Source organism: Taudactylus pleione, unplaced genomic scaffold (genome assembly GCF_031769625.1).
Source record: "Taudactylus pleione unplaced genomic scaffold, aTauple2 ptg001408l, whole genome shotgun sequence".
Taxonomy (NCBI): domain Eukaryota; kingdom Metazoa; phylum Chordata; class Amphibia; order Anura; family Myobatrachidae; genus Taudactylus; species Taudactylus pleione.
Window position 1 is genome coordinate 340,902 of NW_028285808.1, and position 72,089 is coordinate 412,990.

Consider the following 72,089-nt stretch of genomic DNA (forward strand, 5'->3'; position numbering starts at 1 on the left):
GCAGGAAAGGTGTGCATTTGTAGTTAGGGAAATAAGGATGCACGGGTAACCTATCCAGGGATGAGCTCACATCTAGCACAACCCACGCAGTGATTACGGAATGCAGGAAAGGTGTGCATTTGTAGTTAGGGAAATAAGGATGCACGGGTAACCTATCCAGGGATGCGCTCACATCTAGCACAACCCATGCAGTAATTACGGAATGCAGGAAAGGTGTGCATTTGTAGTTAGGGAAATAAAGATGCACGGGTAACCAATCCAGGGGCGCTCACAACCCACACAGTAATTACGGAATGCAGGAAAGGTGTGCATTTGTAGTTAGGGAAATAAGGATGCACAGGTAACCAATCCAGGGATGCGCTCACATCTATAAAAAAGTCTGCACAAGCAGTATTCTTCATGCTCTCTCACAGGTTAGCAGAATGTCAAGCGAGAAGCATGGTGAGCAGAGGCCAACTGAGCCAGGTAAGTGCAAATCACATTTTTTCCACAACACAAGAACTGGTCATATTTCCCTTAAAAAATGATTAAAATTTTATCTAATTTAAAAAATGTTGTAGGTGCTGGGAATCAAAGTCCACCAGTAGAGGAGGAGGAGGCGGGCCCAAGCAGGCCAAGGCCAAGAAACCCTCCGTTTTCACGGATCGAGCTTGAGACATTGGTGACCATGACAATGGATAACCTTGTCAATGCACCAAGAAATATGGGGACTGGAGCCAAAGACAGTATTTGGGAGGAGATATCCAGGGCTGTTAATGCTGTGGGGACAACCTACAGAACACAGAAAATGATATTGTGAGTGTACTGAAGTCCAAAGCTTGATCTTATTTAAATAAACTAACACTTAAAATTTCCAAAATAACATTGACAGCTGGACGGATTTCAAGTACCAACTGAAGAGGAAGCTACGGAGTAGGGTGGACCATGCTGCGGGGACAGGTGGTGGTCCTATCCCTGAGGAGCTGGCCTTGACAAGGTTGGAGACATTGGCTCAGGGATGTGTGACGGAAGAGGAGATAGTCGGCGTGTCCACTATGGACACTGACATACATGGCCGACTTCAACGCTCCACATGTGCAACAAGGTAAAAAATTTTTGGTAGCCAAAAAGTATAAAGCTCAAACGTCTATGCGATTTTTTTTTTATAAAAACAAATAAATATTTTTTTTTTATATTCCAGACTCAGAGGAGGTAGTAGCCCTGGATATCTCCTCCCTCACCTGTTGTCCAGTCCCCATATTTCTTGTCACCAATGTCTCAAGCTCTTTTATTTTTTTTTACAAAAAATTTCTTTATTTGCGCAGTAGGGCACCATAGACCCGCTTGCGAGCGTCCTGCACTCGCGAGCGGGTCTGAATCAGGCCCTGAGTTACAAGGTAATTAGCAGTGTTAATAGTTACAATGCAGCAATCTTAGCTGCTTGGTTTGTGTGGTTCCAAATCGAATAATCGCAGGTAAGATCAGATTAACGATTGTACTGTTGTTGCTTACGGATGCTTCTTGCCTACCTTAGCCTGGACGATTAGCCTGTTCGTAGAGTGACGTTTTCATGCATCCGCAATTCTTGGTCGTACGAAGCAGGTAATTTATGCACTCTCCTAAAACGCCTGGAAACGCTGAAGAACGCCTCCGTTTGCAGACCACCACCCCCGTATACTCCCACAAACGGTCTTACCTGTCAATCAACTTTAGCAATCCACTTCCGTGTCGGAAGCTCTACGACCGTCAGTATTTTTGATCGGTAGAGCTCGTACGCACATGCGCACTGCTAGCCGTGCGCAGGCGCAGAAAGAAAAACATTGTATGCGTACGACCGTGCGGCCGCAACGACCGACTCTGAATGAGGTCCTTTGTGTGTCTCTTGGTTGTGATCTGGTGTTTGTGTGCAGGGGTTGCGGCTGTGCTGTTAGTGGGACCCGGCTCCGGCTGCTGCTCTGACTGTGTTCTCCCGACAGAAAACAGTAAAGTAAAAAAATATAAATAAATAAAAAACTATAAAGTTAAAAAAAAAAAAAAGAGGTTGGGGTCCACTGCGACAGCCTGTGACAGGCAACAAGATTGATGGGAGAGGGGGGAGGGATTGGGGGGGGACACAGAATTACCGCAGCTGTAATCAGTGCTGCGTATGTGCTACTTTTTGTTTGATTACAGATGCGGTAAGTTAGAGAAGATAGGGAAATGTATCTATTTTCGGAAAAGATGTCATGAATTCCACCGGTAATTAGGTAGAACACGCGAGTTCTAAACCTAATTACCTCCATCGATTTTTTAGTGTTGATGAATAGGCCCCATATATATATATATATATATATATAGATATATATAACCCTCCACTTATATTTATATATTAAAAGAACACCCTTCACTTATGTCATATTGAGCTGGAGGCTGGAGCTATATGTAAAATGAGGAAAAGGTGTTCTCACTCCCATATGACAATATCCGTTATCGATGTCACACTCCACAAACAGTTGCTGGGACAGTTGAGATGCAACGCTGCAGGCAGGGCCACTTCTAGGGGCAGGCGACCCGTGCAATCGCCTGACCCTAGAAAAGCGCGTCGCCTCCGACCTCTGCAGCAGAAACAGCCTATTAACTGCTGGACGCCCGCTGAGATTCAGTTACCAGCGGGCGCCCGGCAGAGCAGAGCAGCCGGAGAGACGGAGGCTCCTGGCTCCCCCAGTGTGCACTATGGGAGGACGGCATGACGTCTTTCCCATAGTGCAGAGGAGCAGCCGAGCGGAGCAGACGCCGGAGCGGGGCTGAAGGTGAGTAATACTGGTTTTTTTTTTATGTGCAGGCAACCTGGGGACATTACTCTGGGGGCACTTCTGCTGGGGGAGACACCACTACTGGGGGCACCCGGGCACTACTACTGGGGACATTACTTGGGGGGCACTTCTACTGGGGGCATTGCTTAGGAGGTACCACTACTGGGGGCATTACTCAGGGCCCAGGGGCACTACTATTGGGGGCACCACTACTTGGGGCTTTACTACTTTGGGCACTAGTACAAAGGGAGCATTACTATTGGGGGGACTAATACAGGGGCATTAATACTGGGGACACTATTACAGGGGGCATTACTATTTCGGGCAATACAACTGGGGACACTACTACTGGGGCACTACAACAGGGACCATTACTATTGGGGGCATTACTGATGGGGGCACTACTAATGGTGGCATGGCATAGGGGGCACCACTCCTGGGGGCACTACTGCTGGGTGCACTGTATAAAGGGCACCACTACTGTGGGCTCTGCATAAGTTGCACTACCACTGTGGGCACTGCATAAGGGTCATAAATACAGGGGACACTGCATATGGGGACAACTACAGGGGGCACTGCATGATGGGCACTTTTGCCTGAGAGCCAGTGGGGGGGAAGCCTAAGACCTGTCGGGATGGAATGGCAAGGGAGGGGGCTGGAATGAAGTGTGTATTATGTGAATCTTGTTTTTTCAATGTGTTTTCTGTGGTTCTGGATTTAATAATGTATTTGAGGTGGATGCGGTTTTAAAACGTAGTTTATGTGCCTCTGGCTTTTCCAATATATTTTATGTGGAAGTGGTTTGTTGCAGTGTATTTTATGTGGATCTGGCTTTTATTTTCAATGTGCTGGGTTCGCTCCCAACGCAACTAAAAACGAGTGTGATGCAAGGTCATACTTCTGCAAATGTCACACCAAAGGCATGCACACAGAAATGCGGCGTGGGCTTGTGACAGCTAGGCCACACCCCATTTTCTGAGCGCGCGCCTACGGCACAGCTAAAACATAATTTCAGTTTTAGACGAAATTGTCATAATGAGCTCTCATTCTGCTTCCTTGATGCTGAGAGCTATGATCATTCAATTACAATTAGCTACGTTTTATGAGAGTATACAAACATCTGCTTTAGCATACACAAGGTCGTAACTAGGGGCGCGTGGCCAGTGCCGCTGCACAGGGCTCCGAGGACAGTACCACCGGCACTCTACGGCCCTTGCTTCTGGCTAGAAGGATGCCTGAAATTCCGGCTCCACTAGCAACCTGGGCGAGAAGCTTTGGAGGCCCCCCTCCCATCCAACTGTATCCATAATTAATACATTTATTATTGTTATTATTTGTTTTTATTACTATAAATACACACATTGGCCCTGGTAGGAAAAAGAAACAAACACACAGGCATACATGGGGGGTTAGAAAGATAGAGACAAGTAAATAGCGCAGTAAATATATAAAAAAAACTGTAGCCACTGACAGACATACCTGATGGTGAGGGGGCGAGAGGGGCAGATCAAAGAGCTTTAGACACAGATTTTGTACACAACAGGGCCTGGCAGCAGTGACATCAGATTGGCTGCCTGTCATTATAGTGCACCGGCCGTGGGGAGTTCTGTCGGCTCCGCAGTACTTTGTACATAACCACTCACCACACTGAGCTCCACTGCACTGGAACGACAGGCAGCCAATTGCTAGGCTACCTGTCACACATGTCACTCGCTGCTGCAGGGCCGACGAGTATGGACAGCCACCCGCCAGCTACCCCTATCCTGGTACAGATACCAACAGGCCCCCCAAACACTATGGGTTCCGTTAGCGGTCGCGTTGAGTCTTGTTCCAGCCCTCCTGTAGCCAGGATCACTGCTGCGCCGTCGCCGAAGCATCCTCTAGATGCTCCAGACAGGCACGCTGCAGCCTGCGCAGCTGATGTGGAGCATCCAAGTCAGCTCATGGTTGTTGCTAGATCCAAGTTGGAGAAAGGACCTCTGACATCACAACCATGTGACCGCTATGGCAAGGCCAGTTCACTAAAAGTGTTACTATCCACGTGGGCATAGAGAGAGAATATAAACCATGCCCGAAGCATGGCAAGTGGACACTTTTGGCTCCCGTTCTGAACCTCCCCCTTTTGTCTCCGGTCAAGTGTTTGTGATGTCAAAGGTCCAGTACACCACATCGTTCTATAGCTAACCTTGCGCTTAACGGTGCTGCCTGTCCGGCCCCCTCTGTGTGACATGATGACAAACTCTAAAGAGGCAGACCAGCGCAGTGCGTATTTAAGCCCTGTTACGGCTCTGAGCATACACAGAAACTGCTCACGGGGTGATATGTAGTCAGGAAGCTGGCGGTCAGTATTTCTCGGCAGTGAAATCCCGGCATGGGACTAATGATAGGCGTCTAAATAGCGACACCTATCATTAGCCCCATGCCGAAATCCCGACGCCTGGCATACTGATCGTAGGTAAGCCGGGCGTCGGGAGCGGATAGACATGCGGAGGGTGGGGGGGGGGTGGGTTAGGTTTAGGATCTCTTGGGGTTAGGCTGGGAGGGTTGGGTTAGGCTAGGGGAAGGGGGGGTTAGGTTTAGGGTGCTGGGTGGGGGCGTTAGGTTTAGGCACCCCTGAGGGAAGGTTAGGGTTAGACACTAGGGTCCGAGGTTAGGGTAAGGGAGGGTTAGGGGGGGGAGAGTGTTAGGGTAAGCCTACTTACCTCCCCTGTCGGGATCTTCATCTGCCGGCCTTCCGGCGTCGGTATTTCATCCACCGGGCTGATGTCCGCGGGTATAACATTCAGATTCCCTTTGGGTATGTGAAGCTAACCAATCACAATAAAGGCAAATTCAGTAAGATTTTATGTTAGCGCAAATGCAGCTGATAGTCTTCCTCATCACAGTGCAATCATAGGTACGCAGGTTTGGAACCTGCCCTTGGAAAATCAATCTGCACCTACTTTTACAGAATTGTGAGCCGGACTAGAAGTGCACACAATGGAAAGATCCATAATACTAGCTTTATTTTCAATTTTCTTATTTGTTCCTGCAATACTTCTTGGTTTATCTTAATTCATGTTGTCAATTAATCATGGCAGCAGAGCTGGTTTGTGAGTCCTGAGTACCCTCAGCGCCGTCCTGCAGGGTGATCTAGTGACCAATTTTTGGCCTTTAATTGCTTGAACAAATCTTTCATTGTTGATCTGTGCATTAAGCTGTGTTGCTGTCTGACAAGCTTAATCTGGGAGGTTAACCTTTGCTAAAAAGTCTTTAATTTGTTGTTCTAATGAGAGTGTGAGAGTGTCCTGGTGTTGTGGGAGGTCGTAAGTATCAGTATAATAGATGTGGAATTCCTCTTCAAATGCTTTAGGTTATATGTAAGATTTCCTGCAGGATATTTTATAACTAAAATGTTATGGTTATCACTTATCAGTTTTGGATTTACAACCTGTGGGTAAAATGTTATAATTATAAACTGTATAACTTTTCTCATAAAAGGTTTTTTCCAGCTTATTCAGTTTATGGACAGTTTAGTCAGACTTTATTAAGTTTAGTCCCCCTCAGACCTTGATCTTCTGTTGGATTCTGTGATTCAAGGTCCTGAAGATGTTTGGTTAGCTTTGAAGTTTTGGATAGAATTTATTTATTAATTGTAGAAGCAATTATTATAAGGTATGGTGACCTGCAGTCCTGGAGACTCTACGTCTTATTGCTGTATTCGGCAGTAATCCAGGCTCTGGACTCACTAGAGTATATATTAAAGGTTCAAATAAACACGCCGCTCAGGATCCTCCAATAAAATCTGTATGTATGAATACTAGCTGTTGCATTGCCTGTGTGTATATTGTACATTACAGTGCAGGACAAGAACACGATTTATATGCATTGCTGCAATAGTGATTAAAGCACTCACAATAAGCAGCAGGGAGTTGGCAGTCAAGTGTTAGGTGCCCTTATGGGGAGTAAGGAGTAGAAGAAAATGTAAAGAGAAGCACATGAGGGAAGAGGTCCCTGCTCGTGAGAGCTTACATTCTATAGGGGAGGGGCAGACATACAGGCATGACACAGAAAGGGAAGATAGGGAGGAAAGAGCATGAAGTGGGTTAGGATGAGAGCTGGAAGGCCTTGATGAAGTAGTGGGTCTTGAGAGCCCGTTTGAAGATTTGTAGAGAGGTGGAGAGTCTGATAGGGAGAGGGAGAGAGTTCCAAAGGTAGGGAGCAGTACAGGCAAAATCTTGAATGCGGGAGTGGGAGGAAGTAATCAGTTGGCAAGAGAGGAGGCATGCATTTGTTGAGCGAAGTGGGCGTCAGAAATGTATGTGGGAGAGGATTTGGTGAGGGCTTTGTAGGCGAGTGAATTGGCATCTGAAGGAGAAGGGGAGCCAGTGTAGGGCTTGAAGGAGAGGGGAAGCAGATGTAGAACGTCTGGAGAGGAAGATGAGCCGAACAGCAGCATTGAGGACCGATTGTAGTAGAGAGAGGTGAGAAACTGGGAGGCCAGGAGAAGGTTACAGTAGTCCAATCTGGAGAAGACCAGTGAGTTGATGAGGGTTTTAGTGGCATCCTGGGTGAGGAAGGGTCTAATCTTGGAGATATTTTTTAGGTGGAAACGGCAGGACTGCGAGAGGTGCTGAATGTGTGGTTTAAAAGAGAGGGAGGAGTCTATATATTATTCTCTTTCTCTATCTTCTGTGCCTCTCTTCAGTATGCAGTCACTATGTCTCCATTTAAATGTCAACATCTGCAAAATGTCAACATTGATAGAATGTTGACATACCGTAATCGCAATGAGACAAAAATTATGTGGGTCCCAGGGATCCAGCACTTCAAACATTTGTTGTCCTACCTCACTTCTTCCCGGTCCCATCAGTATATAAGGTTTTGTGCAATACCTAAAACAGAAAAATGCAATACCTAAAAGTTAAAACAGAAAAATAAGATAAAAACCACAAGCCCTTAAATCATACCTCCCAAAATATGGGGGACTGGAAGGTGGCATAGCCTGTACGGCCTTGTAACAAGGGTGTGTAGCCTTACATCACACTCCAGTTTTATCACTCTTGGGGATGCTGGGCTACCCCAGGCTCTCCCTCCTGCATTGTTTAGATTATAAGCATGGCATGTACAGACAGAAGTTAGAGAGTGCTCCACAACTTCCCCCCCCCCAGCCCCACCCCCCCCAGCCCCACTGTGGGACACTGCAGCCCATGGGTCAGTGCCCAAAAAGCAGCACTGTCCCACCTCAAAGCAGGACAGTTGGTGGGGATGCTTAAAACAGAATCAATAAATATATATATATATATATATTAACAATATTCGAAATGAACCTCTATATACCCCTGCCTATACCTTCTGAAAACCTTCCTATAAACCTCTAAACACAACGCTAATTGCGTACGCAGTATGACCGCAAATAAAGACAGGAGTGGAATCTGTGGTTCCAACACACAAGTATTATTCAGGTAAAAGTACAGTCATTTACACGCAATCTATACATACATAATTTAGGCGTAAAAAGGAAATAATACAGACCCAAGTACAGTATACATACGCTTGCGCCTCCGGACCCAGAGATAGACCTCAGACTAGAGACCCCTAGTACATACAACCTTCAGCATGGACTCCTAAACCAGTATATGGGCACATGTATTTATTCCCCCCAGACTAAAGCAGGACAAAGGGGAAATTTCCTGCTGATATCATTGGTTCCCAGAGGAGAAGCATATGTTACGGCACATTTAACAGGTTGTTTCAAATAGACTTTCCCTGCCTCTAACAGCCGGAGTCTTTCTGGTAACGCCTCCTGTGACATTTCATCAGCTAAACATTTTGTTGCTTGTAAGTTCTGCGATCCGTAACTTGAGTTTGCATGATGCGATCTCTCCACCGATAACACCGGGATGCTGTAAAAAGCGTATGCATCAGAACGAGACCAAACACACCTTGCTTATCATGTATAATACCTAAGTTATCAAAAACCTTTATTTCTTAGCATTTAAACTAACTTAACCAACTTGAATCATACATTTTGATGCTTATGGAACCTTATGTGTGAATATGAAATGTGTGAGTATTCGGGGTTTGATATAAAGACATATTTAATGTGTGTGTGAGGATAAGTGCCTAGTCTCTAACATTTTAGCATGCTGGGCCAGATAGTTCTACATCTCCTGTCAGCAGGCCCTCCCACCTTTCCTGTGTCATTGCAGGAAGCTTGCTTATTTATTCTAGCCAGACCACCCGTAGTGAACAAACACTATGCAGGAAACTTATCTACCCAAGCCAGTTGTCACCTGGCCACTTGCTTCATATGATAATGGTCACAGATGCCTTCGCATGATGCTAATGGTATTATCGCCACATGTACTAAAATGTGAGTTTATCTAAAATGGCGCTTAGGCGGCCATTCGCAAAATGGCGTCTTGCGATCGCATTTCTAAAATGGAGTCTTGCGGCCAGTCGCAAGATGGCGTCGCTGTGATTGAATTTTAAACTGAACTTGTCTTACTCAATTATTCAGCTTCGACAGTCCACCCTTTGATAGCAAACAACATGCTATCACAATCTGTTATATAAATTTATTTTAGGCTTACATTTACATATTATTTAGTGTTATTCTGGGATGGCACAAGGTGTTCCTTAATCCATCAATAATGTGTCTCTGGGTGGGGACATAAAACTACTATTATACGCACACCGCGGATCTTGGGAGATCATGTGACAGGTGTGGGAATGCACCAGTCTTATAACAGCAGTCTTGAAGGGGAATTTGAGACTTTACATTATCTGAGGTGTTCTATAAATAACATTTCAATAATATCTTCTATGCATGTCTAAATATTATACATTTAAATGATGGTACTTCCTAGCTCAGGGTTGTAATGCAGTTCTGTATCTACCTCGGTATACATATTATCATTTCTGACCACCATCATAATTTCATTCTTTCGTTTTACTCTATTTTTAAATTTTCCACACTTCAACACAATAGGAACACACCGGACGCATATGCCAATTATGATGACAATCAGTATAAGGATCAAGAATTTGCCTATGCTGGCGATCACTTCCTGGACCCATTCCCCTAGACCCGAGAACCATTTAACTGGGTTCAGCCATGACACCCATCCTTCTATCTTTTCCCCTGCTTCAGCCACTGATGCGTTATGGTTCTTACGAAATTTCCACTTTAGCTGCAGAATCTCATCCATCTTCTGGTCTATCACCTCCTTAGGGTCGCTGGTATCATTGGTGACATAAGTGCAACATTTTACTCCAAATTGGGTGGCTAACATTAAGCAATACCCTCCAGTAACAGCGGTTAAATAATTCAACACTAGCCTGTGTTGCACTAGTTCTTTCTTGTACGCTTGCAATTCTCTCCCCGTGTACCTGAATGTGTCATCGTACATCTCGGTGATATTATCTATTAATTTAGCAAGTTCCTGGATATATCTAAAATTTAATGTACCCCTAGCAATTCTGGTGGGATCCAGGGCGACTAAAACTTGGAAGCCAGTTGTCTCACTGATTAACTGAGCAGCTTTATGCATATCACCAGGTATCATATTTCTCTTGCCTCTGTGTTCATATTGCGTGTGAAGATATGGTGATGGTGGGTTTTTATGTATTCCCAACATTTCAACATGTGTGAGGGTCATAACTTCTGGGACTACTCTTCCCAGATAACACAAACCTTCGGAACTCGGGGAGAGCCATTTATACGCTTTTCTTCCACATATAAAATATGCTTTATCAGGGAGAACATAATGAATACTATGCATCATTATCATTAAACACATTTCTCTTGCAAACAATCCTATCTCAGGCTCTTCCATTTGGTATATGCAAGTTTCGGGTTGTATTATTTTAGCACAATAACCATCTGGTACTTTACCAATCATTTCTTTGGTGGAACTCAATGTATACCGGTACCTAATATGTTTCCCACTTGATTTAATTGAGTGTAACAGATCATAGTTTATGGACTTATTATCAGCTCTTTGTGAGAAGGTCATCATCTGATTATTCCCCATCACTTCCCAACCTCCGGGTTTATTGGGGTTGGTTATGTTCAAACATAAAAGTGATCTATCTACTTGGAATTGATAGAGTTTGAAAGGAGGTGGTTTGGATGAGAGGAATTTTCCATCCAAAGTTTTCCCTTTTTGTAAATCTAAAATTTCTGTGATATTCAGCGGAAATGGCACCAACCCTACATTATGCTGTCCCTGTGGCACATGTGAACACACCCAGCAATCAGTTTGATTTAACACTTTGCCTACCATGCTGTGATAATCCTCTAAAGGATACCCTCCCCAGTACGGGTTATATTTAGGTTGGCACCATTGGATACAGTTCTCATCAACTAGGGACCCACAAAACTCACAAATACAGGAATCTTCAGACGATAAACCTCCACACCTTCCCCGAGTATCCGGAATGACAGCTCTCTTAACAATAACAGTACTAAGATTGGTCAGACACTCCCCTGATTGGCATTGCACTCCTCCTTTCTCCACTCCATCAGCACTGCCATCAGCTCCTGTTTCCTCAATCGGTCCCCCATCACAGACACTGGATATTCCCGAACTGACCAGGATGGTGAACACTCTAAAAGAGAATATGAGAATGAACACAGCAGGCCTGTCCATTTTAACAACAAGTCCTGCAAAATTTCTCTCGGTTCAGGTATCTCACTACAACCTTTTCAATCCTCCCGGAACAAGTTCGCGAGTGACAGGTCCACACTATCAGCCTTTTCTCCGCCTTGTTTCTCCATCGGTTGATTGACCTTTTTGCAGTGAGTGGAATGGACCCAGGTATCTCTCTTGGCCACCTTCAAAGATGTAGTACTCGTCAGCAGCACCTGGTATGGACCTTCCCACCGATCAGTCAAACAACCTGAACGCAAGAAATTTCTGATCATTACATATTCTCCTGGTTCAACATCATGACAGTTAGTTTCAGGCATATCATTAGACAACAATTTCAATTTCTGCTGCTGTTGCTTTAACTGCCTACTCATTGATATAAGATACTTTACAGTTACCTCATTGTTACCCTTCAAGTCTTCCTGGGGACTTATAATCAAATGAGGTTGTCTGCCGAATAGTATTTCAAATGGGGACAGATTCAGGGGAAATCTAGGAGTGGTCCTTATACTATGTAGGACCAAAGGTAACGCTTCTGGCCATCCTAGTCCAGTCTCTGCCATGATTTTACTTAGCTTATTTTTAATAGTCCCGTTCATCCTCTCTACCTTGGCACTGGCTTGCAGTCGGTAGGGGGTGTGAAGTCGGCTATTAATACCCATCAGCTTACACATATTTTGAAAAACATCACCTGTGAAATGGGTACCCCTATCACTCTCAATGATTCTAGGGATACTGTACCTGCATACAAATTCCTGAACTATTTTCTTGGCAATAAATGCAGCAGTATTAGTGGCCGCTGGGTACGCCTCAACCCAGTTAGAAAATACGTCTGTGCACACTAGTACATACTTAAGGTTCCTGCAGGGTGGTAATTGGATGAAATCAATTTGTATCACCTGGAAAGGTCCATCAGTCGGTGGAATGTGGGACGGTTCGGTAGGGATCGCTTTCCCTATGTTATTTCTCAAGCAGGTCAGACAGGACATTGCTATCTTCTCTGCTTGTGAAGAAAAACCTGGTGCGCACCAGTATGCCCTCACCAACTTGCACATACCCTGTTTACCCAGGTGAGTCAGACCGTGTGCTGCCTCAGCCAGACTGGGGTAATATGCCTTGGGGGCTACTGGCTTACCATGTCCGTCCCTCCAGAGCCCAGAGGACTCTTGCCCACACCCCTTGGACTTCCATATGGATTTTTCCTGAATTGAACACAAATTTTGCATCTCAATTAATTTCAGCATATCAGTGGTTTGGAATGACTTAATTGTTTCAATCGGGGAAGACATTTTTAACCCTGCTGCCCATTTTGCAGCTTCATCAGCTCTGTTGTTGCCCAGTGACACCGGGTCATCCTCACATGTGTGGGCTTTGCATTTAATTACTGCCACTGCCTTGGGCAGGTGGATTGCTTCTAAGAGATGTTTTATGTGTCGGGAGTGTGCAACTGGTGTGCCTGCTGCTGTCATAAAATTTCTCAGACGCCATAGAGCCCCAAAATCGTGCACCACCCCGAACGCGTACCTCGAGTCAGTGTAAATGTTAGCAGATTTGCCTGCTGCCAGTTCACATGCTCTAGTCAGTGCTACTAACTCTGCCACCTGGGCTGAGTGAGGACGACCGAGAGGTTTAGCTTCCATGATGTCTGTGTCATTTACAACAGCATAACCTGTACATAATTCACCTGTGTCTGTTTGTCTATGACAACTCCCATCCGTATAGAAAGTCACATCCACATTCTCTAAAGGTGTGTCATGTATGTCAGGTCTAGCAGTAAAGGTCTGATTCAGATATGTCATACAATCATGAGTGTCATCATGTCTGCTGAACTCACCTCTCCTTCCACCCTTTGTACATCATGTTGTACATATGGTAGGTATGTTGCTGGATTGAGCGTACTGCAACGTTTAACAGTAATATTTGCAGGAGCGATTAGGGCTAGTTCCCATTTGGTGAACCTAGCCGAGGAGACGTGTCTGGTTTGAGCTGAGTTCAACAGAGCAGATACAGCATGGGGAGTGTAGACAATCATATCATGGCCCAATACTACGTCCTCACTTTTACTCACCAATAAAGCGGTAGCTGCTACACTTCTCAAACATGTGGGGAGTGATCTTGCTACCGTGTCCAATTGGGCACTGTAGTATGCTACGGGTCTACTGGCATCACCATGTTTTTGTGTAAGGACACCTGCAGCACAACCATTGGCTTCCGTACAATATAAATCATAAGGTTTTTCATAATCGGGTATTCCCAATGCAGGAGGTTTTGTCAGGCTATCCTTAAGATTAAGAAAAGCCTGTTCTGATTCCTCAGTGTGTGTGACGCGATCGGGCTTTGAGGAAGAGACTAGTTCCTGTAAAGGCAAGGCCAAAATAGAAAAACCTGGGATCCACATTCGGCAATATCCACAAATTCCCAAGAAGGTACGAATTTGCTATTGATTCTGCGGCAGTGTCATGTTTTGTATGGCCTGGATTCTATAATTTGTGAGATGTTGTAACCCCTGGGTTAGGCAGTGTCCCAAATATTTTACTCTGGGCTGGCACGGCTGTAACTTGTCCTTAGCCACTTTGTGTCCTGTATGCGAGAGATGAAGTAACAAAAGTTTAGTATCATTCACACATGACATAAAAGAGTCAGAACATAGCAATAAATCGTCCACATATTGAATTAGAACTGATCCATTGGCAGGTTGAAAAGCTTGTAAACAGTCATGCAATGCCTGGGAGAAAATACTGGGGCTGTCTATGAAACCTTGGGGCAATCGTGTCCATGTATATTGCACACCTCTGTATGTGAATGCGAATAGGTACTGACAGTCAGGGTGGAGAGGCACAGAGAAGAAAGCAGAACAGAGGTCAATGACAGTGAAATGGGTTGCATTTGGTGGGATCTGCATCAGGATGACAGCTGGATTCGGCACTACAGGGAATTGGCTCTCTACTACCTTATTAACACCTCTAAGGTCTTGCACCAGCCTATAACCCCTCCCACCACTCTTCTTTACTGGAAAGATGGGACTGTTGGCTACACTAGCTGTATGAACTAAAATTCCCTGTTGCAATAATCGCTCGATTATTGGAAACACCCCTAGTTCTACTTCCTGTTTTAGTGGGTACTGGGGAATTTTTGGAGCTTGCCTACCGCTTTTTAAGTTTACCATTACCGGGCTTACGTTTGCCATTAATCCAGTGTCCTGTCCATCTTTTGTCCAAAGGGAATCTGGAATTTGGGACAACATTTCATCTACTTGTGATGGATTTTCTTTTAAAACGGTAGAGTGATACATTATCCTTTGAGGAGTGTCTAACATATCCCGCACCTCGTATACCATTCTCTCTGGGATATCTAAATATACACCATCAGGGGTGCAATATATGACACATCCCATTTTACATAACAAGTCTCTGCCCAGCATAGTAGGAGCCGCGGCAGCCAGGAGAAAAGAATGTCTGGTATGCAACAGCCCAATACTAACCTCTGCGGACTTTGTTAAAGGATAACGTTCCACTCTACCTGTCACACCCATTGTTGGTATTGTCTCGTTGGTCACCTGTAAATTAACGGGAGATTTCATCACTGACTTGGTCGCCCCTGTGTCTACAAGAAAAGGATATTCAGTACCAGCTACATCAACCATCAAGACCGGTTCTTCCCTAGTACTTCCCGTTAACCTGACTATCTGTAGACTACAGGTATGACCTGACCCCTAGCGTTGGCTACCATTCTTCAATAAAGCATTTACGGCTACAATTGGAGCTGGTGCTTGCTGAATATTTGCTGATCTCTGTGCATATCCCTTATGGGGATATCCAGGTTTCCCTTGGTGTGGGGTCCATACTCTTTTTACTGTGCAGTTTCTACTTAAGTGTCCTGTTTGTTTGCAATTAAAACATGTCCGTGATTCAGGTGAAAGCATGTGTTGTTGTGGAGTTTGAGCAGAGGGTAAAGGTGGTGGATATGGGTAAGGATAGGGAGGGTAAGGGTATTGTGGGGGATAAGAAGTAGGTGGATATCCTGGGACCTGTGGTTGCATTGGGTTAGTGGGATTAGGTTGTGTTTGTTGTTGAGTGGGGTTAGTGAGAGCAACTTGTTCTGACATGAGTGTGTGTGCAAGTGCAAGCGTGTCTGTTGGCTGTGGTGTTACCGTCATTCCCTCCAGAGCTTGTATACTGACAGCCATTAATTTTTCGCTCTGGGTCTCCCTCTTTTTTGAGATGTTTTTGTCATGTTCTATGGCAGACTCTATGAGGTTATCTATTGTAAGTCCCCTCCAGCCAGGCTGTGAGGTCTGAACCCGAGTTTTTAAATTCTCTTTTAAACCGTCCATCAATATCGTGACTATCATTCCCCTGTGGTGAATGCTATCTTTAATATCTTCTATCCCAGTGTACTGGGTGATAGCCTGCAGAGCCCGATCGCAATAGTCTTCTGCAGTTTCACTCTCCTTTTGTTTGATTGTGAAGATTTTGTTCCAGTTAACTACTACCGGAAAATATATACCCAATTGAGTCACAATGCGGGAAATGTTACCTTGGTTTACTTGGTCTGTTAAGGGAACGTCGCCATCCAATACACAATCCGTGATAAATTTTGTCACGTCGGTATTGCGTGGTAGACAGGCCCTTAACACTACACGCCAATCTTTATTAGTGGGCTCATGAGAACTACCCAAATTTCTAAAAAATCTTTGACATTTGGCTAATTTCTTTTTTGGATCAGGGAAATCATTTATGATGGAATTTAGTTCTGCCCTTGTCCATGGACAATGCATTACTACTTCCCTAGTGGGCACTACACCGTTTGCATCCGCATTTCCATTCGGAACAGTTATTGTCCGAATGGGATGCAGACCGGCAGCGTTGCTACCTCTGACCTGATTACCTGGCTGGGGGTTTAATCTGCTGCTGCTACGTATGGTATTAACAACTTCCTCAATGGGTGCAGAGTGTATTAACACTTCCCTTGCTGTTACCGATGGAGATGGCGGCACCACCCGTGATTGTGGTGATGCAGCATCTATCATTTGCACAGCATGGGAAATGGCAGACATTACAATAGGCTCATCATCTACGTCATAAACATTTTCTTTATGGTTACTTAAGAGGGGGTACAAATTACTTGTTACATTTTTGTTGGTATTTTTGGTAACTGTACTTGCACCTCCGTCCACATAAGGTGGGGGAGGTGAGCGTGAACTGCTGGCAATACTCTCCACGACGCTACCTTACCGCACGTGCGCGCCAATTTGCGTCTCGCCCGTATTGCAATTCAGCGTCGTGGATGTATTTTCTGGCAATGCGTTCGCAACGCTAGTTTGCGTCGTTTGCACATTTTTAAGCCAAGCATCCCCTTCATGCTGCCATAGTTTTAAACATTCAAAATACTTAATATTTTTCTCTCGGGATCGCACCATACTGATGTGATCCCGGACATTATCTAACGCATTTTTGTCAAAACTACCAATTCTGGGAAACGGTCTAACACTCTTCCTCGTCATATTAAACCATATATCACAATACCTTATTGCATAAGTACCGTACTTGGTATGCATGATACGACGGGCCGATCCGATCGGTGCCTCCATTAGCAGCACATCATTGCTTAACATCTCTACTGTTTGCGTGGCTCCCATTCTGAGACAACTCCTACGCTTTTCAATAAAAATTTAAACCGGTGAAAGACAATCAAGACACTTTCACTTACCTGTGGACGATTTAAGTCGTCGGCGCCCACACACCTGGATAAGATTTAGTAAGGCAACTTCCACACCTGGATAAGATTTGAAGCAGGCCACTTCCACACCCGGATAAGCTTTAGTAAGGTAACTTCCAAACCTATGAGAGTTTATATGTCGGCCACTCTCACGCACCTCTATACAACAAAGACAACATGTACACCTGCTACTGTGTTTAGAACGGTAAGCTGCTTACCGAGCGACTAGGCAACCCTTGCACCTAGCCCTTAAGGATCATACGATACCCTTAACTTTAGGGAATAAATTACCCCTACCAACAATACACTCACTGTTACACACTTTTTCCTGCGCAGAAAAATACACGTTTAACCCAGATATTGGTAATAGAAAAAAAAATTTAAACCTCAATGTCTTTGTTCAAACACGTGGCAGCAGAACCGGAAGTGCGTATACGCTATTGTGTGAACGGCCGCATACACAATTATGCGACTACCACACAACCGTATAATGACTTTTTAACTGCGTACGCAAAAATGCGTTTTAGCCGCGTACGCAATACTGCGGCACCCCTCTAAACACAAGGTTCTATCAACAGAGGAAAACAAACTTTTTCCTCTCTTGTCCCTGGATGCTAGTCAGCTTCCTTAATTCACACGGAGACGGATAGCGATCTTTCAGCACAAAGCGGTTGCAGGCAAACCCTGCATGTGGCCACTCCACCCTTTGCTGAAATATCGATGACCGTATGTACCGTGTGAGCAGGTAAGTGACTTCTTCATGAGCCCCCAACTAACAATTTTCAAAATGAACCTCTATATACCCCTGCCTATACCTTCTGAAAACCTTCCTATAAACCTCTAAACACAACGCTAATTGCGTACGCAGTATGACCGCAAATAAAGACAGGAGTGGAATCTGTGGTTCCAACGCACAAGTATTATTCAGGTAAAAGTACAGTCAGTTACACGCAATCTATACATACATAATTTAGGCATTAAAAGAAAATAATACAGACCCAAGTACAGTATACATACGCTTGCGCCTCCGGACCCAGAGATAGACCTCAGACTAGAGACCCCTAGTACATACAACTTTCAGCATGGACTCCTAAACCAGTATATGGGCACATGTATTTATTCCCCCCAGACTAAAGCAGGACAAAGGGGAAATTTCCTGCTGATATCATTGGTTCCCAGAGGAGAAGCATATGTTACGGCACATTTAACAGGTTGTTTCAAATAGACTTTCCCTGCCTCTAACAGCCGGAGTCTTTCTGGTAACGCCTCCTGTAACATTTCATCAGCTAAACATTTTGTTGCTTGTAAGTTCTGCGATCCGTAACTTGAGTTTGCATGATGCGATCTCTCCACCGATAACACCGGGATGCTGTAAAAAGCGTATGCATCAGAACGAGACCAAACACACCTTGCTTATCATGTATAATACCTAAGTTATCAAAAACCTTTATTTCTTAGCATTTAAACTAACTTAACCAACTTGAATCATACATTTTGATGCTTATGGAACCTTATGTGTGAATATGAAATGTGTGAGTATTCGGGGTTTGATATAAAGACATACAGTCAGGTCCATAAATATTGGGACATTGACAGAATTTTCAGATTTTGGCCTCTATTCACCACCACAATGGTTTTGAAATGAAACAAACAAGATGTGCTTTAAATGCAGACTTTCAGATTTAATTTGAGGGTAATTACATCCAAATCGGGTGAACGGTGTAGGAATTACAACAGTTTCAATATGTGCCTCCCACTTTTTAAGGGACCAAAAGTAATGGGACTATCAACTCAAAAGCTATTTCATGGACAGGTGTGGGCTATTCACTCATTATTTCATTATCAATTAAGCAGGTAAAAGGTCTGGAGTTGATTCTAGGTGTGACATTTGCATTTGGAATCAGTTGCTGCCGACTCTCAATATGAGATCCAAAGAGCTGTCACTATCAGTGAAGCAAGCCATCATTACGCTGAAAAATCAAAACAAACCCATCAGAGAGATAGCAAAAACATTAGGTGTGGCCAAATCAACTGTTTGGAGCATTCTTAAAAACAAAGAATGCACCGGAGAGCTCAGCAACACCAAAAGACCCGGAAGACCACGGAAAACAACTGTGGTGGATAACAAAATAATTATTTCCCTGGTGAAGAAAAACCCCTTCACAACAGTTGGCCAAATCAAGAACACTCTCGAACACTCTTGTCAAAGTCAACAATCAAGAGAAGACTTCACAAGAGTGAATATAGAGGGTTCACCACAAGATGCAAACCATTGGTGAGCCACAAAAACAGGAAGACCAGATTAGAGTTTGCCAAACAACATCTAAAAAAGCCATTACAGTTCTGGAACAACATCTATGAGGAGACAAAGATCAACTTGTACCAGAGTGATGGGAAGAGAAGGAAAGGAACTGCTCATGATCCAAAACATACCACCTCATCAGTGAAGCATGGTGGTGGTAGTGTCATGGTGTGGGCATGTATGGCTGCCAATGGAACTGGTTCCCTTGTATTTATTGATGATGTGACTGCTGACAAAAGCAGCATAATGAATTCTGAAGTGTTTCGGGCAATATTATATGCTCATATTCAGTCAAATGCTTCAGAACTCATTGGACGGCGCTTCACAATTCAGATGGACAATGACCCGAAGCATACTGCAAAAGCAACCAAAGAGTTTTTTAAGGCTAAAAAGTGGAATGTTATGCAATGGCCAAGTCAATCCCCTGACCTGAATCCGATTGAGCATGCATTTCACTTGATGAAGACAAAACTGAAGGGAAAATGCTTCAAGAACAAGCAGGAACTGAAGACATTTGCAGTAGAGGCCTGGCAGAGCATCACCAGGGATGAAACCCAGTGTCTGGTGATGTCTATGCGTTCCAGACTTCAGGCTGTAATTGCCTGCAAAGGATTTGCAACAAAGTATTAAAAAGTGAAGGTTAGATTTAGGATTGTTTAGTTTGTCCCATTACTTTTGGCCCCTTAAAAAGTGGGAGGCACATATAGAAACCATTGTAATTCCTACACCGTTCACCTGATTTGGATGTAATTACCCTCAAATTAAATCTGAAAGTCTGCAGTTAAATCACATCATGTTTGTTTCATTTCAAAGCCATTGTGGTGGTGAATAGAGGACAAAATATGAAAATTCTGTCAATGTCCCAATATTTATGGACCTGACTGTATATACTGTCGAAGCTGGATTATTGGCTGAGACAAGATCAGTTTAAAATTGAAGCGCAGCGACACCATCTTGCGACTGGCCGCAAGACGCCATCTTGGAAATGAGATCACAAGACGCCATTTTGCGAAATGGCCACCTAAGCGCCATTTTAGATAAACACACTTTAGTACATGTGGTGATATTACTATTAGCATCATGCGATTGCATCTGTGACCATTGCCATAAGTTACGGCGATTCACCAAAAGCCCATTACAGTATGTCAAAATTGGATTGCATTAGCTAAACAGAGCAAATGGCCACGTGACAACTAGTCTGTGAAGACAAGCTTCATGGACATGTCTGCTCTCACTCCAGGTGGCCCTGCTCGAATACAGCAAGAGGGTCGTTTGTAGCACCTTACATTAGCAGGCTTCCTACAATAAAATACCTTCAAAGCCAAGAGTGTTATCTGAGGTTTGGGTCTTGTAGCCGTGCTAATTTGCATTTACACAAGAACCTGGGAGAACAAAGGACTGTACTTTTTAGCCTGGGAAGGGTGGGGGCTCAGCATTCCACACTGTTAGGAGTTCACTTAGTTTAAGTGAGATTTATGTGCACCATTTCTCATACACACCATTAATACGCACAATTGCGCTGTTAACTAGTCACATATTAGCGAATGTATAAGATCCTGTATGAAAATGCTGTTTATTAGCTTCATGCGCACGCATCTGCCCCAAGTTAACTAGCATCTTTACATCACACCTCGCATACTTACACATTACATATTCACATAAAAGGTTTAATAAGCTTTAAAGTATAAGATTTAAGTTTGTTCATTCTGTGAAATAAAGATTATTTGGTAACTAAGGTTTTATACATGATAAGTAAGCCGTGATTGGTATTGTACTGATGCGTACTCTTTCAACAGTATTCCGGTACCATCGGTGTGGAGATCGCATCATGCATTCTCAATTTATGGACCGCAGAGACTTCAAGCAACAAAATGTACATTATATGAACAACTGTTAGGATGATTGCATGAGGCAGGAAACCAGAGACCCCCAGTTGTTAGAGGCTGGGTTGTGTCTATTTGAATCAACAGGTTAAATGCCTTGTAACATATGCCCTCTCCTTTAGGACCAATGGTATTAGCAACAAACTTCTCTATTGTGTTGTTCATTTCTGGGGGGTATAAATATGTGTGCTGACCCTGGGTTCCTAGTCTTTGTGCTGAATGCTGATTGACGAGGGGTTTCTTGCTGATGCCTAACATCTGGACCAGAGAGCGCTGCGTATGTATAATTGTACTTGGGTCTGTATAATCTCTTTGCGCTAAGATTATATGAGGATCATAGCGTGTACCTCTAAGGATGACGCAAATTAGCATCATCCTTAGAGGTTTATAGGAAGGATATTAGAAGGTATAGGCAGGGGTATATAGAGGTTCAAAGGCAGAATCCTTAGTATATATATATATATATATACACCGTGTTTATGTGTCTGTAGATGATATATTTATATATATTATTATTACCAGTTATTTATATAGCGCACACATATTCCGCAGCGCTTTACAGAGGCCATTCACATCAGTCCCTGCCCCAGTGGAGCTTACACTCTATGGGGGTCATTCAGACCCACTCAAGAGCGGCAGTACGTTCGCAAGTGGGTCGATGTTCCCCACTGCGCATGCGCACGATGGAGGGAGCTCCGTCGTGCGCATGCGCGAGACCCGGCGAGCGAAGGACTTTCCATCGCTCCGGGTCTCGCACCAAAGGGGGCGTGCTGTCGATGTTGATTGACAGCACGCCCCCTTTAGTGGGCGTGCCTGCCAGACGGAGGCGTTCCCATGGGAACGCCACCGCCTGAAGCCAGCCCCACTGACATCACTAGTGATGTCAGTGGGAGCGATTTTGGCTCTGATAGAGCCAAAATCACTCCTGGCCTTGCGGCTGGGAAACCCGACCGCAGGGTTTCCCTCGCAATTCCGATGGTCGCGATGGTCAAGACCATCGCGACCATCTTTTTGCATGCTCGTATATGCTGTGGGTGGTGACCCACAGCTATACGAGCGTCCAGGAGGACGCTCCATATGAATGGAGGAGGGCCCTGATTCAGAGCGAGCGCTCTGGTCAGAGCGTCCGGCTCTGAATCAGGGCCTATATTCCCTATTGCATGCACACACACATACATACTAGGGTTAATTTGTGTTGGGAGCCAATTAACCTACCAGTATATTTTTGGAGTGTGGGAGGAAACCGGAGCACCCGGAAAAAACCCACGCAAGCACAGGGAGAAAATACAAACTCCACACAGTTAGGGCCATAGTGGGAATCGTACCCATGACCTCAGTGCTGTGAGGCAGTAATGCTAACCATTACACCATCTGTGCTGCCCTATATATATATATATATATATATATATATATATATATACTGTTTATATGAGAGACACACACAATATACATACACACGCACATAGCATATACACACACAGCATTCAGTACATACACACATAGCATTCACACAGCATACATACACATACTGAAGCATACACACACAGCATACATACACATACTGAAGCATACACACACAGCATACTTACAAAGTACAAACACACACACATAGCATACAGCAGCTTTTCCTACTGCTAGCTGTGGATGTCCTCCTAGGTGCTGGGCTGCTGAGCGGCAGCAATCCTCCCTCAGGCTCTCCCACGGTCACTCTGGGAGGACCCTGCCGGGTCAGCTGTCATCAACGCTTCCGCGTCAGGTGATATGAAAGCCACCTGACGCGGAAGCTCTGACAGCTAATCCTAAGCGCTAGCTGAAAGGGATAGTGGGTGGCCCGCTGCTGGTGCCGAGACGGAGACAATGGAATTGTTCAGCCGCCGGTTCAAATCCCGACTGCGGAAGCCCGACAGGAGGAGATCCCGACTGGTTTCCCTCCCCTAATCCTCCCTTGGTGGTGCCTAACCCTAAAACTCCCGGGGTGGTGCCTAACCCTAAAACTCCCGGGGTGGTGCCTAACCCTAAGTCCCCCCTTCCCCTAGCCTAACCCTAACCCTTCGTGGGGGGTGCCTAACCCTAAGTCTCCCCCCCTTCCCCTAACTGCAAAGACGCCCGGACTTACCTTGTTCGGGACGGCGTCCTTCTGCATTCCGGCGTCGGGAATAAGATAGGCATCAGTATTTCGACGCCTTCCTTAAGTCCCGTGTCGGGCTTTAGCCGTCAGGATTTAGACCCACACTGAGATTTAGATACACACTGAACAACCATCATCTGTGTGTGTTGGAGGGGGTCGGGTCCCGGCGGCAGGGGGCATGTCGCGCCCCCTCCCCGCAGGTACTGCTGCAAATGTACGGGCGGTCGGCTGACCGCCTGTACACACAGCATGATGGCCCAATATATCTGCAGATACTGTATATTGGGCATTGGCTGTGCAGCACAGCTGAGGCGATATGTCTATGAACTACGCTGTTCAAAGACATATCGCTGGTACACACTGGCCGACAGGCACCTGATATATTGGCCATTCAATCGATCAGCCACTATATCTGCGTACCCAGCATAATGTCCATTGCTGTAGAAATAATTTCTGTAGTGGCGTATTTTGAAAAAATATTGTAATCTTAATTTCCTATTAAAACTGTGTAGATCTAAGTTCCATTCAAAATTGTGATGCACAAAAGACAGTCCCTTGTTGAGAACTCTTGTTTCGTCAAATGTTAAGATATGACTAGTAAGGTTGTAAATTATATTCTCCTCCTCAATGGCGGTTTCCGATCTCCTGCCATTTCTCTTTGCTTTCTTTTGCAATGCTGAACATTATTAAATTCTTCTGGTTCAGACACTATCACTAAGTGACGTTTGGGTGTGAAAGACTTCGCATTGTATGATTAAATTGGAAAAACCTTATAGGTTCATTGCCCAAATTCCAATGATACACTTAGTTTTTCTAGTAATATTTTTTGCAATTCAGTATTTCCTTTATTTTTTTTTAACTTGGAACTTATCCAATAAAACTTGCCAGTAAACCTAGGTAATGGAGGAAGTTGTGTCAGTTCCTATCTTGTGTACCGTATGTCAGGCGTGCTGGCTTACCGTATTTGAGTTATAATAATATGTAACATGCAAATTCTATTTAAAACTGCTCTGCCTGTTAGTGACAGAAATAAAATATGATTTTGCAGTGACATTTCCACAGCAGTGCGTGCTTGTGGGAAGGACTGGTACAAATTATACATGTTGATAACCAAATTCCTATCAAGTATGTTTATTTTGTTGATTAATGATGTACAGTATGGTACTGAGGATAAACTTGTGATTATCTTAAGTGTGATCATGGGGAAAATGTATGAAACATTGGTCAATGGCAAAAGTTATTACAGAAAATAGTCAAAGGTATGTTATAGCTAGATGTATGCAGTACACGCTCACTTTACCGCCACGCTCATAGGTGCTGCTTTCACAATCTCCCTGAAATGCTTTTTTAAAAGTAGGCAAGTATGCTTCATCTATATGTAGAGATGAATGCATATTGTGCAAGCCTTGGCAAAGTACAGTAAGGGCTTGTATATCCATTCCAAATGCGTTTCATGCAGACTGCTGCAAAAATGCATGAAGTGCACATGGCCCTGCCAGAAGGTGTGCTCCATCCCTGCTGCACAATGCGCACCGATGACTGATGATAGGCAGCCATTTCTGATTAACTGGGGGCCTGATTTATAGATCTCCGCAGTGCCGATGTTTACGCAGTTGAGTGATTATTGGTAATCTGCACATGCAATTGATTCGCACTGCACATGCGTCTCTCTCTCCCCCCCTGAATAATGTAGTTATGCTGCAATATCTAAAATGACATTGGCAAATTTGCCTATTTCACTTTAGCGTGCCAAAATATTAGCAATTCTGTAGATTACAGGCATGCATATGAATCTGATCAGCAGATAACAGTATACAGTCATCTGCAGAACGGGATGTAGTTATGTGACTGGTGGTCACAATCCCGACTGCAGAATGCCGGCAAAGGATGTATGATAGGTGTCGAAATATCATAATCCCGACACTGGGAATCCAGGATGATGCGTAGCCCAAACAAGGTAATTCCGGGGCGCCCGTCCTGTTAGCTGCGTGGGGAGGGGGGAGGGTTAGGTTTAGGGCAGTTAATGGGGTTAGCGTTAGGTTTTGGGGGGGAAGTTAGGATTAGGCACCAACAGGGGGAGATTTAGCAAGCGGTGGGTGGGATAGAGTTAGGCACCCCATGGGGGGAGGTTAAGGTTAGGCACCCCTAAGAGAGGGTTAAGGTGGGGGAGAGGGGAGGGTTAGATCACTTACCTGGGATTTCCTGCTGTCAGGCTCACGCTGCCGGGATTTGAACCGGCAGCTAAACAACCGGCGGCATTTCAATCCCATTCCCTGCAGAACATACATGCCAACTCTCCCTCATTGTCAGGGAGGCTCCCTGAAATAGTAGCAATCTCCCTGAAGAGTCTAGTAATCTCCAGGATTGCACCTTACCTCCATTATGAAGCTGTTATATATATATATATATATATATATATATATATATATTATAAAAAAAAGAAAAACAGAGAAATATACATTCAAATGGAATCACTCAGAGCCGTAGCTAGACTTTTTGGTGCACTGTGCCAGAAAGAGCATTACCCCCCCTCAAAGGGACATGATGCACCCATGCTGGCCTCATGGGAAAAAGCCAGGGAATAGATAGGGGAGGTTAGGAGATGCTGGGGATGAAATAAGAGGACGTTATAAGTGAGAATGATAATAAACAGAAATTTGACAGGCCCAAACAGCGCCCCCTGACCTGTGGTGCCCTGTGCGATGGCACCGGCCGCACTGCCCTAGCTACGGCCCTGGAATCACTAGTATCATTTCCAGGGCCGGATTAACAATGGGGCGGGTGGAGCTACAGCTCCAGGCCTCCCATTGAAAATAGGCCCACACCGACTGCAGTGCAGGCAGGAAAAAAAAGTTTTTTCTTTCCTGTCAACACTAAGGAACAGCTCAGCCAGCTCTCTCACCTAATGGCTGTCATAAATAGAGCTTAGCCCATTCTGACCTTCCCGGTCCCCACCCGTTCCCCTCCTCTTGGAGGATCGACAGGCCAGGACAAAGCCCCGCCCACCCGCGGGCCGCTGAAGCCCCGCCGAAGCTCCACCTCCATTATACCGAGGCTCCGCCTCCTGAACCATCCTACTCCAAAGCGGTGTCAAGCGCCTAGTTGAAGAGGGAAGGCAGCTCAGCCAAGCATGTCAGGATTAGCTTTACTCAGGTCAGTGTAATGTCTGGCCTCTGTCTACTCTATATATGTATGTAATTATCTATTATCTATCTATAATATTAGGTGGGTATAAGAGCTTGTGTATCTACACATATATATATATATATACATACACACACATGTACTGTATATATGTGTATATATATGCACATACTTGTTTGTGTGTGTATATATGTATGTATGTGTGTAAATGTATGTTTGTGTATATGTATGTTTATATACACACACGTGTATATATGCACGTACTTGTGTCTGTGTGTATATATATATGCATGTGTATATATATATATATATATATATATACATATATGTACATACTTGTGTGTGTATATGTATGTGTGTAAATGTATGTTTGTGGATATGTATGTGTGTGTATGTATATATATATACATATATGCACGTACGTGTGTGCGTATATATACATACACACACATGGTGGTAAATAGGGATGGTACAGGAGCTTCAGACACATTTAAGGGGACTGAAGCGGATGTGGAATGATATGTAAACATTCATCATGTTAATAGGAGAATGTCAAGATGGTCATAATGTTGAAGTTGTCCGTGTCGAACATTCATGTAGATAGTGATGGAATGTCGACATATCATCCCTGTTGGCCCAGCGCTCACTGACCTGCTCCTAATGGCTGCAGTGACTCCAGCACGGCTTCTGGATTGGGTCATGACCTCACTAACCCTAATGCCTACCCCTTACCTTATAATGCCTTTCCCTAACCTCCTCCCCACGCAGTCTAACTGTAACCTCCCCCTAGTGCCTAACCCTATCCTCCTCCCACCGTAGCCTAACTCTAACCTTCCCCTAGTGCCTAACCCCCCATGTAGCCTAACCCTAATGTCGACATTTTCATGACTGTCAACATACTACACCACACCTGCTTCAGTCCCCTTAAGTGTGCCTCAAGCCCCTGTACCTACACAATTTACGTGTATGTGGGTGTGTATGTGGGTGTGTATGTATGTACACACCCACATACACATATATATATATAGCAGTCAAATGGGCGGCACTCTGGACGGCTTTTATAAAACACACTAAAACTCAGTTTAAGTTATCAACGCTTCAGAACTTGTATTTATTCTTTCGTCAGGATTACTGAAAGGATGAATACAAGTTCTGAAATGTTGTTAACTTAAATGGATTTTAATGTGTTTTATACAAGTCATCCAGAGTGCCGCCCATTCGACTGCTACATGGTTCCCGCCCTTCACAGCCAGAGGTAATTAGGAGGGCACCAGACGCTATAGCACTATACTTTGCACAGGAGTGCTGGCCTACACATGCACAGTCAGCGGCATAGCAGGGCTAACTCCGGAGCACCTTGTGCCAGCCCCGAGCCTCTTAAGTGCGTAACGTCATGCCGTTGCGTAGAGGTACTGAGGCCACCGGCACCTGAAAATGCAGCACTGCCCGGAGCGTCCTGGGAGAATGCTGCACTGGCCACACCCCTATGTAAACCACAACCACACCGCACTGGTCATTGCCCCACATTACCAGTCACACTGCTACGGCACTTGTCCCACCCCCTTCAGCGGCATACAATAGGCCCATCATAAATTTCAGCTCCAGGCCCATGTGGACATTAATCTGGCACTGATCATTTTGCTGCATTTGTTATGCAGCATAATGATCCCTATGGCTACATGCATTTTCTGAAAAGTATTAGTGTGTTTTCATCAACAAATAGATCTTACTAACTGCTTTTGGGCTTGTTTACATTTGGATGTACACTATACAGATATATCTGCAGATGATGGTCGTTCATACACATTAAACAGCCATCATCTGTGTCTGGCTGCGGGTCCCTGCGGCCGGGGGGCGTGTCGGGGGCGTGACCAACCCCTCTGCCCACGGCTGCCACTGTGTGTGTACGAGCGGTCTGTACACACTTGCCGATGGAGAAATATCTCTGCAGACATATCTGCCCATTGGGTGTGCAGCACAGCCAATGTGACATGTCGGTGAACAACGACGTTCACCGACATATCGCGAGTACACACTGGCCAACGGGCAGCAGATATATTGGCAGACCAATTGATCGCCCAATATATCTGTTAGTGTGTACCCAGCTTTAGTCAGTTTTATGACACGCCTCTCAGATGCAGTAGTACACATCCACTGCATACTTGCCTATTTTTGAAAAAGCATTTCAGGGAGACTGTGAAAGCAGCACCTATGAGCACGGCGGTAAAGTGGGCGTGTACTGCTAAATCTGAGAGGCGTGTCATAAAATTGTCTTACATCCAAATGGAAATGCGCCCAAAAGCAGTTAGTAAGATCTATTTGATGATGAAAACATACTAATACTTTTCAGAAAATGCATGTAGTCATAGGGATCATTGGGCCTGATTCAGACCCGGACGCAAGGAAGCGTTCGCTCATAGCTGGTGATGTTTAACAATGAGCGCATGCGTATGCATTGCAGTGCACGTGCGCGAACAAGTCAGCGATCGGGAAGCGTACGCTCGCCCAGCATAGACAGCCCGGCAGAATGAGTGACAGGAGAAACCGTTTGTGGGTGGTAACAGGGGCAGGCCACAAGAGGTGTGAACGCAGGCGTGCCTGAGCATCCTAACACCATTTCAGAGGCGTGCATAATTAACTGGCAGCGTCATTGTACACGTCACCTGGTTGAATTTTACACTGAAGTGTTCGCAGTGCTTGAGGTAGGGTATAGCCAACCTCAAGCTCTACGTTCGCTTCCGATGGTACCCGATGTACTGATGGCTGCATACACTTCCTGGAGATGACATGCGTAAGTGGGCGTCTTAAGACAGGCTGGTGGGTGTCTGCATACACAAAGCGATCACACGGCAAGACAAAGTGGGCGTGCTTATGCCTTGCCGTGCGATCGCCTGCCATGCCGTCACTTAGCCAAATTTGCATACGCTGGGAACGAGCGAACGCATATAGTGTCCGAGTCTGAATCGAGCCCATTGTGCCTTATCCAATGCAGGGAAATGATACTAATGATCACATTGGAATGTTTATATCTCTGTTTTATTTTTAAAATAACAGCTTCATAATGGGGGTAAGGTGCAATCAGGGAGATTGGCAGACTCTTCAGGGAGACAGGGAGATTGCTACTATTTCAGGGAGTCTCCCTGACAATGAGGGAGAGTTGATGAGTATGGTCCACTGTAACGCGCGCTCATAGGTGTTGCTTTCACAATCTCCCTGAAATGCTTTTTCAAAAGTAGGCAAGTATGCTGCAGACTGAACTAACAGCTCCCTCTGTGATTCACTCAGTCGCTATGAGCGCAGAATGCCCAGTTCCCTCCAATATAGCTACACGCATGACTGAATGAAAATACTGTAGCTGTGGAACTTATAATGAAATGCACCATATCTTTGCAGAGTGCATTTATTCCTTGGCTTGTGTGATGTGGATAGTGCAGCCAGCAGCCTGGGGAGCTGCTACTGAGCTGATCCTTGTTACTTCCCCATCAGAATGCTAGACTTTACCTCACTCAGCAGTTACAGCGGTTGCCAGGCACAGTGCCTTGGATTGCTATGGTTGCAGGACCTTTTCTCAGTGCTGCGCAAATTCTATGATTGACTCAGACATCTGCAAGGGATTTGCTGAACCTGACACCCAGTGAAAGGCCTGATAACTATTTACAATCAATGTCATAGGGTAGGATTACAATTTAACATGCAGGAAAAAAAAGTGTATTATAATAACAGACCGTCCTTTGCCATTATGGCATTTGACCAGATTTTCATGCAGCCATTATGTTGACATTTACAATGCCGACAATCATAACGTTGACGCAACAATATTGACATTGAACAGGTTGGCATGTGCAGAATGTAGACATGTTCAGAATGTATACATGTGAAATGTCGACATGTGAAATGTCGACATTCTGCATGGGACTGGAGTGTTAAGGTTAGGCTGCGGCAGCGGAGGGTTAGGCTACGGCATGGAAGGGTTAGGCACTAGGGGATAGGTTAGGCTGCAGGAGGGGAGGTTAGGATTAGACACTGGGAGGAGGGTTAGGGGTTAGCGATACATATTGCTGCAGTCAAAGTCGACATTTCTTCAGTGTCGACATGATGAATGTCAATGTGGTCAATGTCGACAAAATATATCGAACCCCATCGGCATACATTATGCATTTAGGGGCCGCTTTAGTGTTATGCTGGGCATACACTCTACAATTATCTGTCAGATATCTGTCAGATCTGTCTGGTGGGAAGGAAAATCTGGTCTGTTTTATAGTGTTTGGGAGCAAATTTCTATTATTTGCTCCCATACATTGCCAGGTTTTCATTCCAACCAGCCATATTGGACAGATATTTGACAGATAATTGCATAGTGTATGCCCAGCATTAGATGCATTATTTGCCTGGTTGCAGCTGAATAAGCCGCATTGCACTGCATGTGTTGCAAATGTAAACATGTAACATGTAAACATGGGCAATATTGCATTTTCTTGCAACCTGCACACCTATTTTATTAGATTCATGTTTGATCTCTTGTTTGTTCTACATTTTAAAATAAATTCCCCACTTTGTTCTTTTTTTTTTGAGGCTGTAACATCTCAGACCTGGATAATTATTTATAACTACAATTCACATAAGCTGAGTCACTATTTCCTAGACTGGACTATTTACTAAACTTGTACCAAAAACAGTTAGAGGGAGATAGAAAGAGTTAAAGCTGATAGCTCTTTAACATCTTGTTTAGCAAACACTACTTATTGTTACCTTAATTTTTTCATCATCTAATAAGTAATTTCCTTGTAAAGTGTCATCATTTTTAGCATAAAAGGGTGACGTGTTAGGAGTTATCAACAATAAAATAAAGAGATTTCTCATAAGGAACTGGGTTGAAACAATGGGCCTGATTCAGAGCTGAACGCTCTGACCAGAGCGCTCGCTCTGAATCAGGGCCCTCCTACCTGTTTTAGGAGCGTCCTCATGGACGCTCGCATAGCTGTGGGTTACCACCCACAGCTTATGCGAGCGTCCATGATGATGGTCGCGATGGTCAAGACCATCGCGACCATCGGGCTTGCGATGGAGACCCTGCAGTAGGGTCTCGCTGCCGCAAGCCCTGGAGTGATTTTGGGTCTATCAGAGCCCAAATCACTCCCACTGACATCACTACTGATGTCAGTGGGGCCGGCTTGAGACGGTAGGCATTCCCATGGGAACGCCTCCGTCTGGCAGGCACGCCCCCGGCATGCCCACCAAAGGGGGCGTGCTGTCAATCAACATCGACAGTACGCCCCCTTTGGTGCGAGACCCGGAGCGATGGAGAGCCCGTCGCTGTCCGGGTCTCGCGCATGCGCACGACGGAGCTCCCTCCGTCGTGCGCATGCGCAGAGGGGGACATCAACCCGCTTGCGAGCGTACTGCCGCTCACGAGCGGGTCTGAATGACCCCCAATGTCCTCAATCCACCAAACACTTCTCATGCACGGGATTTGCATCATAAAAAAAAATAAAAATATTCATAAGACTCAATCCAATTAACTCACCCAAACGCATGGGGTGGGGCGAGTTGCCTTTGCAATAGTGTGTAATCACAAGCAATGGCATTGGAACTCGCCCCCTTCGTGGCCCTATCTTGCCTTTTTGGATTTTTGTACACAGTCCTATAGGGATGCAATTAAATATTCACAAGTCTGGTGGTACCATACGTGCATATATGCCGCACTTACTTGCGGGGGCGGTAGCATCGCACCTAATTGGATTGAGTGCGGTAAATAAGGGTTGTTTCATATAGTTTAATAAAGGTGTTCCTTATTATCAAACAGGTCCCAAAATTTCGGGATCAGTATGCGGCCGGCGGTTCAAATCCCAACAGCGGAAGCCCGGCAGTGAGATCCCGACAGGTAAGTATATTTTTCTATTTGCTAACCTAACCTCCGCCCCTAACCCTAACCCTCCCTTAGGGGTGCCTCACCCTAAGCTCCCCCCCAAGTGCCTTACCCCCCTCTAAGTGCCTAAACCTAACCTCCCCTTCCCCGCTGCCTAGCGCTAAGTCTCCCAGGGGGGTGCCTAACCCTAACCCCCCCCTTTCCCTAGCCTAACCCTAACCTCCCGGGGGGTGTCTAAGCCTAAGTCCCCCCTGGGAGCCCCTAACCTAACCCCCCCGAGGCTGTCCGCGCACAGCGCCCGACTCACCTTCGATCGGTAAGCCGGGTGTCAGGCTCCCGACGTAGGTCTAATGACAGGCGTCGGGATTTCACTGCCGTTTATTAGACACTTGCCAGGATTAAACAGTCGGGATGCGGATGGCCGGTATTTAGACCGTCGGCATCCCGGCTGCATCCCCAAAATTTCACACCAAACACAGAAATAAGCATGATCTCCACCCCCTATGGGTGTACTCTTACATCATTGAAATTTTCATTATAAAAGGGGAAAGGATAAAGAATATCAGTGGTGGATCTTCGTTGTTTTTTTTTTCAAACACAATTTATTAGATTTTCAAAATAAGGTATAATCCAAAGATATACCATATAACATTTCACATACAAAATAAACTAAATGAAATACAATACAAATTAGGACAAATCTTGAATCTTGAACATAGCAGTTACAGATAACACAATGGTATAGGATGACTGAAACAATCTATTTTTGATAGTAACAAAAAGAAGGAAAGAAACACAGAAGGAAAGAGGAGGGAAGGGGGGAGGTGAATAGGGAAGACAATACCATAGAAATGCAGACTTATAGTAACGGTGAGTTATACCAATTAGAATATGTTCCAACAACAGATACATAAAAAAGATCATGTGGTAGAATCCAATTCCCGAAGCAGGAACCAGTTAGTGGGTTCAAAGATTTTTTAAATCCGTAACTGTGTGTCATTATCAACTGATCAATATATAGGCCCGAACTTTTGTAAAAGGGTATCACACCTGTTTCCACGTCTGGCAATACGGCCTGTCTATCAAAAAATATTTGATGCCTGCCACAGTGGGAGGAGATCTGAGGTCCACTGTTTGAGAATAAGTTTCTTAGCTATGGTAAGAATTACAGTAAGTAGAAGGACAATAGATTTACTTCTAGCATCTAAAGCTGGGTACACACTGGACGACCTGTTCAGCGAACAATATCGCTGAACGATCTCTCTTGAAATTCCTGGTGTCAGAGCCGGCCCTAGCCAATTTGGTGCCCTAGGCAAAATTTTGACTGGAGCCCCCTAGCATATAATCCCACCACCAAACTTATTATTTATATGCAGACGCCAAAAATAACACATTGGTTTATAACTTTGTATTGTTAAAGAATCATATGCTAAAGCACAAATTATAGTATAAATACACAGGTACCAATCAGCAATAGTATATGCATGTATACACACACACACATCCGTGAAGGCGGCACTCTCGGCGACTTAAAAGCATGACAAGAACCCCGTTGTATAGATCATACAACAGGGTTCTTGTCATGCTTTTAAGCCGTCGAGAGTGCCGCCTTCAGGGATGTACATATGTCCTCACCTGCTTAGGAGAGGTAACACGGAGGGCACCGGACGCAAGTTAAGCTTGGGAGTGCTGGCTATCTGCATTTATATATATATATATATATATATATTATATATATATATTATATATATATATATTAGGGGTGTGCACCGGCCACTTTTCGTGTTTTGGTTTTGGATCTGGATCTTTCTTCGTGTTTTGGATCTGGATTGGTTTTGCCAAAACCACCCTTCCGTGTTTTGGGTTCTGGGTTTTGTGTTTTGGATCTGTATTTTTTTGAAAAAAAGCATAAAAACAGCTAAATTCACAGAATTTGTGGGGTTTTCTGCTCCTATGCTATTATTAACCTCAATAACCTTAATTTCCACTCATTTCCAGTCTATTCTGAACACCTCACACCTCACAATAGTGTTTTTATGTCCAAAAGGTTTCACCGAGGTAGCTGGATGACTATGCTAAGCGACACGAGTGGGCAGCACAAACACGTGGCCCATCTAGGAGTGACACTGCAGTGGCAGACAGGATGGCAGTTTGAAAAACTAGGCCCCAAACAGTGCATAATGTAAAGAAAAAAAAGAGGTGCAAGATGGAATTGACCTTGGGCCCTCCCACCCACCCTTATGTTGTATAAATAGGACATGCACACTTTAGCAAACCAATCATTTCAGCGCCAGGGTCTGCCACACAACTGTGGCTGAAATGATTGGTTCGTTTGGGCCCCCACAAAACAAGCTGGCAATTAATCTGTCCCTGCACAAACTGGCTCTACGGAGGCAGATGTGGTCCTCATCCTCCTCATCCACCGATTCCTCACCCTCTTCAGTGTTCTGTACATCCTCATCCTCACAGAGTATTAATTCGTCCCTGCTGGAATCCACCACCACAGGTCCCTCTGTACGTTCTGGAGGCTGGTCTCCCTGGAAGAGTTGATAACTCATTTTTATGAACATCATCTTCTCCACATTTTGTGGAAGCAACCTCCTACGCCTTTCGCTGACAAGGTTCCCGGCTGCACTAAACACTCTTTCGGAGTACACACTGGAGGGGGGGCAACTCAGGTAAAATAGAGCCAGTTTGTACAGGGGCCTCCAAATTGCCTCTTTTTCCTGCCAGTACAGGTACGGACTGTCTGACATGCCTACTTGGATGCTGTCACCGATGTAATCCTCCACCATTCTGTCAATGGTGACAGTATCATATGCAGTGACAGTAGACATGTCAGAAATTGTTGCCAGGTCCTTCAGTCCGGACCAGATGTCCAAACTTGGTCCTGCCTGCCCTGCATCACCACCAGCGGGTTGCTTAGGATACCTAAGTTTTTTCCTGGCAGCCCCAGTTGTGGGAGAAAATGAAGAAGGAGCTGTTGACGTGTCACGTTCCGCTTCAGCTGACAGTGTTTTTACCAGCAGGTCTTTGCACCTCTGCAGGCTTGTGTCGCCGGAAAGAGAGACACCACATAGGCTTTAAACCTAGGATCGAGCATGGTGGCCAAAATGTAGTGGTCTGATTTCAACAGATTGACCACCCTGGAATCCTGGCAAAGCGAATGAAGGGCTTCATCCACAAGTCCCACATGCTCCTCCTTCACTTTCTCCAGCTGCTTCTGCAAAAGCCTGATGAGGGGAATGACCTGACTCAAGCTGGCAGTGTCTGAACTGACTTCACGTGTGGCAAGTTCGAAGGGCTGGAGAACCTTGCACAACACGGAAATCATTCTCCACTGCGCTTGAGTCAGGTGCATACCCCCTCCTTTGCCTATATCATAGGTGGATGTATAGGCTTGAATGGCCTTTTGCTGCTCCTCCATCCTCTGAAGCATATAGAGGGTTGAGTTCCACCGCGCCACAGCCTCTTGCTTCAGGTGATGGCGGGGCAGGTTCAAGAGTGCTTGCTGGCGCTCCAGTCTTCGGCACGCAGTCGCTGAATGGCGAAAGTGTCCAGAAATTTTTCGGGCCACCCAAAGTGTCTCCTGCACACCCCTGTCGCTTTTCAGAAAATTCTGCACCACCAAGTTTATTGTGTGAGCAAAACATGGGACGTGCTGGAATTTGCCCAGATGTAATGCCCGCACAATATTGGTGGCGTTGTCAGATATCACAAATCCCCAGGAGAGTCTAAGTGGGGTAAGCCACTGGGCGATGATTTCCCTCAGTTTCTCAAAGAGGTTGACGGCGGTGTGCCTCTTACTGAAAGCGGTGATACACAGCGTAGCCTGCCTTGTAACGAGCTGGCGTTTCTGAGATGCTGCTACTGGTGACGCTGCTGTTGTTGCTGCATAAGGTGATACATCTACCCAGTGGGCTGTCACAGTCATATAGTCCTTAGTCTGCCCTGTTCCACTTGTCCACATGTCCGTGGTTAAGTGGACATTGGGTACAACCGCATTTTTCAGGACACTGAGGACACTTTTTCTGACGGTTCTGTAAAGTCTCGGTATCGCCTGCCTAGTGAAGTGGAATCTAGACTGGATTTGGAACCAGGGACACACTACCTCATCAATTGTCTAAATCCCACTGCACTAATGGCGGATACCGGACGCACGTCTAACACCAACATAGCAGTCAAGGCCTCAGTTATACGTTTTGCTTCAGAATGACTGCTGTCGTACTTCATCCTCCTCGCTAAGGACTGTTGGAGGGTCAGTTGTTTAGTAAAAGTAGTGGTGTTCCTACTTCCTCTCTGGGATGATGAACTACTCCCAGCAGCAACAGCAGCAGTGACAGCAGTAGGCGTAGCAATGCAGGATCCTCCGGAGGAATCCCGGATAGGGGAGTCAGTCATGCCAGCGACATGGCCTGCAGGACTACTTCCGATCCTGACTAAGGAGGAAATTGACGAGGAGGGAGTTGACGGTGTGGTTTGCAGGCGCTTGGATACAACAGGACAACGGGATTTAAGTGTCCCTGGACTGCTTACGGTCTTAGCCAAAGTTTCTGAACTTGACAGTAACTTTTTATGAACGCGCTGCAGGTGCCGTATAAAGGAGGATGTTCCTAGGTGGTTAACGTCCCTACCCCTACTTATTTCACCTTTACATATGGTACATATGGCAAGACAGTTGTTGTCCAGATTTGGATAGAAATATTGCCAGACCAAAGAGGTGGAATGTTTGGTCTTCGTCTCCCCCGGAGCCTGATTTAAACAAACCACATCACCATCAGAATCCTCCTCGCCAACTTCCTCCTCAGCGCCACCTACACCAGAATCCTCATCCTGTTGTACTTCAACAGTGACATCTTCAATTTGCATATCAGCAAGTGGACTGTGGGTGCTCCTTTCAGCACTTGCAGGGGGTGTGCAAATGGTGGAAAGAGCCACCTCTTCCCGTCCAGTGCTGGGAAGGTCAGGCATCGCAACCGCCACCACACTTGGACTCTCCTTGGGTATTTGTGATATCTTCTTATAATGCACAGTTCTTCGCTGGGCTTTTGCCAGCTTAACTCGTTTGATTTTTTTAGCGGGAGGAGGGCTTCCATTGTCATGTGAAGCTGAACCACTAGTCATGAACATAGGGAAAGACCTTTGCCACTCCGTGTCGTAAATGGCATATTGGCAAGTTTACGTTTCTCCTCAGATGATTTAAATGTTTTTTTTAAGGTCATTTTACTGAACTTTGTCATTTGGGATTGTATGTGCCCTCTACTATGACATTGGGCATCGGCCTTGGCAGACGACGTTGATGGCAAATTATCGTCTATGTCATGACTAGTGGCAGCAGCTTCAGCACTAGGAGGAAGTGGTTCTTGATCTTTCCCTATTTTATTTTTATTGGAGAAAGTTTGGTCCTCCGTTTATGTTATATTGATATATACGTGCGGCTAAGGCGCACACAAACACAGAAAATAATTTTTTATTTTTGTTGGAGACTAGTGCACTTTATGGGTTACACCACCCTTTAAGAAATGAGCCAGCCGGCTCTTTACTTATGGGACACAGGCGCACGCTTGGCGCTGCTCCTTTGTTGATGCACGTGCAGCTACAGTGCACACAATTTACAAACACAGAAAATATTTTTTTATTTGGTTTGGAGTGCACTTTGGGGGTTACAGCACCCTTTAACGGTCAAGCCAGCCGGCCCTTTACTTATGATACAGGCGCACGCTTGGCGCTACTTTGTTGATGCACCGGCGGCTACTGCACACACAATTCACAAACACAAAAATATATATTTTTTTATGTTTTTTGGAGTGCATTTTGGGGGTTACAGCACCCTTTAACAGACAAGCCAGCCGGCCCTTTACTTATGGGACACAGGCGCACGCTTGGCGCTGCTCCTTTGTTGATGCACGTGCAGCTACAGTGCACACAATTTACAAACACAGAAAATATTTTTTTATTTGGTTTGGAGTGCACTTTGGGGGTTACAGCACCCTTTAACGGTCAAGCCAGCCGGCCCTTTACTTATGATACAGGCGCACGCTTGGCGCTACTTTGTTGATGCACATGAGGCTACTGCACACACAATTCACAAACACAAAAAAATATTTTTTTTTATTTTTTTTGGAGTGCACTTTGGGGGTTACAGCACCCTTTAACGGACAAGCCAGCCGGCCCTTTACTTATGGGACACAGGCGCACGCTTGGCGCTGCTCCTTTGTTGATGCACGTGCAGCCACAGTGCACACAATTCACAAACACAGAAAAAAATTTTTTATTTGGTTTGGAGTGCACTTTGGGGGTTACAGCACCCTTTAACGGTCAAGCCAGCCGGCCCTTTACTTATGACACAGGCGCACGCTTGGCGCTACTTTGTTAATGCACGTGCGGCTACTGCGCACACAATTCACAAACACAAAAAAATATATTTTTTTATGTTTTGTGGAGTGCATTTTGGGGGTTACAGCACCCTTTAACGGACAAGCCAGCCGGCCTTTTACTTATGGGGCACAGGCGCACGCTTGGCGCTACTTTGTTGATGCACGTGAGGCTACTGCGCACACAATTCACAAACACTCTGGGGGAGCACCCCTGATGGACAGAGCACCCCCTGGACAACACTACAACACCCCTTTAGGATTGGGACACTGCACAGGACTTTGGAGTGGACACAGCCCCTATGGACAACTGACTGCACAACACAGTACAGCCAGCCCCTATGGACTTTGGAGGAGTGGACACAGCCCCTATGGACAACAGCAGCACAGCACAACACAGCCAGCCCCTATGGACTTTGGAGGAGTGGACACAGCCCCTATGGACAACAGCAGCACAACACTACACTACACTACACAGCCCAGCCAGCCCTAACTCCCACCCTCCCTCTTCACTGTCCACAGCCGAGTGAATAAATGGCGCCGACGTCGATACCTTATATAGAATCCAAAACCCGGGAGACCCGGAAGGCGGGATGATGACGTTTTGCCTCGATTTCAGATCCGAGTCAGGCGGGAAAAGTCGAGCCTGACTCGGATCGGCCTCGGATCGCAGGGGGTTCGGATTTCAGAAATCCGAACCCGCTCACCCCTAATATATATATATATATATACACATACATATATATATATACACGCAAACATATATATATATACACACACACACACACACCTATATATGTGTATATATATATATATATATATATATATATATATACAGACATATATATGTGTATTAGTGTATGTGTATATATATATATATATATATTTCTGTGCTTTATATTATTTGTGTTAAGTTCACTTAGTGAATCTGATCCCACCCTGAGTCTTCTTACCTGCGCAGCATTATTTTACAATGGCTGGCTGGCTGTGGGCTGTGGCTGGGACAAGATGGAGGCGGAGGCCCATGGGAGGCCCAAAGGCCCATGGGAGGTGTGGCAGTGGCTGGGCATGTGCAGCATGCCCTCCCGCGGCCATCTTAGCTCCTCCGACCTGTACTGTCAGAATGAGCTTCTATGCAGAAGCTCATTCTGACTAAGGGGCCGGGCGGATGCAGATGACAGTCACATGACCAGCCGCCGCCTGGCCATACGCTGCGCTGATCGGAGAGCTGGGGGGGTAGCTGTGCCTGCGGGCTCTCCCGGATCTGGGTAGTTGCCTAGGTGGGATTGGGAGGGAGCAGCGGCTAGTGGCAGGTGCCGGCGGGGGGTTTGGAAGGACTGTGACAGACAGACAGAAGAGGCGGCCGCACGCAGAGCTCAGCCTCAGTCCTTGATGGAATGCCCCTAGCATGCTCAGTCGCCCCTAGGCATTTGCTTATCATGCCTATGCCTAGGGCCGGCTCTGCCTGGTGTGCTGGATGAACGATATTGTTCATCCACACACCAACGATTTCACCAACGATCGTTCTCCCATATAGAAAATTAATGATATCATCCAGATTGGCCTGCATGGATGCCCGATGGACGATATCGTTATCGTCCAGCGGGAGTGCGCATCGTTGGTCGTTCAATGCATACAAACAGAATGATATGAACGATATATATATCGTTGAACGATATCGTTATCGTTCATATCATAACAATATATCGTTCCGTGTGTATGCACCTTAAGTCCCAGCTCGCATAATGTAAGAAAAGGCATGGAATAGCATCTTTAGTTAGACGTAAGGTAAATACAGAGTTTATAAAATAAATGGTTTTGTCCCAAAATTTTCTTATTTTGCCACACTGCCAGAAATTGTGAAAGAGGAGGCATCCTGGGCATGACACTTCAAATATCTACCAGATTCATTGTGTACTATATATTTCCTTTGTGCCTGGGAAATGTATGCTCTATGGAGTGTCTTAAGATGAACTTCCTGCAAAATGGCAGACTTGAGATATTTCAACGTTGTCGCACAATGTTGCAATAATATAGTTAAGGATTCAAGGGAAGAAATATCTGCTGACCATTTCGTAAATGAACATTTCCATAAAGCATCTTTTGTGGTATTAACAGATCTACGTCTAAAAATGTTATCCTATAAGTGTTTATACGAATAAATGACATTAAAGTAACCAATAGGTCATCATCTTGTTCTGTAAGTAGAGCTGGGGGCTGAGCTCGTGCGATGTGCCGAACTTGTAGGTATACATAAAAATTTCTATGTGGAAGGTGGAAATTATCTCTTAACTTGGAAAATGTAAAAATAATGCCTCCAGGGTCAAATATGTCTCGAGTGGCAGCAATTCCTACAGTACATCTTACAGGATAGATAAGTCACATTATCTAACCCCGGTTGAAAACACGGATTACCCCAAAAAGTATTGTAAGGAGAGCTAGTGTGGTCTCTACGTAATTTTTTTATTGATAACACACCAAGCCTTATATATGTCTCGAAATAAAACATTATCAAGGGTTGCAGCTGGCAGTAGACGTCGTGGGGTATGTAGAAGTGCACTTGGTGAAAAAGAGGAAAATAGAACCTCCTCCAAGTCCCAAATAATAAAAATAGAGCTCCGCATAAACCAGCCAGATATATAATGGAAGAAGACAGCCTGTGTAAAAGAATCAATAACAGGGACCCGAAATCTGCCATTTCCCTTTGGTAATTTAAGGTTAGCAAAAGCAATTCGGGGCTTTTTCCCTGCCCCAAATAAATTTGGAAAATAGGGAGTTAACACATTTGCTGTCCTGTTTAGAGAGCCCTATAGGGAGCATCTGTAATCGATAAGAAAGCTTAGGGAAAGCTATACTCTTTATAAATGTCACCCTACAAAGTAATGATAATGGAAGGGGCACCCATTTTTATAAGATTTGCATAAGTGAAGAAATGACTGATGGAAAATTGACAGTATAGAGGGATTGTAGTGTAAGGGGGATCTGCACCTCCAAGAGAGGACTTACAAATTGGGAATTGAGAAAGGAGGAATGTAATGAAAGGGAGGAAACATCTTCCATTAAAGGAAGCAGTTCTGACTTTGAAAAATGTACTTTATAGCCTGCAAAAGATCCAAAACTGTTTATAATAGAAATGATGGTTGGAATGCAATGAAGGGTGTTAGAGATGAATATTAATAATAACATATCGTTGGCAAACAAGGCCAACTTAACCTCATGTCTCCCAATACGTATACCAGAAAAAACTGAAGAGCTACATAGAGCAATAGCCAGTGGTTCTAATGCAATAGCGAGTAGAAGTGGTGAAAGTGGACAGCTTTGACGAGTACCTCTTTTTATGGGGAAAATGGGGGACAGATAACCATTACTCACTATCTGTGAAGAAGACCCGCAATATAAATGGCGTAGAACAGAGACGAAATCATCTAGGGCTCCAAATCTAGAGAGGGATTCAAAAAGGTGGTCCCAGGTTACTAAATCAAAGGCGTTCTTTGCATCTAACGAAAGAATAATATTAGTACCACTAGGCCCAGGTCATTCCAACTTCTGCATCACCGCAAGAAATAAGGGTAAAATAAGTTTAAGCCTGTCAGCCGGAATTTTTAGAAACATTTTGTTGTCGGTATTTAGGGAAATAGGTCTGTATGATTGGGGTAGTTCTGGGTCGAGGCCTGATTTAGGCAGAACTTTGAGCAATGCCGAGTTAAAATAAGTGGGGTATTTCCTGATAAAATCTTATTGAAAACTACTTGCAGAGTCTCACTAAATCTAGGGGCTAGAATTTTATAATTGTCATTACTCAGCCCATCAGGGCCAGGAGCTTTGCCAGTCTTAAGATTGCGGATGGCATTAGTAACCTTTTCTACAGATATGGGGGTTAAAAGTGAAGAAGAATGACCTTCTGAGATTTGGGGGAGGTGTAAGTCTCTCCTAAAGGATGCCTTCTCCGATACATCTACTAGGGGATCAGAATAAAGTTTTGTATAAAAAGTAGCAGAGATCTGTATTCCTGATCTAGTAAATAAATATTAAGCGCTATGTGCAATGTAAATCATGATTTACATTGCACATAGCGCTTAATATTTATTTAATTGATCTATTTTACCAATTGAGCTGCTAAAAATCAAATAGAGAGCGGTGGTACATATATTTTTCTATTCCTGATCTAGTATTAGAGCCATCCGGTAGTTTAAGGGATTTGGGGGCCTATTCATGATGTTAATTATCGGGGTCTGAACGGACCCCGATAAATAACATTCTAATTCGCCTCTCTATTAGCTGGGGTGGGACTGGTCTTAAACAGCGGATATGCATTCATTCAGTCAGAGCTGATTGTGTTTCAAGGTATGTTTTACGAAACACTTTATCTGAGAGCATAGTATTGGTTTCGAGACCTGCCAGAAAAGAAGTGGGGAGTCCCGTTTCTTCTCTGCATTATTATGTCTATAATTCATCCAAGCCGTTTCAAAGGGTTGTAGTTACGAGAAGTCTCAATCCTGACAGCGTACTCCCGGCAAGGGATTTAACATAGGCGTCGAAATACGACGCCTATGTAAATCCCAACTGGGGCTGGCGCCAGGGGTCGGAGCACCCTGTGCCGGCTCTTAAGAGGGCACCCTTAAATCGCGTGCAACCAGAAATGGGGTTGTGGCCTAATTACCATAGGCCACACCCCCTATGTGATGTTATTTGGAGGCGTGCCCGCATGGCATGCCTCCAAATAACGTCAGGCTGGGGGGAGCCTCACTAGCTGGGCTTCCCCCAGCCCTCTCCCGTCACCGAATGGATACCGCGCGCATGCGCACAGCATCCATTCAGACTCCGGCACCGTTTTTTTACTCATGGGCTGGCTGCTGGCACTGACAGGCAGGCTGTATGTGGTGGGGTGCGGCATGCCAGGCACATGGTCACACACACACAGTCTGCCCTACCAGTGCCAGCAGCCAGCCTGAGCCCATGGTGATGTGATGAGCGCATTCACCTACTGTCTCTCCTCCGCACGGACACCCTTGTCGCCTCGTCCATGCCTCCGGGGCCTCATCCTCAGGGACCAGGGCGCAGACACGCTGAATTGCTGCTGGCGCTCACGGTGAGCCCCACACACTCGTCCGGTCCGGTGGCCGGCCGGCCGTCCGCCCATGCTAGCTGTGAAGCATCAGCAGCCAGTGCCCACTGTGGTATCCATGGTCCACCACGTCGTCCACACAACCGCCACTGCCCGCTGAAATCGGACACTGCGTGGGCAGGGATGGCGTGTGACATCACACCCAGCCCGCCCAGCTCAATCTAAGAGAGGAGGGACTGCCAGCGCTCAGCGGCTGGTGGTGGTGTTATAGGGTAGGGCGAAAGTGCAGTAGCGTGGTGGGTGGGCTGGGCAGAGCCCGACATGACAGTGACAGGGCCGGGCCAGCCAGAGATACTGGCTGCTGAAAATCGGCGAGCCCACTGTAGGTGGAGCCCTTGTGCGGCCGCTCAGGTGAAACATGCCTGGAGCCGGCATGATCTCAACGCTGGAACACAGAGCACGCCGGACCGATCGTCCTCTCTGCCGGGTAAGTATACACTTAGCCCGGGGATGGGGGTTAGGTTTAGGGACCCCCTGGGGGGACTTAGGGATAGGCACCCCCCCCCCCGGGGAAGGTTAGGGCTAGGGTAGGGGAAGGGGGTTTAGGCACTAGGGGGGAAGATAGGGTTAGGCATCCCCCCGGGAGGGTTAGGTTTAGGGTGCGGGGAGGGGGGGGTTAGGTTTAGGCACTCATGGGTGGAGGTTAGGGTTAGGCACTGGCAGGGAGGTTAGGGTTAGGCACCCCTAAGGGAGGGTTAGAGGGGGGAGAGGGGAAGGTTAGCATACTTACCACCGGGAGTCGGGATCTTCAACTGTTGGCCTGTCACTGTCGGGATTTGAATCAGCGACTCTTGAGCCGCCAGTATTTCAATCCCATTCTGTTTCAACCATGCTGCGAAATTTTAATAAATGAGATAAATGAGATGGGACCCTCCAGTATCTAAACAGGCCTCTAGCATGAGAGGTTGCCATTTTGACCCAGCAAAGAGCACGGTCTGAAACACGAATGGTATCAATTTCAGAGTCTAATGGTGCAAACATACAGGACAATCGACAATGATAATGATATCGCAACAACGATAACGATATTGATGTACGATCTCCCAGGTGTGCTGGATGTTCGATATCGAACATCCAGCACACCATGTACCCACCAACGATGGCCAACGACCCGCGATCAACTATCACGGGTCCCTATAGTAACCTGGTTGATATCTACCAAGTTGGCCTGCATGCACGGGCGATGGACGATATCGGTGCCTACACATCGCAGGTCATTGGCCACTGAAAAATGCACGATATGAATGATAACAATATGATCGATATCGTTAACGTTCCTATCGTCCATTTTAAACGTACCATGTGTACGCACCATAAGACACGAGAAAATAGGGACGCGTCAACCAAATGGAGCTCTCGTCCCAGTATGTGAAACCTGTCCAGCTGCAGGGCAGCTACTATATTGAAATCACAGCGGAATTCCACAGAAGAGGTGGCATTACCATATAAACAATACTTGTATAAAAAAATCTTTAGAATAATTATTGGGAACATAGATATTGCATAATAAAAATCTAGCGGAGTCTACAATAGCATCAGCAATCACATAACATCCTTGGGGATCTATCTCTGTGGAGTGAACTATAGTAGAAAGATTTTTCCTAGCTAGGATAACAACACCTCTAGCTTTCAAAGAAAATGGTGCAGAGGCTAAAACAGAACATTAGTTTCATTATCTCGAAAGGCAGGAGATGGGATTCCTGAAGAAATGCTTCGTCTAAATCAAGCTTAGATAAATAAATCAATAATTTGTTCCACTTGGCGGGAGAGTTAATACCACCGACATTTAGTGTTCCAATAGTTAAACTAGACACGGCATACAATCAGAATGTAAGGAAATCCAATTGTACGTAGTTAAATGGAGTCATTGGTATAGAAGAGAAAATATATATGGCATTCACTGTAGAAAGCTTCTACAATTCAATAAAATCCGCTAATGAGGGGAGGACAAGACAAAAGACATAAGGTGATAAGGGTAGGATCAGGTAAAGAAAAACAATAAAAAGAAGAAACATGAAATGCATAGGCCTAAAAAGGACCATGCTTGCTAACAAGGACAACCGGAGCAATATGGAAACTCGCATAGTAGCAAACATTTTTTAAGGAGGGCGCCCCTAGTGAGGCCCAACTAACATGTATACAGGGCCGGCCACTGTAGAGCACCTTTGGACTGATGTGTAGTGTGGACTGCACATAAGTGCAGTCTGCACTACACTACTAGTAACAAACACACAGCCACCGCCGCCTGCAGCTGTGTGTTTGATTTAGCAGCCAATGAGAGTCAGACAGACTGTCATCGGCTGCTGCGCCCACTGCCGGAGCTGGGCTGGAGCTCACTCATGAGCTCCATTTTCCGACTCCCGCAGTCCCGCAGTGGGTCATGACGTCTTTCCCATCATGCAGAGTGGGTCGGCCCAGGGGGACAGAGGAGCAGACGCCGGAGCGGGGATTTAGGTAAATGGAGGTTTTTGGGTTTTTTTACGTGTGTGTCTGTCTGGCCCTGGGATCACTGCTGGGGGTACTGCTGGGGGGGGACTACTACTGGGGGCATTGCTGGGGGGACTACTACTGGTGGCACTGCACTGATGAGACCACTACCTGGGGCACTATATAAGGGGCACTGCATAGGGTGACGCCTACCTGGGGCACTATATAAGAGGCACTGCATAGGGAGACCACTACTGGGGGCACTGTATAAGTGGCACTACTGGGGGCACTGCATAAGGGCTTGTGTAGCTATCTGAGGGTGGGGGGGAGAGGGTGGAAGGTTGAAGAAATGCCTAGTGTGCCAAGAAACTTGGCACCACCCCTGCATGTATACTATAAATTATAACATATTATTAATTAAGGAGCATAGTTGAAAAATATAAGGTGTTGCTGAGTACACCAGATGATCCTAAGGCACATAAACACATTTAAAGTATAATATTATTATTAGTAAAGGAGGAGATCGCACATCATAAAATCAATAAAAGAAAACATTGGAATGGAAAAATTGGGACTGTATATATATTGTAAACAAAACAAGACAGAGATAGAGTGCACAGTGGGTCTCATTCAGACCCGCTCGCGAGCGCAGGACGCTCCTGATTGCACTGCAAAAAGCGATCCTATCGGCTGGATGTATCATCCAGGACATGCAGGGACACAGGCTCCGAAAGGCTCCCGTCCCTGTGATGTCTCCGGAGAGCTGCCAGCCAGTGCAGGGGATGGTGCAAATGCGTAGTCCCATGGACTGCACATACACATCCGCTGTAGCCAGGGAGGGTTCCGGCGGATTCCTCTGCCGGGTAATAGTGCGCGGTGTAGCCAATAGGCTACAGCGGCTAACGCCATCTTCAAATGGCGTTAGCTGCGCGGGCCAATATCAGGAATCCATCGCATTCTGGATATTGGTTAATCTGGCAGCATCGCATCCCCCATAGAAACCTATGGGGGAGGCGGCTGCCAGCGGCAATGGAGGGATCACACCAGGTATCGGAGATAGCTGCTGCGGTCCCTCCTTCATACATCCGGGGGATACTTAGTATTTGAGGTAAACCCCCGAAAACAGGTGTTTTCAGGGATTTTACCTCAAATACACTTTGATAATTGGGCCCAAAAATGTCTTGAACAGCCTGAGTTAACTTAGCTGCATGAGTCTCCATTATGGGTCCCATTGTGTCTTGTATAGCTTTAACTACATCACTATATGTGACTGGACCTTCAGTGGGAGACACGGGAGGCGGGTGAGGGTTGAGAGTCAGAGATAGATGGAGACTCCAGCACGTCTCCTACCTGTGTGTCAGACGCGGTGGCCATATTGGATTCCGTCTTCTTCCTCTCTGAGCGCTGGCATTGCTGTTTGGCCAGCATTTATTTGGGGAAAAATCTCTCCATATGAAGCGAGGTGCGATCCCCTCCAGTTTGGTGCCCAGGACGCGGCAGTCAGCATTGGTATAGCGGGGCTATGGCTCCTGTAAGCTGATGTCACAGTGGAGCTAGTGTAGCCAGCATCTGCTCACATCGGCGCTGGAACCGGAAGTGTCCATGGTGGACCTTCTTAATCCTTACCCCTTTTAGGATCAGCATAGGGCACCACAAAACTTAAAAGGAAGAAAAGGATTTTAAAAAGTTTATTGCAAAATTGCACTTACATTAAAAATAAGGATTAAAATGTAGAATACATCAGCCACCTACCTGATGTCGATGGGTATAGATCGTATCTATGTATGCTGGGTTGCTTCTGGATGCAGCCTTAACAAAAGTCCACTCAATGATCTTACGCGTATCAGTCCATCTCTCCACGTTGAAATGGAGTATCCCTGTTTCGATACTCTGAGCCCAATGTGGGTACAATCCATACTTACCTACATTGCTGGGCAGCTTTCCGGGAGCAGCAGGAGGGGACTTGCCGCTCTCCTCTTCGGGGGGCGGGGCCAGACAATAGACAGCGTTAGGCCCCGCCCCCTTTTCAGAAACCCCCCATGATTCGCGGGTCCGTGAGGAGGGGGCGGGGCTAAATGACGCGATTTACCTAATTTAGCCCCGCCCCTTCCCGACTGACCCGATAATTTCAGGTAAAATCTCCCCATCCTGCCCACTTCACTAGGAAGTGGGCGGGATGCGGGAGATATGCCTACTCTTCCAGGATCGCGGGGGGTTACCCGAAAAATCGGGAGTCTCCCGCGATTCCTGGGAGAGTAGGCATGTATGGTACAATCTATGGCTCCAAGGATATTTGCCAATCCTGCAAGCCTATAGAAGTTTATCTTCAAGTCCTGACACTCTGACTCAGAACTAATGAGATATTTGTACGCCATATTTTCTTCAAGGAACATAATACTTGAGTTAAATGCCTGGAAAAAGTGGCCTGTGTAATCCCTAACTCCCTACAGCTCACAGCCTGAACGGAGACTGTTGCAAAAAAGTGCAGGGTACACAAATATGTATGAAGGCCTGACACTGCATAGTTACTGCCAGACAGCGGTTCTAATCATCTTGCACCTGCTCATATAAGTTCAGTAGGTTTGTGCAGTTCACCACCTTGTGATCTGAGAGGGACTCCAGGCCCATATGAAATCTATAGTTTCGTCTGGCACGTACCCTAATGGACCACTGGATCTGGTAATGCTCCTGCGCCCTCCTCCTGCATTGCTCCTCAATAGTCAGGAGCCTAGACATGTACAACTCATAGGAGTTCAGAAAACTTGCCATTACTACACCCACACAGGTGAAATGGAGGTAGGCGTGGTTTATATAGGGGTTTGATTAGTGTTAATGGCTATCTTCTCTGTTCATAGGCCTCAGATGTTGATTTACAGTAAAATCACACATTAAACTCGCCGTCCTGTGATCAGCCGATTATTTCACAAATTAATTTTTGCGAGTTTACAACTCACTGTCTATTACATCCTGAGAGTTGTATGTTTTACATGGGCAACATCTGGATGACGCGTTTTGCCGGTGCGAGAATGGTTGTTGTGAGTTTGATGCGAGTTTATATGTTCTCGAAGCCTATTACATAGCATAAATGCAAACTCGCAAGTTGGTTCTTTTTTTTTTTTGCATATCTTAAGAAATCGCAATCTATTACATTTACCCCTATGAGGCTGATGTGGAGATAGGTCATTCAGGCACAATGAATCCCAAATAGGAGAAATGACTATATAAACTCCCGTATGCAGAGTTGTATGCATCCTGAGACAAGACAACAGGTACATGTATCCCTAGTTTGCTAATAGGCGTTGTCATCATCAGTACCCGTACCCTATACTAGGTACTCCAAACAGACATATTTTAGCTTACATCTGACTATTCATGAATTTGCATGAACACCTCATTGAAGAACTGTGCCTTTGTGATGACGCCAGTTACAAACCAGTTTGGTTGTCAGCGTAGCTGCGAACAATATGGAAATGACTCAGCATTGTCCATACTTACATATGCAGTGCAAATTCAGGAAAGATAAATGTGGTCAAAAAGAACAAAGTGAGGGGATAATTGAGGCTGGCAAAACACAACACTAGTCATAAGAATGACTGGAATGCAGGAGGATAGAAGGATTATTTGGGACAAGGGTGAACAGTGCAGAAACAAATAAATAACACCATGAAGGCAGAGGTTCAGGGACAGGTGTGAAGGAATGTTTGGAATTTACAGACTCCAAGGATCTGCTGAGTCACATAGGACACAAGACGACTAGATCTGTCTTTTGAAATGTAGGTGATGTGTGAAGCTGATTTGGACTGTGAATTTATTTTACTTAGTTATGTTGTGTCAGCATTGATTTAAAACAATGTTTAATCTAAGAAACCTCTTTCAGAGATAATGAAAACAGGTTGGGGACGAGATCACGGCGGGCGGGATGCTGACAGTCAGAATCCTGAAACCTGCAGGTAAGCAACCTAACCCCCAACTCTCCCCTTCTACAGCTTAACCCTACCCCCACAGCCTAGCCCTAAACCCCCAACCCTCCCATTCCGCAGCCTATACCTCCCCCACAGCCTAGCCCTAACTCCCCCACAGCCTAACCCCCCCCACAGCCTAACCCTAATCCCCCAACCCTCCCATTCCGCAGCCTATACCTCCCCCCACAGCCTAGCCCTAACCTCCCCCCACAGCCTAGCCCTAACCCCCCCCCACAGCCTAGCCCTAACCTCCCCCCACAGCCTAGCCCTAACCCCCCCCACAGCCTAGCCCTAACCTCCCCCCACAGCCTAGCCCTAACCCCCCCACAGCCTAACCCTAAACCCCCCACTCTCCCATTCCGCAGCCTATACCTCCCCCCACAGCCTAGCCCTAAGCCCCCCCACAGCCTAACCCTAAACCCCCAACCCTCCCATTCCGCAGCCTATACCTCCCCCCACAGCCTAGCCCTAACCTCCCATTCCGCAGCCTAAACCTCCCCCCACAGCCTAGCCCTAACCTCCCCCCACAGCCTAGCCCTAACCCCCCCACAGCCTAACCCTAACCTCCCCCCACAGCCTAGCCCTAACCCCACCCCCATAGCCTAACCCTAAACCCCCAACCCTCCCATTCCGCAGCCTATACCTCCCCCCACAGCCTAGCCCTAACCCCACCCCCACAGCCTAGCCCTAACCCCACCCCCACAGCCTAACCCTAAACCCCCAACCCTCCCCTTCCACAGCTTAACCCTAACCCTTCTTCTAGTGCCTAACCCTAACCCCCCCCCCTTGTATTTAATCACACACTAAATTGTAATTTCAGTGTAAATATAGGAAGAATAAAGGGCACAATGGGGCAGCAGCATTTGAACTGGCTTTCACTCATGTACATGGGAAATGACATCCTGAAGACCATTGACTTCAAGCCAATTCTAAAACAATTATCAACAAAGAAATTTTGCATACATTTGTATTTATAATAATAATTTATTAATTCATACTGTACGGTATATCAATTAATTATCATTTATATGTTGACATTTGTGTTTTTCAAGGCTTATAATATTCAAAAGTTTCTCTTGATTAATGCTTGCTTATTGCTTTACATCATTTTTTTATGTTTAAAAATTGATTTCAATGGAAGTAACAATAAATCTAAAGGTTTAATTTTATTGACTGTTAACATTTTTATTGGGTGGATAGGGGCAGTGACGTCACAAGGGGGGTGCGGGCCGCACCCAGGTGTCACCCGCCGAGGGGTGACACCAAAGTGCCAACTCCCCCTCAGTGACAGGAGCTGGGTGCTGCACTGTAGCATTATGTGACACAGTGAGGGATTGGGCACTCCGAATACACTGGTCCCTGGGGGCACTCCGCACCTCCGGGACCCCCAGGAGAGGATAAAATGAGGGGGTTCGGGTCACGTGGCCAGGCCCTTACCAGCAAGTTCACGCCCCATACCATGAGGCCATACCCCTTTTTACGCACTATTGTAATGACCGCACCTGGTGTCACCCCGTGGAGGGACACCACTGGGTAGGGGCCCCACTGCATTGCTTTGCCCAGGTCCTGCAATGCTGTTAGGACAGCCCTGGAGTGGAGATGTTTTTATTCTGAACACTGATGAACCCAGCTTGTATTTAAGCCATGGCCATTGTCAAGATCCCATTTTTAAGAGATCTCAATCTGTAATAATTGTCAATAACCAGTCATGATCAGCACTCAATTGAGACTGCACAATGTGAGTGTAATACAGAGTTAATTAAAAAAATAAAACACTTGGTGGACACGGAAGCCAGTTCACTGCGCAGGAAATAACTCTGGGTTTCACGCTAAGAACTATTAAATTATTTGATATTTTCCCCGAACAGTAAACCATGGGTTAACTCGTGCTAACGCAGAGCGCAAACTGCAGCTTGTGAGGCTGCGAGGAAAAGTCCTTCTGGGGTTTAGTGCATGGGGTTCCCACAGCTAATTCAATCTGGCAACTCCTACAATTGTATATGCCCCCTGATTTGTCTAAAAATGATTACACTAATCGCTATCTCACACAATTACTGTTCTACTCACTCTAAATAGGAAGCCTTCATTTCTCCCTGCACAACTATTAGACCTTCAGTTAGTCCCAGTTATCATTACCCAAATAATAACCTGTAGTACAGATATGTAGCATGGATTAGCGGTATCAACAGGCAAAACAGATCTGATAACAATCACAGAGGACCCTCTGTGAATGTTTACGTGACTATCTTTAGTCTGATATCCATTCCATCGAAGATGAACTTACTTTGATAGAACATAATTTTTTTAGTAGCTTGGGTAATGATTTCAGTAGATCTGTTAAATCCATCCTAGCCCCGTCCGACTGCCGACTGCCATGGGGCTAGGATAGCAGGGAAGGAGGCTGGACTTGAATACATGTCGATTCACTCACAAGGCCCCTGTTCTGGGGCATTGGTTTTCTGTTTCACACTGGGATTACTTGCCCAGAAAAGGAGAACTGCAATATTTGATTTTGAATTGGAATCTCTCTCCCAAGAGTTACTATGGGGTCTATTTACTACAATCCTCATTGTAATCCTCAAACTGAATTTGCATTGCAAATTCAGCCAATATCACAGGGATCTACTAAAAATCCCTTGCAGGGACAGAGCTTGCGATAAAGCTCTGTCCCTGCGAATCCCCTCCGCACACTTACTGCATTTTTTGCAAAAAAAAAAGTGCCCTCCCCCCCTTAATTACACTTACATCCGGTGAACGGTCTCCGGTGATGTCCTCCGTGGCTCCGGTCAGCTGGTTTCCCATCCTGCACTGTGCCCCAGTCGACTGATGATCGGGTCCCAGTGCAGGATGGGAGACCAGCTGACTGGAGGGAGGACATCACCGGAGCCCCGATCTCCGGTCCCTGGACTCAGGTAAGTTATTTTTTTTATATATATATATATATATATATATATTAAGGGGGGTATCCACTAGACGATAAAGTTGAACGATAATGATAAAATCGTTCGATAATCATTCGATAATCGTTCAAACATCGTTTGAACATCGTTTGCAAATCGTGCAGTAATTGTTTTTAACGATGTACGATGCGTGCTCCCGCTGGTTGTTTGATCGTCTCCTCCATCGACTGAACATGCAGGTCAATTTCACTTGATTGCTTACAAATCGTTTACACATCGTTTACACATCGTTCACGCTGAACGATCAAACGATGAACCACTATCTGCCCACTATATCTGAAAGCTCTCAATCACAGATTAAAACAACATAGTTTATTGTTATATCTTTTGCAAATGGTTTGCATATCTTTTGCAAATCTTTTGCAAATTGTTCAGAGTGGAAGATCATATTTCAAGGGAAACTTCAAGGGAAAATCGTTAAGAGGTTGGACAGGAATAAAATCGTCTAGTGGATGCCCCCCATTAGCAGTGTATCAGCTTGTGGTCTGTTTATACCACAGAGCTGATCAATGGGGCTGGTTTCGGGCTCTGCTCTGCCTGATAGAGCAGAGCAGGAGTCCGGTAACCTGGATAACGCCACCTCCAGATGGCGTTATTATCATAGGGCTTCCCCCGGTATTTTTTCACAATTTATTTTTAGTAACTTGCAGACAGATCGCATTTTCCATTACAATTATGGGAAATGCGATCTGATTACTAAAAATATGTGATAATTAGGGCTTGGAATAGAATTTTATAAATTCTACTCCAATTGACCTTTAGTAAATTTAGGTGATACTAAAATAATGTGAAAAGGGTGTGAAAACACCCCTTTTCACTTTATTTTAGTAAAAATAATGATAATAAATAGAGCCCTATGAGTGATGAAAAGTTCTGCCTCTGTATCCAGCTATGTTTTTATAGAATGAGCCAGGAGCATATTTCAGTCGGAAGGATGACTGGAATGCAGAAGGATTGAAGGATTATTTGGGACAGGGTGGAAAATTGCAGACACTAGTAAATAACACCAAGTAGGCAAAGGTCAGGGACAGGTGAGAAGGAATGACTGGAATTTAAAGACTCCAAGCACCTGAGTCACATTGGACACAAGACGACTAAATCCGGCTCTGAAATGCTGGTAATTTATTAAAGTCAGTGTCAGTGTAATGCGATGTTGAGTGATTGTTATCTCTTTCATAGAGTCAGTGGAAATATGGCCATTTCTTTAAAGGTATTTGTATGGCAAAAATATTTTTCATGGTTGTTTTACTTTTATTAAATTTATTAATGATCGCATTTTGCAATGCGATCAGGGCATGCAGTACCGCCCATGATGGCATTGCAAAATGCGATCATAGTGGCCGAATGTATGATTCGGCACATGCAGGGAGCCCGTTCCTGCAATGAGGCCGAAGGCTGCTGCGCATGCGCAGTCCCGTGGACTGCACATGAGCAGCGCCCATTGCCGGCGGAGGGATCTGGGAGATCCCTCCACCGGCTGAAATGCGGTAAGTCCCCATAGGCTAAAGCGGCTAACGCTATCTTCAGATAGCGTTAGCTGCTGGGGCCAATATCGGGAATGCGACGCATTCCCGATATTGATACATTTGGCAGCATCGCATCCCCCATAGAAACCAACGGGGGAGGTGGCTGCCAGCGGCAATGGAGGGATCGCAGCAGGTATCGGAGATACCTGCTGTGGTCTCTCCTTCATACATCCGGGGGATACTTGGTATTTGAGGCAAACCCCCGAAAACAGGCGTTTTTGGGGAATTTACCTCTAATCCCCTTTGATAAATGGGCCCCTTAGTATTTTGAGTCAAAGGAGATTCTGCTGTTGTGATTAAACCCAAAATCTGAGACTGTATTGCAATTTGCAACCAGTTTAAGAACTACTTTGAAACAATTCTATGCACCTCTATAGATGCAACATACATATTTTTGATATTTTTACCTTTTTATTTTTACTGTTTTGAGTCACCGGAGTTATTGATGATGAGTTGAGGCCACGTTATTCTAAATATTAGTAAATGGACTTGGCTTCTGCTGGGTCACCACAGCCTCCCTCACTCTGCCTTGTACTGCCCTCGCTCCATCACATGACAGCCCCCTCTCGCCATACTTACCCCCATTCCTGGTCCTCTTCTGTCCAGAATGGCTTCTGCAAGGTCATTCCAGCCATCCAGCCACTTTTGTTACACTCCCTCCCTTTCCCGGGCGGCTGTGGCACACGTATGTAAATCACACCTAACCTGCATGGTGCATGCAGTGGGAGCCAGCAAACGCTCTGTGCACGTCAGGTTGCGTGCATACTTGATTACATTTTTTTTTTTTATCAGGTACCAATTTTATAATAATAGATTTACCATTCCAGCTTGGTTTTTTTGTTGTGTGCCTCACCATTTCACAACCTGGCATTAATTATAATGTATATAAACATTTGGTTTTTTTTTTATTTTCATTTCTTTTTTTCATCAGAGCAATAATACAATCACTTATTCAACGAAAACAATGGTAAATATGAAATAAAACATAGGCCCATAAAGGGCAGTAATATATCAATAGTATAATATGGCTACATAACAATGTTTCCTTCATAGAACAAAATCAGGATATGACATATATTAATCAAGGTAATCTAGACATGACAATGGAGAAAGTATTGTTACAGCTTTACAAAATTCTATCTATCTTCAAAGTCACTGTACAGATAACATTATCATTTATAAAACTCCTGTTTTGTACCCTGCATGTTCCCCAAGCCATTTACATATACAGTCAATACAATCCCCACATGGGCATAAGTGAGATAATTACTTGATTTCTTGCTTAGACTGAGTACTATGTGCTCAGACCCTTAAGCTGAGTATAGATTTAAAATTGAAATAACATTTTATCTATTAATTCTCTTCTTCTTCTTAGAGGCCCAGTCATCTGTAGCTTTTTCATAATCAAAGTCGACTGTTCCCACCCGAACAGCGCGCCCTTGCTTTTATACAGGGGAGGGATTTCTGCTCTCCAGCCTGACACCACCCAGTACTGTGACGGGCCCGGGCTACTCCACCCAGCACTCTCCCCTGCCCCAATGCGCCGTGTCCCACCGCCCAGGGGCCTCCCATGGGATGAACATGTGACGTCGGCGCAGCTCGCCATCACATCCGCCATCCGTGGCAACAAGAACATATTGAGGGTGACCGGGCAATAGGGGACACTGCGCATTTGGGGGGGGGGAGTGCCGGGCAATAAGTTGAATGAGGACCCGGCGTATTGGGGCGGGGGGAAGTGCTGAGCAGCAGGCTACTTCTTGCCAGGTGGTGCGTTCGCAAAACACAGCCTGTGGAGAACACTGTTCTACAATGAGATGAACGGAAAGGCAAACCTCTAATGGCGAAGCCCACTGCTTTAAGGGGTTTGATGGCGTGATTCCTGTTGAACTGTGTTGACTAGACCTCACCATCTGCTGTGCAATGCTGCTCACAGTGGCAATGTACAGATAGGGCAGGTCACCATGATGCAATGGTGGCGCCACACTCCCATGCCTCACAACTACTGTAGATGCCTATGTCCCAAAGTTGGCAAGTATACATTAAACTAATACTGTATGCTGTAGGCAGTTTGAAACATTTCAAGAAACAAAGTGAAGATAAAAAATAAGAAGTAACTTGTTTGTTATATAAGACAAAACTACACATAAAGTAGTTATCTGTGGAATTTTGCAACAAATGTATTAAATCATATCCTTTCTGCAATATCCAATGTGGTGCAAAGAGGAGAGCTGTGCTGTTATTATATACAGGCTATACTGTATCAGCTGTGGTTCTCTAAGTGACTAATACCGGTAGTACATTTTTCTGCAAAGCTGGACCAAGGCACTCTTAGTACCTAACAAAGCCCATAGATAAATACAGACATGTCAGGATCATGCACAAAGTCATTATGACTACTTTATTAGAGAAATAGAGAAAACTGTACCTGTACTGTAGATCTATTTGTTGTTTCCCAGCGAGTTTGAGAAAGCACCTGCAGGAATATAAATAAACTAAAAGGCCAGTCTGTGCTCAAATGTCTGTACTGAAAGTGGTAAAAGACATGTATACAGAAAAAGAACATAAAATCAGAAGAACATGTGCCCATTTGGAAGAATACACAAATTGAAGTCTCCTGAAACAAAACACACTGTGCAGAACATGCGGTACTGTCGTTAAGACTTTGGTGTGCCAGCCAATTTTAAACATGCCGTATAATATGGAATGCCCTCTTGTCTGGAATATTTTTCATAGGATCGTGCCGAACCCACACTAGCGAAATTAAAAAAACCTGTTGATCAATATTGTCAAAGTTAAAATATGACACAAGCACTTTACTAATGGTTGCTGCTATTTCCAAGTTGGAGAAAGGACCTCTGTGACGTATCCACCCCGTGACCGCTGCAGGAGGCTGGACCACTCCTGCGTTACCATCCACTAGGGCATAGAGGGGGAATAAATAATTGTGGTGAGCGCAGCGAGCCACCGTGCCCGAAGCTTGGCAAGCGCAGCAAGCCCGCGAGGGGACATTTTTGGTCCCCCGTTAGCATCCCCGCCCCTCCCCCTTTCAGGCCAGGTCACGTGGGTGTGACGTCACAGGTCCATCTGCGCTGTATAGTCTAGTCGTAACCCTTTAGTAATGCAGGGAAAGGTAGCACAGTACAGTACACACTGTAACTGATGAGGCAGAACAGTGCAGTAGAAATTATTATCTTAGTCTTACGAGGTTGCATCCACCTTAGGATTCACAGGTTGTACTGGTCCACATAATAGATGTAGAGTTGCATGCTAGTCCGTTGTGCGTATGGATCTTGTGATTTGAACACTGCACATGCCCCAGAGCCGAGCGCATGCATCTATGGGCCATTGTGAGTTTTACTCCTCTTGGTTGCATCTCCACATATCGTATGGGCGTAACTGGTAAGAACAGAGTGTTCGCACGTAGGCTAAGTTTACTGAGTGTGTCGAGGGCATGTATGTAGAATTGGGGGCTATGCTGAGTTGTGTGCACATTATTTGCACCAAGGATAGGGCTGGAGATAGTGCATGCTGATAGTGATGCTGGCTATTTACCAAGCATATGGATAGGGATAGTCCGGTGGCAGCAATGAGTACAATATGTCATATAGGTAATATCCTCATTTAGGACCTGCTTCCGAGTCGTGATGTCGGACATAGTGCAGTGATCTTTTTTGTCTGCACATGTGTCTGTGTCGCACTGCGCATACACCCCGAGTCACAGTGCAGATTTCGATGCACAGTAGTAGAAGTTTATCAGAGACATATATAGGGCGTTGCTTGGTGGTAACAAGAGGGCGGCTAATGAGAAGCACGAAAATGTTGCATGCTCTGGGTGTGTTGCGAGCATGTCGCTAATAGCGGTGGTCTCTGACTCTGAATCAGGCCCTCGTGAGATATGAGTGTAATTTCAGCTGAATCAAATCCCCTGTTGTGTGCACAGAACTGAGGACCTGATTCTGTAAGGATCGCAATTACAAAGCTGCACGCAGGCTATAGATATATGATGTATGCACGCAGGCTATAGATATATGATGTATGCGCGCAGGCTATAGATATATGATGTATGCATGCAGGCTATAGATATATGATATATGCACGCAAGCTATAGATATATGATATATGCACGCAGGCTATAGATATATGATGTATGCATGCAGGCTATAGATATATGATATATGATGTATGCACGCAGGCTATAGATATATGATGTATGCACGCAAGCTATAGATATATTTTGTATGCATGCATGCTATAGATATATGATATATGCACGCAGGCTATAGATATATGATATATGATGTATGCACACAGGCTATAGATATATGATGTATGCACGCAGGCTATAGATATATGATATATGCACGCAGGCTATAGATATATGATATATAATGTATGCACGCAGGCTATAGATATATGATGTATGCACGCAGGCTATAGATATATGCATGCAGGCTATAGATATATGATATATGCATGCAGGCTATAGATATATGATGTATGCACGCAGGCTATAGATATATGATGTATGCATGCAGGCTATAGATATATGATATATGATGTATGCACGCAGGCTATAGATCTTTAATATATGCATGCAGGCTATAGATATATGATGTATGCACGCAGGCTATAGATACATGATGTATGCACGCAGGCTACAGATACATGATGTATGCACACAGGCAGCTTTGCAATTGCGATCCTTGCAGATTTGGTAATGCAGCAGGAGGAGGCATCACGCCTCCTGTGTATTACTTATCCGAACTGCGTTGTCCAACGCAGTATCGGATAATCTGCAGAACATCGGCCGGCTAAGGTGGCCCATGGAGTCACGCAGCCGGCCACCGCAGTGAGAGTAAAAGGCCAGGAAATCTCCATCAGCCGACAGAGATCCTGGCCTCTTCCCTCCCCCCCAACGGCAGCGACACAGTTTCTGGAAACAGAGGGCATCGCCCTCCCCGCCCACGAACGGCAGCAGACTGTCAAGCATTGACAGTCTGCTGCCAGTCTGCGTGCGGGATCGCAGACCTGTTCTGCACATGCACAGAATGGGTCATGCGTTTGCGCAGTTTCCCGAACATCGGGAATCTGTGTTCAGCAGTGCACTAGGGTGCACTACTGAATCAGGCCCTTAGGCCATACCTCTGTCCCTATGCAGAGTTGTATGCGCCCTTACACCCTTATGTGGAATTCATACATGTGGCTACTGAGGGGGACGTAATATGGCCATACGACTTTTGAAAACGTTATAAAAGCTGTAGTGTATGTGCATGGTTGGTGTTGCACTTTGTGTACTTTGCATTTCACAAGGTCTGTGTGCTTTTCCTTAAGAGCATGATGCTGGTAGTCACAAGTGTTCCTGTTAAGTGTCAGGAAAAAAAAGGCACAGTGTGTAACATAGCACCATTAAGTGTGCCCTGTGTGCTTAGGGCATTGCCAAGTCACATAATCTGTCTCAATGTAATGCTGGACCCTTACCATTATGTAGCAGCTACATTACTAATCTATCTTCATTGTAACTAGTGATGGGCAGGACAGCAAATGAAATACTTGTGTAATATGTTGTGCTGTAGCTTTGATTTATATGGGAGTTAACACGGGATGCGGTCAATATCCCGACCACCAGGATCCCGAACGTAAGTACTGGGTTTATGGGAAGGGTTAGGGGTCAGGGTTAGGAAATAGGGGGAGGGTTAGGCACTAAGGGGAGAGGGATAGGTTTAGGGTGTGGGGAGGAGGAAGTTAGGGTTAGGCACTAGGGGGGGAGAGGTTAGGTTCAGGCACCAGGGAGAGAGGGTTAGGGTAGGGGGAGGGTTGCCAGCATCTGGATTTTGACCACCGGGATCTTGACTGCCAGCATCCTGTAAATATTCCATTAACAGATGGAGGCTTATGGGGACTTCCAGCCGCTGCAGGAACTCTTGCGACTTCCCAGATTTTTAAAGCGGCAATCATTTTAAAGGCAAAACCAAGCTGGTTTTGCCTTTAAAATGATTGCCACTTTAAAAATATACGGGAAGACTCGCACCCTATTACATAAACCCCATACCTTACGTGAGGCAGAAAAACAGCGTATCTTTTGCAGCATATGCAATATGCACAAATTATGATAGCTTCTACAGACCACTGCAGACCTTTATGCTGTTTTACCCTTACATCTGTTCTTTGTCATTATACTCGTACATTCACCTGAATTCAAGTGTAGCAGAAAGAGCTTCAGCTTCAACTCAGATGAAGTTTGTAAACTCTCTTTGATGACTTGAAGAGATTGCAGAGCAAGTGCCCCAGCCTGCATTACCCCAAACATCCAGAGGAATAACTTCTGCTCTCCTAGGACCAGCTCCATCCTTGGGGCCTGATTCTGTGTCACAGGCAATGCCAATATTCCGGCAGGTGGTTGATGTTTTTTTAACTGCGTATGTGTCTAAGTCACTAAAAAGAGCATGCTTCCCACAGTGTGTACGCACAGAGGCACAGTTGCAGTTGAGACACACAGTCTCAGAAATCTACTCGAAATGTGCTGACGGTTCCTAAGCAGAGACTGGGAGGTGGCTGTTCAGATACACAGAGATGCACTGTCTCGTATCGCGGGTGTGTCGCAGAAGTGGTGGTGAACTCAGACGCTTAATGTCTCTCATCGGGGGGGCCATACTCTGGCGAACAATCTGCACCTAGCACAGGGCTGGTGCAAGTCCCGATAGTGCGTCTGATGGTTGCATCTAAAGACACACCAAGCGGTATTACAGCGTCTAAAGATGCTCAAAGTGAGCAGACGCATGGCTGTACACCAGAGGAAGGGCTGATACTGGCATTAGCATAAAGTTGCAGCATTAGATTCTGAAGCGGTCGCAGCACCGTGAGGCTCAGAATCAGGCCCTAGGTGTACCTAAGGTACTTCTCTGTGATATCCATGGCCAGTTGAACTGAATGGAGCATAAAGCGTAGGACAACATAAGGAATTGTCTGCGTGTAATAAGGCTCACAATCCTTCTGATATCCTACAAAACACAGTGTGCCCTATACTACAACAGCCCTGTGGTCACACGATTACAGCCTCTCGTTATTTGCAAATATCCTCCACAGTAACCTGGAAATAGCTGGAAAAACTCGCCTGTCAGTTTTCATCATTAAATTCACACCCACCAAAATTGAATCATTGCAGAATAACATCCAGCTCCAGCAGTAATTACACCTTTACCAGTGTGACACCCAATGCTGGAACTAAACACATTTACATTTCTGCCAATTATTCTCCTGCGTGTTTCTATAACAGCATAAAATAGTCATTTTATCATAAATACTAAAGGATATAAACAATGACAAATTATTTCCAAAAATAGAGAGTTCAGTGGGGATGATGTTGGCCCATATATATATATATATATGTATATATATTAGGGGTGTCACCGGCCACTTTTCGTGTTTTGGTTTTGGATCTGGATCTTTCTTCGTGTTTTGGATCTGGATTGGTTTTGCCAAAACCACCCTTCCGTGTTTTGGGTTCTGGGTTTTGTGTTTTGGATCTGTATTTTTTTGAAAAAAAGCATAAAAACAGCTTAAATCACAGAATTTGTGGGTTTTTCTGCTCCTATGCTATTATTAACCTCAATAACCTTCATTTCCACTCATTTCCAGTCTATTCTGAACACCTCACACCTCACAATATTGTTTTTATGGCCAAAAGATTGCACAGAGGTAGCTGGATGACTATGCTAAGCGACACGAGTGGGCGGCACAAACACGTGGCCCATCTAGGAGTGACACTGCAGTGGCAGACAGGATGGCAGTTTGAAAAACTAGGCCCCAAACAGTACATACTGCAAAGAAAAAGAAAGAGGTGCAAGATGGAATTGTCCTTGGGCCCTCCCACCCACCCTTATGTTGTATAAATAGGACATGCACACTTTAACAAACCAATCATTTCAGCGCCAGGGTCTGCCACATGACTGTGGCTGAAATGATTGGTTCGTTTGGACCCCCACAAAACAAGCTGGCAATTAATGTGTCCCTGCACAAACTGGCTCTACGGAGGCAAGATGTTGTCCTCATCCTCCTCATCCACCGATTCCTTGGATAAAACAGGAAAAAGGGATTTAGGTGTCCCTGGACTGCTTACGGTCTTAGCCAAAGTTTCTGAACTTGACAGTAACTTTTTATGAACGCGCTGCAGGTGCCGTATAAGGGAGGATGTTCCTAGGTGGTTAACGTCCCTACCCCTACTTATTTCACCTTTACATATGGTACATATGGCAAGACAGTTGTTGTCCGGATTTGGATAGAAATATTGCCAGACCAAAGAGGTGGAATGTTTGGTCTTCTGCTCAGGCATGACCGTGATGGGCTTTTTCATCCCACGGACAACAACTGTCTCCCCCGGAGCCAGATTTAAACAAACCACATCACCATCAGAATCCTCCTCGCCATGTCCTCCTCAGTGCCAGCTACACCAGTATCCTCATCCTGTTGTACTTCAACAGTGACATCTTCAATTTGCATATCAGCAAGTGGACTGTGGGTGCTCCTTTCAGCACTTGCAGGGGGCGTGCAAATGGTGGAAAGAGCCACCTCTTCCCATCCAGTGCTGGGAAAGTCAGGCATCGCAACCGCCACCACACTTGGACTCTCCTTGGGGATTTGTGATATCTTCTTAGAATGCACAGTTCTTCGCTGTGCTTTTGCCAGCTTAACTCGTTTGATTTTTTTAGCGGGAGGAGGGCTTCCATCGTCATGTGAAGCTGAACCACTAGTCATGAACATAGGGAAAGACCTTAGCCGTTCCTTGCCATTCCGTGTCATAAATGGCATATTGGCAAGTTTATGTTTCTCTTCAGATGATTTAAATGTTTTTTTCAAGGTAATTTTCCTGAACTTTGTCATTTGGGATTGTATGTGCCCTCTACTATGACATTGGGCATTGGCCTTGGCAGACAACGTTGATGGCATGTTATCGTCCATGTCATGACTAGTGGCAGCAGCTTCAGCACTAGGAGGAAGTGGTTCTTGATCTTTCCCTATTTTATTTTTATCGGAGAAAGTTTGGTCCTCCATTTATGTTATATTGATATATACGTGCGGCTAAGGCGCACACAAACACAGAAAATAATTTTTTATTTTTGTTGGAGACTAGTGCACTTTGTGGGTTACACCACCCTTTAAGAAATGAGCCAGCCGGCCCTTTACTTATGGGACACAGGCGCACGCTTGGCGCTGCTCCTTTGTTGATGCACGTGCAGCCACAGTGCACACAATTCACAAACACAGAAATTTTTTTTTTATTTTGTTTGGAGTGCCCTTTGGGGGTTACAGCACCCTTTAGCGGTCAATCAAGCCGGCCCTTTATTTATGGGACACAGGCGCACGCTTGGCACTACTTTGTTGATGCACGTGCGGCTACTGCGCACACAATTCACAAACACAAAAAAATATTTTTTTTTATTTTGTTTGGAGTGCCCTTTGGGGGTTACAGCACCCTTTAATGGACAAGCCAGCCCTTTACTTATGACACAGGCGCACGCTTGGCACTACTTTGTTGATGCACGTGCGGCTACTGCGCACACAATTCACAAACACAGAAAATATTTTTTTATTTTGTTTGGAGTGTACTTTGGGGGTTACAGCACCCTTTAATGGTCAATCCAGCTGGCCCTTTATTTATGGGACACAGGCGCACGCTTGGCACTACTTTGTTGATGCACGTTCGGCTACTGCGCACACAATTCACAAACACAGAAAATATTTTTTTATTTTGTTTGGAGTGTACTTTGGGGGTTACAGCACCCTTTAACGGACAAGCCAGCCGGCCCTTTACTTATGACACAGGCGCACGCTTGGCACTACTTTGTTGATGCACGTGCGGCTACTGCGCACACAGTTCACAAACAAAAAAATATATTTTTTTATTTTGTTTGGAGTGCCCTTTGGGGGTTACAGCACCCTTTAACGGACAAGCCAACCGGCCTTTTACTTATGGGACACAGGCGCACGCTTGGCACTACTTTGTTGATGCACGTGCGGCTACTGCGCACACAATTCACAAACACAAAAAAATATATTTTTTTCTTTTGTTTGGAGTACCCTTTGGGGGTTACAGCACCCTTTAGCGGTCAATCCAGCCGACCCTTTATTTATGGGACACAGGTGCACGCTTGGCACTACTTTGTTGATGCACGTGCGGCTACTGCGCACACAATTCACAAACACAAAAAAATTTATTTTTTTATTTTGTTTGGAGTGCCCTGTGGGGGTTACAGCACCCTTTAACGGACAAGCCAACCGGCCTTTTACTTATGGGACACAGGCGCATGCTTGGCACTACTTTGTTGATGCACGTGCGGCTACTGCGCACACAATTCACAAACACAAAAAAATATATTTTTTTATTTTGTTTGGAGTGCCCTTTGGGGGTTACAGCACCCTTTAGGGGTCAATCCAGCCGGCCCTTTGTTTATGGGACACAGGCGCATGCTTGGCACTACTTTGTTGATGCACGTGCGGCTACTGCGCACACAATTCACAAACACAAAAAAATATATTTTTTTATTTGGTTTGGAGTGCCCTTTGGGGGTTACAGCACCCTTTAGCGGTCAATCCAGCCGGCCCTTTGTTTATGGGACACAGGCGCACGCTTGGCGCTGCTCCTTTGTTGATGCACGTGCAGCCACAGTGCACACAATTCACAAACACAGAAAAAATATTTTTTTTTTTAGCACTTGGGGGGAGCACCCCTGACGGACAGAGCACCCCCTGGACAACACTACAGCACCCCTTTAGGACTGGGACACTGCACAGGACTTTGGAGTGGACACAGCCCCTATGGAGAACTGACTGCACAACACAGTCCAGCCAGCCCCTATGGACTTTGAAGTAGTGGACACAGCCCCTATGGACAACAGCAGCACAGCACAGCACAACACTACACTACACTACAACACTACACTACACTACATTACAACACTACACTACACTACACAGCCCAGCCAGCCCTAACTCCCACCCTCCCTCTTCACTGTCCACAGCCGAGTGAGAAAATGGCGCCGACGCGGGTACCTTATATGGGATCCAAAACCCGCGAGACCCGGAAGGCGGGATGATGATGTTTTGCCTCGATTTCAGATCCGAGTCAGGCGGGAAAAGTCGAGCCTGACTTGGATCGGCCTCGGATCGGGGGGGTTCGGATTTCAGAAATCCGAACCCGCTCACCCCTAATATATATATATATATATATATATATAAACTATTCTGTAGAAGCTGCCTCTTACGGGATCGGTCGCAATGGCTGCCCCTTTGGCCAGGCTGCGTAAGCTGCGACTTACTCAGCCTGGCCAGGTCCTGGCAGCTTGCGAGGCCAGGAAATCTGCATCTACTAACCTTGGCCTCGTCCCTCCCGGAAAACAGGGACGCTGGCCAGGAACACCCCCGCTCCACCCCCCCCCCAAAAAAGCCGCAGCCTGTTAGTCATGCTGTGGCTTGGGGGATCTGCAAACGGACTCACAGATGGAGGGCTGCACACGTGCAGTACACATCCTGCGCATGCGCAGTCTCCTAACAATCGGAGATGTGCGCTAACCATTGAGTTAGCATACGTCACTGAATCAGGCCCCATGTCAACAGTCTCATGTCGGCATATCATACCACACCTGTTTTAAACAGATGGGGAGGTGGTAATGCCTAATCCACATAAACCTGATGAATACACTGGCCCAGGTGGCATCCATAGGGGCCACACGAATGTAGATGTGATACCAATCATTAAAAAGGGAACAATATTGGAGCCAGAAAGATACTGCCTTCAATAATGGAACATGTATTTGGGGGAATTCCAAGGGACACAAATCTGTAATATACTGTACAAACCATTTTGCTAACCAAGTGATAGCGTAGCTACGTGAAAGACCACCTGTGCCTATACAAATATAATTAGTTTCTGAGGAGATACAGTTTAAATTAGACCCTAGTAGTGCAAGCGATGTGATGGGATTGGGTATTGGGAAATCGTTCAGTATTGTTCCAAATACTCTACCTGTCTGGTATATAAGAGGAGAGCACCAGGCTAGGAGAAAAGTATGTACCTGGGTAGAGAACTGAGTTGAAGAATAGTAGTCAGGGGCCTGATTCTGAGTTGGGAGTAAAACAAAAAGAGCAAGTAACTATGCACCTGGACAAACCATGTTGCAATGCAAGGGGTGCAAATACATTGTTTTTGCATGCAGTGTAAGTACTGGCTGCTTTTGCGTGTAGCCCACAAATGCTGGACAGCTCTATTTTTATACTGCAGGTTTGAGTTTGGACACACCCCTCTCATGTCTAAATCAATCTGCACATTTTAAATCTGCCCCACCCGCAGTGCAACACGCCTTTGCCCAAGTGCAAAGTTACTTGTTATTTTTTGCTTTGCTCTCACCTCAGAATCAGGCCAAAGGAGTAGTGATAAAATAAACATATTTACATAATGTCCATTGTATCTAAAATGCGCTCACTGCTTCTTTGAAAAGGTAACGTGTTCCCCACTTCCGTGTGCTTTACATGTGCAGGGAGGGACAATAGGGATATTCCTGTATTGTTTGCTATTAGACAATTATCTTGCATAATATGCTAATTCTCCTGGAACGCCTGTCACTAATAAGCATTTCTGCCCTCTTGGCTTTGGGCGTCAGCTAGTTCATTAAGTTTAGCATAGTTTCGATTTGCTGTTTGTAATTAGAGTAACTTAGTTATATTTTTTAGGAAATATTAAGACTTATGTAATAATAACATGGAGCAAAGATGTGCTGTAACCCTTATAGTAACCAGATATCAGCTGTAGCAATCAGCTCACTCATGCTCCCAAAAAGGCATACAAGTATCCTGCAGTGCCCCGCCCCCATCTGACTGGCGTTGCCCACTTTGGCCCGGGCAGCCGATTACATAATTTGTGCCAAACTGCATCATTGTAGCTACGTCCCTGCTTTACAGTGTTATTAATATTGGCATTGTATAGTGCGGGGAGGGGGGAGGTGGGGGGCATGGCTATGATGATGAGATCGTGCTGGCATGTCCCCACACCACCCTCCTATGCTGTGCCACGCCCCCTTCACCCCCTTCCCTGGTGTGCCGACCTGTCTGTTCTCTCCCAGAGGGGGCAGCCAGATTGTCGGCAAGTATGAGCTTCAATCAGACTAGTGAAAGGTGATATCTGACTGGTAGTTATGGTGTTATCTGACTCATTGCACAATGGGGGAAATGTATGAACGTTTCATAATTGTTTTAGTGCTAATTGCGCATGTTATGTGCAGCAGTTCCCACTTTCCTGCATATGTCAAAGCAGGGAAATTTGAAGAATGACAGGCACTGCCCCGTTATTATAGGCGCCGCTATACCTAGAAAGATCACTGATGTGAAATTGGTATTTACAGTATGACCGGTCAGTGGCACTAACCGTTTTATTTGCAGGCTTTTGGTGTCATCAGTGCACACTGCACATCCCTGGCTGTCGGCCGTCCTCTATCTCGTGCATGCGTTGTCAGTTGTCTGCAGTAGGTAAGACCACGGCATGTGCAATATGTCTATATGTAGCAGTCACCGACCTTAAAGTGGGGCAGCACAAATTGGCGAAGAGGTGAGTTAACACTCTACTGCTTTGGCAAATGCAATTTTGATACATTTCATTTGTATTTGGTCCTGATTTGCCTCAATGATGGGCGAAGCATGCCTGCGTTTTAAGATCTTTAATTGGCATCTTTAATGCATCTCCCCCATATTATTAAATGAGCCAATCTACTACCATAGCCATAATTTGTGGGATCAATACAAATTAAATCGCGTCAATCTACACACAGATCAGAACCAAATAAAATACTGATTAATCTTTATCTCACTCAGATCAGGTGACTATTACTCCTTTTACATCAGAGCAAAAACCTGGGTTTTTGCTGGGTCTACCTGGGTCGCAGCTCAGTGTAAAAGGGTCTCTGAAAATAACCCGGGTCAAGTGACCCAGCAATCCAACCCAGGTAGCTACCAGGGTTTGACCCAGGATGGACCCGGGTAATGGTGCAGTGTAAAAGGTGCAACCTGGGTTATCCGACCTGGGTCATGCCTAAAATTAGCTGATTGGTGGTTGTGGAGCAGTCACCTCCCACTTTTTATGACCTCACAGGTTTAGCAGGGCTGACCTGGGAGTGACCCAGATCGAAGGTGCAGTGTAAATGGGGTCTGACCTGGGTAGGAACCATGTCCAAAACCCAGGTCGGACTCGGGTATTTGGTGGAAAAGAGGTATATGAAGGGATCCATTTTTTATCAAAGTTCCTGTACACTGAACATTTTTTTCATTGTTTGTGCTAACAATTTAATTGTCTTTGACCGTAGTGCAGATTTTAGCATTTTCAAAATGTTCCAGTAACACATGACTATTATGCGGAAGTTGCAACACTCAACTTTAGTGAACATCTATCACATCAACAAGCAGTGTGGTACCGTCTCTGCGTGAACTGTTTAACACAATGAAAGAATAAACTAAAAACAGTTTTAAATAGATGTACAAAAACAAAATTATTCTAGTCATAAATGCTGAACATGAACAATATACAGTATTGAGAGTTTGGGAATGGAATTGAAGGATACTTTAATGCTCTCTACTTTATTTTACGTATTCTCCAATAGATGTACAATTAAATATAATTGACTGTCGCTCTGCTTTCATTTTGATGGCTTTGTCTAGATTCAGCTCACCCGTAGGGGCTAAATTATCCAAGGATGGAAAGCTCTGTTGCCATCGGATGACAGATTAAAATAATTTAAAACTGTTTTATTTTTAATCTATCTTATATTAATGTACTGTAGAAAGGTTTTTAAATATTTTACAATATTATATTGTGATAAACATTTTTAACCTTTTTTAATTAATTTGTTTTATATTCATTTTATTCACATTAGTGGCTCAAAATCTGCCCTTGCAGTTCCACTGTGCATGAACCAATAACACATGTGCATCCACAGACTGGGCCAGTGTCTCTTAGCATCTGAGCATTGCTAAGCCTTCCTCTCAGTAGTTTATATTTCTTACATAACGTAGCATATTCCATTGCACTTTAGAATTGGAAACAACATTAATAGAACAAAACTGGTTAATAACAGACAGACATAGAGTTAAGAGAGTGACCTGCTCGCACGCTTACAATCATTAGTTAATTTGTAGCATCAACTGTATAAATATTTGTATCTCTGCAATAAGAGGCTGTAAACAAAATAAATGAAAGAAATATGTCTTATTGTCAAAATCAGGACATTGTTGGTATATAGGCCCTTTTCGTTGCTGATTAAAACTTTTCCACAGGTAGAATATGCAGCAGTAATGACTGCAAGTTGTTATACAGTGTTACACCCCAGGCACAAATAAAACATATTTAATTTAGTGCTGAGTTTTGGGCCGACCACAGTATGCCCGCATCTAGCCACATTTCCTTGGCTGCCAAATTGTTCATTCCTGCTACCAAATGCAGCTCTATGTAGTAGAATCATCATTAAAATCTTCATGAACAGCTCTCCAAGGTTTTTAATTCCCACCCAGAAATCACTGTTTCCTCCTTGAAGCAGAGTTATAATTACAATTTACGAAGATGACCTAAAACACAAGTCAAAGTTAAATATAGATATGACATTGTATAAAATTCTAGTTACTCAAATGAATTGGTCTTGGAGTACTTCAATCCCCATCAGGTCATCTTATTTATTGTGTTTATTATATTGTAATGTAGTTTTTGCATTGTAAATAATCTTCAATAAATATTATCATACAAAACCGATAGAATTAAACACTTGTTAGAAAGTGCATCCGACATGCAGACAATGTTAAATATTTTGTCAATACTGAAAAATAGGAACATTTCCTGGGACAAATCCATAAAACCTTGGACTAGCAATCAGGGACAGTTGCCAATTATACCTGTCGTTAATTGTTCTTTTGTACTACATAAGGGATTACACATAAGTCCCTGTGTTTCCCACTAGCCCACTAACCTTACACTTTTACTTACTGTATTCTATTCTTAGCAGGGACAGAACTATGGGAGACAGTGAAGGCACCTGCCGCTGGGCTCCATTACTGAAGGGGCACCTCATCCATTGCCCACAATATATTCATTTCACTTAGGGCTGTAACTATGTACCCGGAGTGTACCGTCACGGACGCCCAATACATGGCACCTCTACCTGGCACCTGAGAAGCCACCATACACTAGTGGAGAGCTCTGTGTCAAACCATCAGCTGCCGCCTCCGTCTATCTATAGCCTGTCCCTACTCATTGGTTTCTGTTGTCAGTGTGACAAGTCCGGCACCCCCTACACCTACAACTCTCTGTCTCACTCCTCCATGGCATGCCTATAGTCTGTGTGCAATGGCGGGTGTATCTACTTGCGAAATGCTAAATTATAACTTGCCTCCGGGCGTCTGGGATGAACTTATGCCACTGGTTCTTAGGATTTCAGTTAAGGAGAATTCATCCATATTCATGCTTGCACCTAGCTTGTAGTGAGTAGTGTGCGATGTCTGCCACCTTGTGGACAAACTATAAATATCTTCTTGAAACCTCTATGTGTTAGCAATTGTGCCGGACAATAGGTGAATCCCTAGAACCATCTGGAGTTCCCATAAAGCAATATATGTTGACAGGTACTTGGATGCCCCCAGTACTTGAAGCCCAGAGTAGTAGGGACTTATCTTAATGTCAGTTAGCATGGGAATATGGAGACTAGCAAGGTAATAGATAGACTGAGCAAGCCTAAAGTCAAGACAGGCAGTAGTTAAGAGATATCCATTAACACTAAATATAGGTCTGGGCAGACAGTAAGTGGTCATGCATCAGTAACTGTACGAGGGCTGATTGAGAAGTAATGAGAGAGTAATGTTTTTCTGTCCCATAGGTAGACCTGGCAACAATATGCTGGTTAATGTGAAGCTCATACTGTACATCAATGTGTCAGAACCTGTGATTGGACTGCCGTAGTCTTCTTTGTTTTTTCACAGCGTGTGGAAGAGCTTCGTACGTTTCGTCATGGCGGATTAGGAAGACGTGTCTGTGAGATTACGTCAGAGATGTGTGATTGAATTTTGTGTTAAACTTGGAAAAAGCGGAAGTGAAACTCATGAAATGTTACAGCAAGCATACGGTGTAGAAACAATTAGCCGTGCTGTAGTATTTAGGTGGTGGAAGCACTTCAAAGAGAGTACTACGCTAGTGACTTACAAAGCGCATTCTGGGAGACCATCCACCGATTGTGACGTGTGAATAA